General features: G+C 39.1%; 1 protein-coding gene across 1 annotated transcript; it reads left to right on the top strand.

Moving 5' to 3' along the window:
- Positions 1-31,678: 31,678 nt before the first annotated feature.
- On the top strand, positions 31,679-32,281 carry LOC118490391 (secreted RxLR effector protein 161-like). The gene has a single exon (XM_035988002.1). The coding sequence runs from the start codon at positions 31,679-31,681 to the stop codon at positions 32,279-32,281; it is 603 nt and encodes a 200-aa protein (XP_035843895.1).
- Positions 32,282-72,089: the final 39,808 nt, after the last annotated feature.

The raw sequence follows: 72,089 nt of genomic DNA, 5'->3' as shown, positions 1-72,089 counted from the left end.
TTTGGAAGTTTCTCAAAACAGCCGCCCCAACTACTGCTGCATTAAACTATTACCTTCAAAGATTAAATTATAGAAGAACAAGTGTTGGATTGTCAAAGTGCTTGTCAAAAGTCAAATCATCCAAATCAAAGACTGAAGACTAGAAGACCAAGTCAACAAGTCAAAGATAGAAATTATGGATTTCCAATAGTGCTTGTTCTCAACCAGCAGTTCTTAGAAATCCAACATTTCACTATATCTCACATCAGAAGTAGTAGTTTAACGCAACAATGTAACTATCCAGTAGTTTGCTAACTACTAACAGTTACATTATTTAATGAACTGTTAAAGGTCGCTTTCATGGTGACGTCACTAGCAGTTCACCCCTGCTATATATAGTTCTTCTTTTAAATTGTAATAGTTAACACTTAGAGCCTGAGCGCATAAGAACTAAGTGAGAGAGTGTTCACCTGGTGAGCGGGGTACATTTGTACTGTGTGATTGTATTACATTCTTATATGAATTCAATGAAATCGTTTTGCAACCATTCTCAAATCCAGCACTGTTAGATTGATGTGTTTGCTTATTACTGTTTGATTAAATTTCCAATTTGATTAACTGTTTTATCAGAAAAACACACACTACACACACTCTCAGATCCAACAGCCGCAACACCCATTGGAATTTCAAAACCGATCCTATTGAAAACAAAGCTCTAGTTCTTTGACGTCGAGAAATTATTATGCACGACTCTCTGCACTCTCTTCAGGAGACCAACATGAGACAACGCGTTAGGTAAATTAGATCAAAGAATAGGTCAAGTTTAATATGAGACAACGGATTATGGTTAATGCTAGTGAGTGAAAAAAAGTGTTATATCGTTGCTAAAGGTGGTGCTAGGGGTGCAGCATTCAAGAGAGGGGGGGGGGACCCCTCGAACTTTTCGCTTAGTAATGTTATGTATTTACATTTCATATAAAATTTTTTAGGTATATACGTTTTTGTCCCCCCAAATATTCAGTCCGGTGACTTTTGACCCCCGGTGGAAATTTTCAAGCTTCGCCACTGGGTGGTGAGACTCTCACCAACTAACCCCATTAAAGGTGTGTAATAATTTAGTTAAATGAAGTAAAAAGAAAATAAAAAAAGGTGTGATGTGATTGTTTGATCGAATAAAAGAAGGAAAAGAAATTAAGTTTGTCATTCACGCTCGTTACTAAAGCAACGCCCCATTGTTGGTGCTGGTCAATAACGCCCGCACCATGGTGTAAAGAGGCCCGTTGAGTTGTGTTATGAATAACGCCAACTACACTTAGTCTAATGAATTAAAAAAAAAATGTTTTGTGAAAAATGAAAATGACCATAAATAAAATTGAAGCAAGAAAATTATCCCTCTCGTTTTTATCTACTTTGGGGTTTAACGTTTACTTATGACTCCTTTAAATTCCAAGTCCAAAGGTGCATTTAATGGCATTGACGTGGGTTGTGACAATGTTCCTATTTCCTAAATAGAACATTGTTTTGGGAGTGAATTGCAAGTTTTGTCCTTTATCTTTAGGCCATTTTGCAAGTTTTGTCCTTTGTGTTTAAATTTGACGAGTTTTGTCCTTTATGTTTAAAAATCAAGCACGTTTTACCCTTTGGGCCTTAAAAATCAAGCACGTTTTGTCCTTTATGTTTAAAAATCAAGCACGTTTTGTCCTTTATGTTTAAAAAATCAAGCACGTTTTGTCCTTAAAAATCAAGCACGTTTTGCCCCAAAGGGTAAAACGTGCTTGATTTTCAAACATAAAGGACAAAACTCGTCAAATTTAAACATAAAGGACAAAACTTGCAAAATGGCCTAAAGATAAAGGACAAAACTTGCAATTCACTCTTGTTTTGGTTTTCCTAGGCGTTACTATTTGGATTTCTTAAAGGTCAGATTCTTGAAAAGTGATTATGCTACTTTGATGCCAACAATGAAAAAGGATAAACTGTTATGAATATAGTGGTTATGAATATTGTGACTATCCATGTTTCTAACTCCATATCATTTATGTTCTAGAGCCTTATAAATAGTAGTCAATGTATTTGGTTTTAGATATCTCAAAATGAATAAAACACTCTCATTCTCCATGTTTCTATCTCTCTATAATCTTTAGCTTGTTAGTAAACTATTATATAATACGTTATCAGCACGACTTGCTTTTAGAGTTGGATTGTATTATCACAAAATAAATTAACTTTTCATTGTTCTTCGTTCTCTTAAACTATATTGCAATTCATACAATGTTGTGTTCATAGATTTGTTTTGTTCTCTCTTAAATCTAAAAAAATAATCCAGAGTTTATTTATATACAAGTCTGGGATATTTATATTTATTTGTTTACTAACACGTCTATACAAATTCACCATAAAAAGGGATGTTGATTCATGTTTCTTATAAGCAAGGATGGTGATCATCTCATTATATTTCATTATAGACAATGAGTGAAATATATATTTTCATATCTTTTTTAATTAATGATAAAACTTATTTTGTCATTTAAACTAGTTAATAATTTCGTTATGTTGATGGATCTTATGGACGGATTAAATCACGAAACTAAATGTTGGAAGCTTAGTGTGAATGAAAGTCTCAAGTTGGTAATTCACTTTGTCCCACATCGGTGTGGGAGTGAAAAGATGGGCTATATATAAGGAGAAACCTTAATGAAGCCTTTGAAGTCTTATGACATGTTTTACCACAAGTCCTACCCGCGCGCACGCAGGGGGGGTGCAAAAAATGGAACCGGATTTAGTTGAACTCGTGTACGCCCGCACGTCCTGCGGACACGAATGCAGCTCCGAAAACCCGGGCTCGCGGGAGACAGTTTTTGCACTCGAGACTGACTAATTATTTTTATTAATTAGTCTTTAAAACGTCTTTAACTGAAATGATTTTCAGTTTTAATGAGAACCTTTATACTATTCAGTTTCGAAACCGCTGAGCCATTATGTGAGTTAATTCTCTGCAATGATGAGGCATAAGTTTTGAAACCGACTAGCTTTAATTCTCTGCAATGATGAGGCCAGAATCAGTTATGATCTGTGCCTATAAAACCCAATGCAGACCAACACAGTAAAACACACTGAAATACAATCTCTTCTCTCGATCTCTCTGCAGCATTCTCCGGTTTACTTTTCAGGCAAGTGTTCAAGTCCGGCAGCGCTCGGTGCTGTTTCGAACCGGCGTACCCTGGGAACAGACGGCGAATCTGTTTAAGGGAATTGTGTCAAACACAAGCCCGGTTAAATCGTTTACTGTTTCTTTTCTACTTCTATTTGCAACCTTTTCTAACCACTGTTCTGATCAGTGGTTCTGTTCAACTTGCCACTGCTTCAAACCGACTGTGGTTGATCAGCGGTTAGACTGATCAGTGCTTAAACTGATCAGTAGTTAACTTCATCAGTGGTTAGACAAACTGATCAGTAGTTTATCAAACTAATCAGTGGTTTTCAAACAGTGGTTATTTTCTAACAAACTTAAACAGATTTATTTACTGATTGTTCGGTTTACTTTTCAGAATGGAAACTCCTGTGACCACTGCTGTTTCTACAGTCGTGACTGCTGTCATGACTTCCGCTGTTGCTGTAACAACTGGTCTGGTTGCACCACTGCCTAATGCAGTTTCGCATGCTGAAAAACCAGAGAAATTCAATGGTGTGAATTTCAAACAGTGGCAGCAAAAGATGTTCTTTTATCTGACCACGCTGAATCTGGCAAGGTTCTTGACTGAACCGAAACCCCATGTTGAGGAAGGGGAGATGGATGCTCAAACTGTGAGCGCGATGCATGCTTGGAATCATTCGGATTTCCTGTGCCGCAACTTTATCTTGAATGGTTTGGTGGACACATTGTATAATGTGTATTGCAAAGCCAAGACTGCCAAAGAATTGTGGGAGTCTTTGGATCGCAAATACAAAACAGAAGATGCGGGCACTAAGAAATTCGTGGTGTCAAAGTTCTTGGACTTTAAAATGATAGACTCAAAAACTGTCATGAGCCAAGTCCAAGAATTGCAGGTTATCCTTCATGATATTCATGCGGAAGGAATGATGCTCAGCGAGACATTCCAAGTTGCTGCAATGATCGAAAAACTGCCACCAAGTTGGGTTGATTTCAAGAACTATCTCAAGCATAAGCGAAAGGAGATGACCATTGAAGATCTTGTTGTTCGTCTTCGGATTGAAGAAGATAACAAAGTGGCCCTAAAAAAGGTTGATGGTCCTGAAACTGTGAAGGCCAATCTTGTTGAACATGGGCAATCTTCAAAGGGAAAAAACAGTGGAAAGGGCGGAAAGAAAAGTCATGGGAAACGCTCCAACCTTGGTCCTAAGGGGGGAGTTGGGAAAAAGAAGTTCCTTGGAACTTGTTACAATTGTCAAAAGCAAGGCCACAAGGCTAGCGAATGCAAGCTTCCCAAGAAGAAGGAAAATGCTCAACAAGTGAACATGGTAGATGAAGTCGATAAGCTTGTTGCCATGGTCACGGACCTCTCGATTTTGGTCACGGAAGTAAACATGGTTGGGCAAAATAACAAGGATTGGTGGGTCGATACGGGGGCTACTCGACATGTGTGCTTTGACAAAAGCCTTTTCAACACCTTCAAGGAGGTGACTAATGGAGAAAAGGTTTTCATGGGAAATTCTGCCACGGCAGAAATAAAAGGCGAGGGTAACGTGGTTTTGAAGATGACTTCGGGAAAGGAACTCACTTTGTCCAATGTGCTGTATGTTCCCGAAATTCGTAAGAACCTTGTGTCGGGATGGCAGTTGAACAAGTTTGGGTTCAAAATGGTAATTGAGTCGGATAAGGTCGTGTTGACCAAAAATGGTGTTTATGTTGGTAAGGGCTATGCCCTCAATGGAATGTTTAAACTGAATGTAATTGTCGTGAATGCAATGAAAGAAAACGCTACTAGTTCTACTTATTTGATTGAGTCTTCTAATTTATGGCATGGTAGACTAGGTCACGTAAATTACAATTCCATTCGTCGTTTAATCAAACTTGATTGCATACCAACATTCGATATCGACTCAATTAATAAATGTGAAACTTGCGTAGAAGCAAAACAAACGAAATCGTCATTCAAAAAGGTGGAACGATTCACCGAACCCCTCGAGATGATCCACACTGATGTGTGTGATCTAAAAGCAATTCCTACTCGTGGTGGGAACAAGTACTTCATCACGTTCATTGATGATAGTACAAGGTATTGCTATGTGTACTTACTTAAGAGTAAGGACGAGGCTATTGACAAGTTTATCTTGTTTAAAGCCGAAGTTGAGAATCAACTAAATCGGAAAATCAAAATTGTAAGGAGCGACCGAGGAGGTGAATATGTTTCGCCTTTTATTGACGTATGTGCAAAAAGTGGAATCATCCACGAACTCACAGCTCCTTACTCCCCTCAATCAAATGGCATAGCGGAACGGAAAAATCGTACCTTGAAAGAAATGATGAATGCCATGATGATAAGCTCCGGTGTAAACCAAAACATGTGGGGGGAAGCAATCTTATCGGCAAATTATGTGTTGAACATGATACCCAATAAGAAAAAGGATGTAACGCCTTACGAACTATGGACGGGAAAGAAAGCACCATATAAATCCTTGAAAGTGTGGGGGTGTCTAGCTAAGGTGGTGGTCACACCACCTAAGCGGCTACTAATAGGTCCCAAAACGGTGGATTGTGTATTTATAGGATACACCCGTCCTTATGGTCCTTATCGTTTTATTGTGCATGATTCCAAGAACCCTGGAATATGCAAAGGTACCATAATTGAATCTAAGGATGCATCATGGTTTGAACATGTGTTCCCATGCTTAGATAAAAGTGAACCGAGTTCTTCTAGACCGGTTGAGGAAATTGGTCCCGAGGGTGAAGTTGAAAACGATGAACCTCGAGAACAATCTAAGACCGAGGAAGTTGAAATCAGGAAAAGTAAACGACAAAGGACTGAAAAATCCTTTGGACCTGAGTTTCTTACCTATATGGTAGAAGATGAACCTCAAACGTACCAACAAGCGGTACATTCCTCAGAAGGACCTCAGTGGAGGGAGGCAATCAAAAGTGAGATAGACTCTATCTTACAGAACCATACCTGGGAACTAGTGGATCTTCCTCAAGGATGTAAACCACTAGGATATCGATGGATCTTCAAGAAGAAGATGAAACCAGATGGAACCATCGATAAGTACAAAGCAAGGTTGGTGATCAAAGGATATAAACAACAAGAAGGTTTAGATTACTTTGACACATATTCACCAGTTACACGAATAACATCCATCAGATTGGTGCTTGCCATTGCCGCCATTAGAAATTTGGAAGTTCATCAAATGGATGTGAAAACAGCTTTCTTGAATGGAATTCTAGAGGAAGAAATCTACATGGAGCAACCCGAAGGCTTCACAGCTATTGGGCAAGAAAAGAAAGTGTGTAAACTTGTGAAATCCTTGTATGGATTGAAACAAGCTCCAAAACAATGGCATCAAAAGTTTGATCATGTCATGCTTGATGCTGGGTTCAAAATCAATGAATGTGACAAGTGTGTGTATGTGAAGGACACATCTGATGGATATGTCATTTTGTGTCTATATGTAGATGATATGCTCATTGCTGGAAGCGATGACAAAATCATAAAATCTACAAAGAACATGCTAAAAGCAAGATTTGACATGAAAGACATGGGTTTGGCGGATGTGATTTTGGGGGTCAAAATCACACGAACCCAAAATGGACTTGTTTTAAGTCAATCCCACTATGTGGACAAAATTCTTGAGAAGTTCAATGCAAATGACTCTAATGAAGCTAGAACTCCACTTGACACAAGTCAACATCTAGCCAAGAATAGAGGTGAACCCGTAAACCAGTTGGAATACTCAAGAATTATTGGTAGCTTGATGTATCTTATGAGTTGTACTCGACCAGACATAGCATTTGCTGTGAGCAAGCTAAGTAGATACACAAGCAACCCAAGTTCAATGCATTGGAACTGTATCACTCGGTTGCTTCGTTACTTAAGATACACTCGAGAATACGGGTTGCATTATAACAGATATCCAGCAGTTATAGAAGGACACTGTGATGCAAATTGGATATCTGACACGAATGATTCCAGAGCAACAAGTGGGTATGTGTTCACACTTGGAGGTGCAGCGATATCGTGGAAATCATCAAAACAAACGGTTATTGCTAGATCCACGATGGAATCTGAGTTCATCGCTTTAGATAAAGCAGGTGAAGAGGCAGAATGGCTACGTCAATTTGTTGAGGATATACCAAGATGGCCTAAGCCGGCAACGGCCATTTGTATACATTATGATAGCCAATCGGCACTTGGCAGAGCTCGTAGCACAATGTATAATGGTAGGAACAGACATATCAGACGTAGACATAATACGATACGACAACTAATCTCTACAGGAATTATCACTGTTGACTACGTGAGGTCAAAGGATAATATTGCGGATCCGCTGACAAAAGGCCTAAGTAGAGAGTTAGTACAGAAGTCGTCCATGGGAATGGGACTGAAGCCCTTGGAAAATGAAGTTCATATGATGGAAACCTAACTCAATAGACTGGAGATCCCAAGAATTGAGTTCAATAGGAAAACCTAATTGTATGAATAAGTAAGGTCACTGTGGGGGGATAACCCTACGTTTTAATAAGGTAGTTTATTATAAAGATTTATAAACTTCCTAGTCCATTCCTAAAAGTGACAAGTGTGAGGCTAAGCCTATGGCTTTTAATGATTCGACTAAAGTAAACATAAATAGTGGATCACCTATGTGAGAGAGAAGTGGGGTCGCTTCGAAGGGTATTGTTGGGGCACAATACCTAATGGCTCTCGCAGAACCAGGCATCATGTTCATGACCATAACGAACATAACTATGAGGACTTGACTTTGTCAGGGAGAGTCTTGTGTGAAGTGCATTGTCGTCTACACAAACGGCAGACGAGTTCAAAGACATCGAGTTCTACTCAGAGCTAGTGGGCTAAGTGCATTTCATGAGCGAAGGTTCAAAGGGTAACACCTACCTATCGTATGCAAAACTCAACTGCTGAAATGTAACAAGGAATTATGTTGTTTCTGAGATCGACCTCCATTCATGTGGGGGATTGTTGGAAGCTTAGTGTGAATGAAAGTCTCAAGTTGGTAATTCACTTTGTCCCACATCGGTGTGGGAGTGAAAAGATAGGCTATATATAAGGAGAAACCTTAATGAAGCCTTTGAAGTCTTATGACATGTTTTACCACAAGTCCTACCCGCGCGCACGCAGGGGGGGGTGCAAAAAATGGAACCGGATTTAGTTGAACTCGTGTACGCCCGCACGTCCTGCGGACACGAATGCAGCTCCGAAAACCCGGGCTCGCGGGAGACAGTTTTTGCACTCGAGACTGACTAATTATTTTTATTAATTAGTCTTTAAAACGTCTTTAACTGAAATGATTTTCAGTTTTAATGAGAACCTTTATACTATTCAGTTTCGAAACCGCTGAGCCATTATGTGAGTTAATTCTCTGCAATGATGAGGCATAAGTTTTGAAACCGACTAGCTTTAATTCTCTGCAATGATGAGGCCAGAATCAGTTATGATCTGTGCCTATAAAACCCAATGCAGACCAACACAGTAAAACATACTGAAATACAATCTCTTCTCTCGATCTCTCTGCAGCATTCTCCGGTTTACTTTTCAGGCAAGTGTTCAAGTCCGGCAGCGCTCGGTGCTGTTTCGAACCGGCGTACCCTGGGAACAGACGGCGAATCTGTTTAAGGGAATTGTGTCAAACACAAGCCCGGTTAAATCGTTTACTGTTTCTTTTCTACTTCTATTTGCAACCTTTTCTAACCACTGTTCTGATCAGTGGTTCTGTTCAACTTGCCACTGCTTCAAACCGACTGTGGTTGATCAGCGGTTAGACTGATCAGTGCTTAAACTGATCAGTAGTTAACTTCATCAGTGGTTAGACAAACTGATCAGTAGTTTATCAAACTAATCAGTGGTTTTCAAACAGTGGTTATTTTCTAACACTAAACACATAAAATGTGTTGTTCAAAGGACCATTATGATATTATTTGCTATATATTTTTGTTTAATTAGAAAAAGGGTAAGAATACTTTTCTGTTTTCTTTTAATGTTAAGCCATAGAACTTTATTCCGTCTTTCATAATCAAAAGTTTTGGTTTATATGAATCCTAAGTGTTTTTCGTAGGTTTATGAATCATAAGAGTTTTTCGTAGAAAGATATAGTTAAAAGCACATATTTTCCTTTATTATATTATGGTTAGTAGTATACATACACTGAGGTTAAATAAGAAAAGGTATAAATAATTAATTATTCGGATTGTCGGTTTAGTTTGTTACATGTTCTTACCCGAGTAGAATTTTATAATGTAATGTTTCTCACCATCCTAACCTGAAATTCGGACACCTGTTTTGTTATTATTAAAGAATATGATCCCATTCTTTCTTCAAATTTCTTTATTATGCTTTACTAAATGACAATAAATTTGACACAGTTGGGCTTTAATCCCTTCGGTTTGCTTGTCTCTGTTAAAATTCCTTGTATACCATTTATGATGATATAAAATTAAGATATCATAAATAACAGTTTATAATCTATAACCTGATGAATTTTGTTAAGGCTTATAGAACTAATTATATTAACTCATGTAGTTTATATATTTATTTGTTTAGATTTATTATAAGTTGGCAAAGCATACAAAAAAACTTGTAGTATAATTTAGTATTTAATTACCGGTTACATTTTGTTAATTACCAGATTGTATATACAATTGTTTATTAACTAGTTGTTTACCATGCGCGCGCGTTGCCGCGCGCTAAACCAAATCGTTCTATAAGAATGACAAAACATGTCAAATAATAAAAAGTAGCTCGAACTAAAACGTAACGTATTTTCGGTACCGGTTCGGCACCGGTGTTCACCGATTTTTACCCTCAAATACCGGTGTTGTACCAGTACCAACCGGTACCGAACCGTACCGTACCAGGTATATTCGGTACCGGTACATACTTTTGGGGATTTCGGTAACGGTATTTTCGGTACCGGTTGGTTCCGAGCTCATAAAATCCTGTAACAACGTAGCAATACAAGTAATTGCACAGTTTAGATTACCTTTTATACACACAGTAAGTAAACTGACTGACATCATTCTTCAAACGATTCGAGATAAACGATGCGTAACCAGTCATATCCGGCATCGTGGAATGCATTAAAAAGGGAGCAATTGGACGATTGGATGCTGGGCTAGGTGTTTCTTGGAATGCCCACGGATTGTTCGGGTCAAAACCTCGATTATGAGGATTCATTTTTTCGTATTGTGGTTGGATAAGAATTTTTTTTTAAAATAAGATAGAGATCATTATAGAAGAGGTGGAGTAGTTGTGGTAAAAAAATGAATAGAAGTGTGAGTATTTATAGTGAATAGATATTTTTTTAAACACATAGCCGTTGGCCAACGGCTAGCCCAAACGGCTACTTGTCTTGGCCAATGAGATCCCACCATGTCATCTTGATAGCCCCGCCCAACGCCCGGGCTGAAACCCCCGCCCAAGAGGCCACGCCGAAACCCAAGCCCACCCGGGGTGGTGATTTGGGCGTTTGTACCCAACCCACGCCACAACCCCCGCCCCATACCCCATATTCTAATATTTCCTAGATCTTTTTTTTAACACATAGCCGTTGGCCAACGGCTAGCCCAAACGGCTACTTGTCTTGGCCAATGATATCCCGCCATGTCATTTTGATAGCCCCGCCCAACGCCCGGGCTGAAACCCCCGCCCAAGAGGCCACGCCGAAACCCAAGCCCACCCGGGGTGGTGATTTGGGCGTTTGTACCCAACCCACGCCACAACCCCCGCCCCATACCCCATATTCTAATATTTCTTAGATCTTTTTTTTTAACACATAGCCGTTGGCCAACGGCTAGCCCAAACGGCTACTTGTCTTGGCCAATGAGATCCCGCCATGTCATCTTGATAGCCCCGCCCAACGCCCGGGCTGAAACCCCCGCCCAAGGGGCCACGTCGAAACCCAAGCCCACCCGGGGTGGTGACTTGGGCATTTGTACCCAACCCACGCCACAACCCCCGCCCCATACCCCATATTATAATATTTCCTAGATTTTTTTTAACACATAGCCATTGGCCAACGGCTAGCCCAAACGGCTACTTGTTTTGGCCAATGAGATTCCGCCATGTCATCTTGATAGCCCCGCCCATCGCCCTGGCTGAAACCCCTGCCCAAGAGGCCACGTCGAAACCCAAGCCCACCCGAGATGATGACTTGGACGTTTGTACTCAACCCACATCACAACCCCGCCCCATACCCCATATTCTTATATTTCCTAGATCACTATTAATTTAGTTTGTTTTAATTAATTGAAATCACTATTTATTTAATTAATATATATTGAATTTACTGTTCATTCAGTTTGTTTTCTATTAGTATATAATATAATTTATAAACTATATGCAGTTGTTTATTATGTTATCACAAAGCAATATTAGGATATCACTATTTAGCATAATAACAATTAAGAGGGAAAATTTTGACCAAGTAAAAGTATATGTGTTTTAAATTATTGGCTTCTTCCACCTATTACATTATTATTTTGTTAGTCTTATTTTATTTTATAGTCAATAATGGTTACTAAATTTTATTTGATAATAATTTGAATAACATGCATTAATTCATGGGTATGTCGAATCTTACAAAGCTTGAGTTTATAGCTTTAGACATCACTGGAAAAAATATATGTCATGGGGTTTGGATGCTAAAATTCATCTAAATGCCAATAACCTTGGGGAAACAATTAAAGCAGGAAATAAAACAAGTACCCAAGATAAAACAAAAACAATGATTTTCTTACGCCACCATATTTGTGAGTCATTGAAAAATGAATATGTCACTATCAAAGATCCACCCGTCCTATGGACCAATTTAAAAGAAAGGTATGACCATCAGAAAACAGTAATATTACCAAGAGCTCGTTATGAATGGCTCAATTTAAGGTTGCAAGACTTTAAGTCTATAAGTAAGTATAACTCGGCAATGTTTAGAATCATGTCACAATTGATTCTATGTGGTGAAAATATTATTGATAAGGAGATGTTGGAAAAACATTCTCCACCTTTCACGCCTCAAACATTGTCTTGCAACAACAATATCGTGAAAGGGGCTTCGCCAAATACAGTGACTTAATATCATGTTTGCTTGTGGCTGAGCAAAATAATGAGCTCCTAATAAAAAAACCATGAGACTCGTCCGGTTGGTACAACCCTATTCCCAGAAGTGAATGTGGTAACATATAATGGCCAAAGTGGAAGTCAAGAACGTGGTCGTGGCTATCAACGTGGCGTGGGCGTGGGCGTGGGCGTGGTCGTGGTTGTGGATGTGGACGTGGACGTCAGGGGAATTATCATGGTGTTCAATTTAAAAACAGAGGAACCCACCAAGTTGCATGATAATGAAAAGAAATCCAATTATGAAAAAGGTAAAAAGAAAAATGGGACCTCTTCGAATGCATGCTATCGATGTGGAAGTAACAACCACTGGGTTGGTACATGTCATACACCCAGACACTTGATAGAGCTTTACAAACAATCTATAAAAGGCAAATGAAAAGGAATAGAGACAAATTTCACATATGAAGATGGAAATGTTGATGTCCCATGTGGTAAAAAAAAGACCATACTAATGCAACTAACCTCGACTATGATGATTTCCTTATCAAGCAAGCTAATTTGGATTCTGGTGATATCATGGCTGATACAAACCAGTTAGATGCTTGCGATTTTACCTACATATGAATGATTATATTTTAAATTAGGTTATTTCCTTTATGTTTTTAAGATATTTCATTTGGGATTTTGTTATGTTTTGTTTTGATGCTTTTTGGGGCACTTTATGGGAATTATTGTGCCATATTATACTTTTATTTATGAAGCTTTGTTTTGTTTTGAAGCATATGGAGTATTCAACTAAACTTCCTATTAATGTTGAAGATGCATGTCTAATAGACAGTGCTACTACACATACAATCCTAAAGAAAATGGATTATTTCTATAGTTTAACAATGAAAGAGGCAAGCGTTGGTATTATATCTGGTAAATCAAAATTAGTTGAAGGTTTTGGAGAAGTTAATGTAGTTCTACAAAATGGAACTCCGCTTAAAATTAACAATGCGTTATTTTCCCCACTATCTCAAAGAAATCTAATAAGCTTTAAAGATATTCGTCTAAATGGATATCATCTTGAGACTACAAGAGGGACATGATGAGTCCCTTCAAATCACAAGTATGATTTTGGGTAAAAAGCATGTATTAGAGAAGTTACCTGCAATTTCCTCTAGTTTGTATTATACTAAAATTGTTGCAGCTGAATCAAATGCAGTCATAAACCAAAAGTTTATGGATCGAGAAAATATTATCATTTGGCATGACCGGTTAGGCCATCCCGAATCAACAATGATGCGAAAAATTATAGAGAATTCATGCGGCCATTATTTGAATAACTAGAAGATTCTTTAGACTAAGGACATTAGATGTGTTGCATGCTCACAAGGGAAGTTAATCACTCGCCCATCACCTATTAAGGTGGAGATAAAATCCCCGAGTTTTTTTTGGAAAGAATATATGCAAGCCTATACACCCTTCTAGTGGACCATTTAGATACTTTATGGTCTTAATTGATGCATCAACTAGATGGTTGCATGTGTGTTTACTATCAAGTCATAATATGACATTTGCACGCTACTTACTCAGCTTATAAGGCTAAGAGCACATTTTCTAGATTATCCCATCAAGAAAATTCGGCTGGACAATACTGGTGAATTTACATCCCAAACCTTTAATGATTACTGCATGTCTATTGGCATAAGTGTAGAGCATCCTGTACCTCATGTATATACACAAAATGGACTTGCTGAATCGCTTATCAAACGACTTCAAATGTTTGCAAGACCAATGATTATGAAATCAAAACTACCAGCATCTGCTTGGGGGCATGCAATTCTACATGCAGCAACACTAATTTGCATTAGGCCAACGAGTTATCACACTTCCTCCCCATTAAAGTTGGTGTTTGATCAGGAACCAGATATTTCCCATCTAAGGATTTTTGGTTGTGCCGTATATGTTCCTTTCGCTCCACTACAACGCACAAAGATGGGACCTCATGTGACAACCGGTAATTTACGCCCTTAATTACGTGATTAACAAGCAATTAACGCGAAAATAATTAGTGGTTACAGCGCAAATTAACTTAATTAGGCCTTTGGAGAGCCCAGGAACGTTTATTCAGCTGTATAGTGCGCGCATGGTGATTTTCGGAAAAATCTGCTGAATGATAAGCGACAACGGACTGATACCGTACAAGATACTGACAACACCGACAAAAATGGATGTTACACGAATATTTTTATGCTTATGGAGTTTGGGTCGTGATATCGGGTCTCGTAGAAATTACGGGCCACTAACACAGGAGATGGGCTTGTGGGCCCTGGGCCCAAGCCCAAAACCCACAAGCCTAAACCAGCACACAATATACTTGATCTTTCTACAAGATTTTTCTTGTAAATCTGTCCAAAATCACTTCAAGATCTTATTAAATCCTCTAAAATCTCAATAAAATCTTGGCAAGATCTTACGAGATCTTATAAAATCTATATAAGATTTATAAAATCTTACTAAATATTTCCAAAAGATCTTTAACTCTTAAGATAAAACGTATGACCTGCATGAAATGTAAATACAGAATAGACATATAAGACACTGTTAGTCTATAAAAGAAAACCCTTGCCTGCCTTTCCTTCTCACTTTAAAATGTACAAACACACACGAGGTGTCTCTCTCCCTCTCGATTATATATCAGCTTCAATTGAGAGTTTATCATATTCATCAAGCTTTCAAACCCAAATACCCTGTACCATCTCAACATAAGACAAACAAAGACAACATATATCCCTCACACACTCACAATAAATCCTCCTCTCAAATGTGAACCACAGAACCCTCAAACACCCCCCCTCGTTTATTCCCGGTGATCGGAATTACCGGCGGAGCCGGCGACGGGGCACCACGGCGGCACGGCGGAGCTGCTTTGGCGGCGGTAGAGGTGGTTATTCCGATGGTTCTCTCCGGCGAGACATCCCACACCGGTAACCCCCCCCCCTCACCTTCTGTGTCCCTCCGATCTACACCCCCCACCTCCTTTCTGGTTATGAAACGAACCACCACCACCACTAACCGGTGGTGGTGCGGCGGCGACCTAACAGAGAGAGAGAGACCGAGAGAGAGAGAACCGGTGTTGATAGTGATCGGTGGTACTCGTCTCGGACCGGTGGTCCTAGCTTCGGACCGTCGGGTTTCACGATGACACTGAAGACGATGACAGAGAATGGATGATAAGCATGGTGCTGAAGATGTCGGTGGTGGTTCGACGCGATGACCGGAGCTGACTGAGGTCCGACAGCCGCTGATGCCCGGTAAGCACTCACCTCGGTTCCTAAACCCCTTTTACGTTTTTTGATTAGTGACTGATGATGATGAGTGTTGCTGCTGTTGTTACTGGCGCTGGTGGCCGAGGCCACTGCCAACGACATCAGCTGAAGTGATGAAGCTATTCAGATGGTTTCAAGTCTAGATTGGGTCACGTTTCATTGTTCGGGTCAACAGCTCGGGTCAACGGTCACAGGCTAGTCAACTCGGTCAACAGTCAAAGTTTGGTCATCGGCTCGGGTCAACAGTGGACAAGTTTGTTTCAGGTCAAGCATGGTCAACGGCTCCAACACGGGTTCAGATTCGGCTCGGTTCTGGTCAGATTTAACTCAGCAAGTCAACCCGGGTTAACTTAGTCCGCGTTTCGACATGAAGACTTGGTAAAAACTAATGACACGTTTAGTATTTTCGTGATTTTTACTTACGTGATAACGAGCTCGAACCAAACAAAATAACGAAAGTAATAGTTAAAGAGTACTTTGATTTATTATTTCGTTTTTATAAATTGATGATACGTAATTATTGTTGAGTATTGATTTGATTTTGAAAATATAAAGACAACTTGTGTTGTCGGGGCGTCCAAAAACAAAGGAAACTCTGCCCGTTTTTCGAGAAAATCCGTACAAATAACGCGTTCTATTATATAACGAAAACCAACGATTCGGAAACTATTTACAACAACAAACATAGTTGTTTTGAAATTCGACGAATCCTTTTATAAAAATAAATATAGTTATGTATTTATTTTCGAGCAAACAAAACAAATCCTTTTATAAATAAATAAATATAGTGTTATATATTTATTTCGGATATCGAACAACACGGATTCGCTTTCATAAAAAAAATAAATATAGTATATATTTATTTTGAACATACAACGACTCGATGGAATTTTTATAAATATAACTTTTATATTTATTTCAAACGCCGAAACAGTATATACGTATATTTTGGCAAATATATTCAAGACGCAACATATATAATACAAGTTTATTATATATTACTTTCATACGAATATTCCTACATACTCAAACGACTTCTCGCGGCAATTTAACTTAGTCATTTTCATTAAGTTATCTATTTACCGTCAAATCGTTCGATCAACGATTCGGTAAAGCTCGGTAACACGTAGTTAGTTACTGCGTTTATTTAGAGACTTATTAGATATTCCGTGTTAGGAATATTGTAGAATGCACGCTAGCAAGTCAAGTCTTGGAAACGACATCAAGAAGTCGTAAATTAGCTAGCTTTGCACTGGAATATTCAGGTGAGTTCATAACCCCACATTTTTACAATTTTATAAATGTTTTCGGGGTGGAAAGACATGCACTTTTTGCAAAGCATACAAGAATTATATATTTTTAAACCATGTTACAAAGAACACAAATGGTTTACGAAAAGCTTATGATTTATACCGGTTTTCTAAACAAGCGTATTTTTTTGAAAATACAAAGACAAGAGTTTAAAAATACATGAGTTATGGTATGAAAATATAAAAAGCACACTTGGTGAGAACGAGTGCCAAGTGTGTTGCGATATAAGAATACAAGAAAACACACTTGGTGAGAAACGAGTACCGAGTGTGATGTGATATAAGAATACGGGAAGCGCGCTTGGTGAGAAACGAGAACCAAGTAGGATGCGCTATGAAAAATGATGCGAGAAATCGTGTCACGAATAGGGTACAGAAGCACCATTAATCAACAATATACCTAGACCGCAGAACAAAAGGTTAGATCTAACGGGTGCCGGGCAGCCACACTCTCGGTGAGGGCGAGTATCGAGTAGTGCTTTTGTGTCTCAGAATATACCAATTAAATGCCTAAGGTTTGGTGACTTCCTATGTCGTGCCACATGTTAATGGCCTTGCAACCCATTAACAATCCTGAAATTTACAGGACTACTTTAATTACATGAAATTCATACCATACTAAAACTTGAATTATACTTGAAGTACGTGGGGTACTCAAGAAGATTAGAATTATACATAGAGTACTTGGTGTACACATGAATACTTGAATTATACATGAAAACTTGATTTATACGTGACACAAACTATGTTTTCATTCAGAGTTTCAAGTAACTCGATAAGAAAATGATTTTAAATACATTTTCTCAACAAAACATCAAAAACCGGTTATTCAAAAAGATTTACTTCAAATCTTTTACAAACAAATTATGAACTCGCTCAACTTTATGTTGATTTTTCGCATGTTTCTTTCTCAGGTTACATTTCAAAGCTAAGGCACGGTTGGAATAGGAGAACCATGAAGAGTCGAGTACTTAGTGGCGTTCAATTTCCTAAAAGACTTAGATTGTTTGCTTCCGCTGTGCAATGAAGATACCAGTCCAGTCACGCTAATGCTCTGATAATTTCGGGGTGTGACAGATTGGTATCAGAGCTATAGGTTACAGCAAATTAGGTGTCTGTAGAGATACCTAGGCTCTAACCTCACTTTCCCCTGGGAATTTAGAATATTAAAACTTGAATACATACAGAACGCATAGTACTCGAATATGGTCTCCAACCGTTGCCGAAAGACAAACAGTTAAGATTTTGTTCTTAAACATACGCTAAAGTGGTGTTTTACACGCGATGCACAAAACAGTCGCATACAGTACACAAAACTCTGAGAGTTTAGGAAACATGTATTTAAGACCTTCGGAAACTCATGTTGAAGTTCATTAAAGGTCATCACGTAGGAACTGCGAATATTAGCTCGGGCACACACTATTATTCATATTGTCCATGATGTTTTGACTTCCCGAGCAGGCAACCTACGCATAACGAAACGCTAGCGCACAGGTATACGTGAGACTTAAGCTATATGTCAATGGAGGACGACACATGCGACTATCGATCAGGAAGCGGCAGTTGGCGCGCGATCCTGCAAACGACACGAGTCATGCTAAGAAGAAGACGTGTGTCTCCGCATTCCCCCTATCACGACGAATACGCTATGTTTGACATTCCACGGTAATGTCACCTAACAACTGGTCGTCACATGCAACCCCAGGTAAAGTCCTTAAATTTCTTTTATTGAAATTTCGACTTTCACATCTACTGAGTAGATTTTCGCATCTCTACTCCTCTTAATGGTCATTGCATCACAATAACTTCTTCATTATAGCGAATGTTCATTTGCTTCAATTCTTGAAAAATTCATATGTTACGCATGCATCGGTTGTTACGCATGTGGTTTCGTTTCGAATAAAGCGTTTCATTGAAGTTCAAATATTGTCTCGCTAAATCTAATTGTTGATTTGTGATTCGAATGACCCGCATTATTGTAACTGTTGGTTCCTTTGTAATCAAGTCAACACATTTTCTTGAAATCCCTTTCTTTTCAAGTTACATACATGGTTTTCGTTGTGACCATGCCGAAAGTGTTCTTGTCGATACATGCAATTATTGTCGGCTTGCGCCGAAATCAAATTCAATTATTTGAACTTGTTCATTTCACATATTCAATTCAAGACACCATATGATGTATTGAAAACATCATATTCGAATTCGTTTTAACAATCATTTCATTGTTCTGAGTCGTAGTAGATTTGTTTGGTCTACGACTACATTAAGTCGTTTGTTGACTTCGACACCTTGAGGTGACATTTTCACTAAATTGAAGCTTGCGCTAATATCATACACGGATTTAATTATTTATTTATTTAGATTAAATCCGCTCCAATTTTTTTATCGCGCTTTCATTTGACTTCAAACACAGGTGATCCTTGTTTGATCACCACTACTGTTGAAATATTCTTGACCACTACGACACCTTGTGGCGTCGGTAGAATTTGCAGCTTGGGCTGATCGTGATCGAGCGTTTCATGCAAACTATTACATTTGAGCTTGTTGAAATCTAAATTCATTTATTGGATGCAATCATTTCTAGGATTCATTTGCATCTTGCGATACGTCCTTGAATTCACATCATTCGAATAAGTCTTGATTCGATTTCATGATCATTCACTCTGGTACTATTCGTAATTGCTTACATATAACGTAGCTCTAAGGAGTTGACGTAATCTAAATTTCGAGGACGAAATTTTATTAACAGGGGGAGAATGTGACAACCGGTAATTTACGCCCTTAATTACGTGATTAACAAGCAATTAACGCGAAAATAATTAGTGGTTACAGCGCAAATTAACTTAATTAGGCATTTGGAGAGCCCAGGAACGTTTATTCAGCTGTATAGTGCGCGCATGGTGATTTTCGGAAAAATCTGCTGAATGATAAGCGACAACGGACTGATACCGTACAAGATACTGACAACACCGACAAAAATGGATGTTACACGAATATTTTTATGCTTATGGAGTTTGGGTCGTGATATCGGGTCTCGTAGAAATTACGGGCCACTAACACAGGAGATGGGCTTGTGGGCCCTGGGCCCAAGCCCAAAACCCACAAGCCTAAACCAGCACACAATATACTTGATCTTTCTACAAGATTTTTCTTGTAAATCTGTCCAAAATCACTTCAAGATCTTATTAAATCCTCTAAAATCTCAATAAAATCTTGGCAAGATCTTACGAGATCTTATAAAATCTATATAAGATTTATAAAATCTTACTAAATATTTCCAAAAGATCTTTAACTCTTAAGATAAAACGTATGACCTGCATGAAATGTAAATACACAATAGACATATAAGACACTGTTAGTCTATAAAAGAAAACCCTTGCCTGCCTTTCCTTCTCACTTTAAAATGTACAAACACACACGAGGTGTCTCTCTCCCTCTCGATTATATATCAGCTTCAATTGAGAGTTTATCATATTCATCAAGCTTTCAAACCCAAATACCCTGTACCATCTCAACATAAGACAAACAAAGACAACATATATCCCTCACACACTCACAATAAATCCTCCTCTCAAATGTGAACCACAGAACCCTCAAACACCTCCCCCTCGTTTATTCCCGGTGATCGGAATTACCGGCGGAGCCGGCGACGGGGCACGACGGCGGCACGGCGGAGCTGCTTTGGCGGCGGTAGAGGTGGTTATTCCGATGGTTCTCTCCGGCGAGACATCCCACACCGGTAACCCCCCCCCCCTCACCTTCTGTGTCCCTCCGATCTACACCCCCCACCTCCTTTCTGGTTATGAAACGAACCACCACCACCACTAACCGGTGGTGGTGCGGCGGCGACCGAATAGAGAGAGAGAGACCGAGAGAGAGAGAACCGGTGTTGATAGTGATCGGTGGTACTCGTCTCGGACCGGTGGTCCTAGCTTCGGACCGTCGGGTTTCACGATGACACTGAAGACGATGACAGAGAATGGATGATAAGCATGGTGCTGAAGATGTCGGTGGTGGTTCGACGCGATGACCGGAGCTGACTGAGGTCCGACAGCCGCTGATGCCCGGTAAGCACTCACCTCGGTTCCTAAACCCCTTTTACGTTTTTTGATTAGTGACTGATGATGATGAGTGTTGCTGCTGTTGTTACTGGCGCTGGTGGCCGAGGCCACTGCCAACGACATCAGCTGAAGTGATGAAGCTATTCAGATGGTTTCAAGTCTAGATTGGGTCACGTTTCATTGTTCGGGTCAACAGCTCGGGTCAACGGTCACAGGCTAGTCAACTCGGTCAACAGTCAAAGTTTGGTCATCGGCTCGGGTCAACAGTGGACAAGTTTGTTTCAGGTCAAGCATGGTCAACGGCTCCAACACGGGTTCAGATTCGGCTCGGTTCTGGTCAGATTTAACTCAGCAAGTCAACCCGGGTCAACTTAGTCCGCGTTTCGACATGAAGACTTGGTAAAAACTAATGACACGTTTAGTATTTTCGTGATTTTTACTTACGTGATAACGAGCTCGAACCAAACAAAATAACGAAAGTAATAGTTAAAGAGTACTTTGATTTATTATTTCGTTTTTATAAATTGATGATACGTAATTATTGTTGAGTATTGATTTGATTTTGAAAATATAAAGACAACTTGTGTTGTCGGGGCGTCCAAAAACAAAGGAAACTCTGCCCGTTTTTCGAGAAAATCCGTACAAATAACGCGTTCTATTATATAACGAAAACCAACGATTCGGAAACTATTTACAACAACAAACATAGTTGTTTTGAAATTCGACGAATCCTTTTATAAAAATAAATATAGTTATGTATTTATTTTCGAGCAAACAAAACAAATCCTTTTATAAATAAATAAATATAGTGTTATATATTTATTTCGGATATCGAACAACACGGATTCGCTTTCATAAAAAAAATAAATATAGTATATATTTATTTTGAACATACAACGACTCGATGGAATTTTTATAAATATAACTTTTATATTTATTTCAAACGCCGAAACAGTATATACGTATATTTTGGCAAATATATTCAAGACGCAACATATATAATACAAGTTTATTATATATTACTTTCATACGAATATTCCTACATACTCAAACGACTTCTCGCGGCAATTTAACTTAGTCATTTTCATTAAGTTAACTATTTACCGTCAAATCGTTCGATCAACGATTCGGTAAAGCTCGGTAACACGTAGTTAGTTACTGCGTTTATTTAGAGACTTATTAGATATTCCGTGTTAGGAATATTGTAGAATGCACGCTAGCAAGTCAAGTCTTGGAAACGACATCAAGAAGTCGTAAATTAGCTAGCTTTGCACTGGAATATTCAGGTGAGTTCATAACCCCACATTTTTACAATTTTATAAATGTTTTCGGGGTGGAAAGACATGCACTTTTTGCAAAGCATACAAGAATTATATATTTTTAAACCATGTTACAAAGAACACAAATGGTTTACGAAAAGCTTATGATTTATACCGGTTTTCCAAACAAGCGTATTTTTTTGAAAATACAAAGACAAGAGTTTAAAAATACATGAGTTATGGTATGAAAATATAAAAAGCACACTTGGTGAGAACGAGTGCCAAGTGTGTTGCGATATAAGAATACAAGAAAACACACTTGGTGAGAAACGAGTACCGAGTGTGATGTGATATAAGAATACGGGAAGCGCGCTTGGTGAGAAACGAGAACCAAGTAGGATGCGCTATGAAAAATGATGCGAGAAATCGTGTCACGAATAGGGTACAGAAGCACCATTAATCAACAATATACCTAGACCGCAGAACAAAAGGTTAGATCTAACGGGTGCCGGGCAGCCACACTCTCGGTGAGGGCGAGTATCGAGTAGTGCTTTTGTGTCTCAGAATATACCAATTAAATGCCTAAGGTTTGGTGACTTCCTATGTCGTGCCACATGTTAATGGCCTTGCAACCCATTAACAATCCTGAAATTTACAGGACTACTTTAATTACATGAAATTCATACCATACTAAAACTTGAATTATACTTGAAGTACGTGGGGTACTCAAGAAGATTAGAATTATACATAGAGTACTTGGTGTACACATGAATACTTGAATTATACATGAAAACTTGATTTATACGTGACACAAACTATGTTTTCATTCAGAGTTTCAAGTAACTCGATAAGAAAATGATTTTAAATACATTTTCTCAACAAAACATCAAAAACCGGTTATTCAAAAAGATTTACTTCAAATCTTTTACAAACAAATTATGAACTCGCTCAACTTTATGTTGATTTTTCGCATGTTTCTTTCTCAGGTTACATTTCAAAGCTAAGGCACGGTTGGAATAGGAGAACCATGAAGAGTCGAGTACTTAGTGGCGTTCAATTTCCTAAAAGACTTAGATTGTTTGCTTCCGCTGTGCAATGAAGATACCAGTCCAGTCACGCCAATGCTCTGATAATTTCGGGGTGTGACACCTCAAAGGAGGTTAGAAATATATTGTGACAACCGGTGATTTACGGCTCTTAATTACGTGATTAACAGGTGATTAACGCGATAATAAATAGTGTTTATAGCACAAATTAACTTAATTAGGCCTTTGGAGTGCCTAGGAACGTTTATTCGACTTTACTGTACGCGTATGAAAATTCGCGTGGAATCGACGGGACATCAAACGACAACGAACTGACACCGAACAGAATACTGACAACGCCGACAAGAACGAATCTTATACGAGTATTTTGTGTTTATAAATTTAGTTTTACAAATTTATCATTCTTCCGAACGACACAAAACGCAGACGTGAACGAGAACGCGGAAACAGTAACGCACCGACAAACAACGACGAAACGGAAGCACCGGACTCGAATTTCGTCTCGAAATTAATATATTTTGATACATTTAGCTTCGTTTTTAATTTTTATTATCCGTCGTTGAAAATGGATTGGAAAACGGATTAAAAACGATGAAACTACACAGATTAAGCGATTTTAATGAGACCGACAAACGTACGCGATTAAAAACTAATACCGACACTATTTCATATTTTTTTAATCAAAAATTTAGTTGTACGACGTGACGAAGTGTTCAGGTTGCGAAAACAGGTTCGCAGGATTTAACGGGCCACTTAAAACGCGAGCTTTGAGCTTGTGGGCCTTGGGCCCAAGCCCAGAGCCCTTTACACATAACCTGCATATAAAAGGGTTACACCCCCTTAATCTTCATTTTTGTGCAGATACAACACACACCCCCACACTTTTTCTCTCTCTCTCCGATAGGTGTGACCGAACTCCGGTCGGCAAGACCGGCAGAGCCGGTGGCCGTTCACGGCGGCGCCGTCGCAATGGCGGTGGTGGAGATGGTCTTCCAGCAGTGGTTCTCTCCGACAGACACCCTCACCTCCTCTCTCAAACCAGCCGACAACTCAGATACCCCCTGCTCCTTTTGCTCCGACGAGATCATCGAGGGAGCCGACGGTGGTCGGTAACCCTCCGGTGTCGTTCTTCTCCATCATACACACCCCTCCCTTTGTTCGATCTTGTTAATCGGAACAGCAACACCACCGAACCGGTGGTGGTGCGGCAGCTACAAGCGGAGAGAAGAGAGAGAGAGAGAGCTGAGAATAGTGAGAGAACCGGCGGTTGATGCCATTGACCGCCGGACATTGTCTTTATCCGGCGGGTTCACCGGCTTCGGGTTCGATTTGGTTTAAGTTCGAATAAATTTTTGGGCGTTCGAGCAGCAGAGAGCAAGATGGAGACTCGGACCACCGGTCGGTTCATTTATCCGGCGGTCCTCGCCTTGGTCCGACGGGTCTCACGGTTTCGCAGTGGTTCGAGTCCTGTCAGAATCGGTCCAGCAGAGTTCATGTTCAGGTCAGTTTGTTTCGGCTCAAGGGCCAGTCACGAGATGGTTCGGATTTCACTTTCTGGCGATGTTAACCAGGTTGGTTGTTTGGGTTCCAGGGAAGCTTCGGTTCAACTCAGGTCAACAGCAGATCAGCTGGTCAACGGTCAACTTGGGTCAAACGGTTTGGCTTGGGTCGGTCGATTTGGGTCAGCCGGTTCGAGTCGGATCATGAAGCAGTTCGGTTGACTCGGTCAAGCCGAGTCAACTCAGTCAACAGATGGGCTCGGGTCAACTGGTCAGCTCGTTGTTCGGGTCAAGCGGCTTAGTCGGAAGGTCCGGTTCGGGTTGACTCGGTCAAACCGAGTCAACTCAGTCAAACCTGGTCAACTCAGTGAGTCGACTCGGTCAACCCAGTTAACTCGGTTAACTCAGTTAAATTTTCGCGTTTTGACATGAAGAATTTGTAAATATTTAACATCGCGATTTATTTATACTATTTTTATATAACTTCAATGTTACGTGATAACGAGCTCGAACCGATGTGTTTATAGTCGACATTATATGAGAAATCTGAGGAACTTGATATATATTACTTGAATCTTGATTGAATCTTGACAAAATAACGACACTTTAGTTGTCGGGGGCGTCCAAAAACAGAGGAAACGCTGCCCGTTTTTCGAGAAAAACCGTAAACGAAAAGTATTTTATAATAAAGCGAACGCTATGGGTTCAAATTAAATTACAAAACAAATGTCTTTTATTGAAAAATGGCAACTAACGACATCAAATGACTTTTATGAAAGCAAACGCAAGTTTATAATACTTTCTATGACACGATACAATTTACGAAAGCGACGTTTCGGTACATTATTTGCAACAATAAATATAGTTCTTATATTTATTATAAAATTTTGAAATCTCGACAATTCTTTTATAAAGATGAATATAAGTTATGTATCTATTTCAAATATCAAAATACGGACTCGTTTTATATAAATAAATATAGTATATATTTAATTTCGTTAACAAACAACACGCGTTCAGTTTATAAAAAAAAAATAATAAATATAGTTTACATATTTATTTTGAACATCAAACAAGACGACGGTTCTTTTGTAAACTTGAATATAGTTTGTATACTATTTCAAATATCCAACAACACGAGTTCGTTTTTATAAAGTAAACATGGTTTATACGCTTATTTCAAGTATCAAACAACAACGAATTCTTTTATAAAAATAAACATAGTTTTATGTTTATTTCAAACATCAAGCGACTCGTATTCATTTATAAAAATAAATATAATTATATATTTATTTTCAAACGCAAACGTCTTGATGATACTTTTGTAAAATAAATATAACTTTTTATATTTATTTTTAAACGCCTAAACGGCATATACCTATATTTTGTTAAGACGCGAAACATAATACGAGTTGGTTATATATTGTTTTATTCTCATACGCCTACGATTTCTCGAGACGACTAACGTGATTATATCGATATAGTTATATATTTTTATATGAATATTCATGTAGTATAAACTTCTCGAGAGCTAAGTCTTTCTAAGACTTATTTATTACCGACAATAAATGAGCTAAATGAATATAACTTAATCGTTTCATCAAGTTATCAACTTACCGTCGAATCGTTCGGTTAACGATTCGGTAGAGCTCGATGACACGTAGTTAGTTACCGCTTTTGGTTAGAAACTTATAAGTTGTTCCGTGTTAGGAATATTGTAGAATGCACGCTAGCAAGTCCAGCCTTGGAAACGACATCACGAAGTCGTAGTTAGCTAGCTTCGCACAAGGCAATTCAGGTGAGTTCATAACCCCATCTTTTTACGGTTTTACATTTTGATAAATGTTTTAGGGGTGGAAAGACATGCACGTTTTGCAAGAACGTACAAAGCTTTTGAAGAACGAAAACTCATATTTCTAAATCATATTACGAATGGATTTCGAGGAACTCAAATGGTTTACGAATGAATCATATTAAATATACCGGTTTTTACAAAACAAAAGCGTATTATCGAAATGTGAATGATTTTCATGACTAGGGATGGATCGTCGGGAGATAATATTTAGAGACTGGGGGGTCAGCCTTAGAGGCTGGGGAGGTTCAGCCTTAGAGGCTGGGGTAAAATACATGTTACAATTATTTCACACATTTTATACACGGTATGATTAGCTTAAGGAGGGTTTACTAATTAGATCATGTGAGTGGTGGGTACAACACTTAAGGCCATTAATCCTCGTTGTTAGGACCGAGGGACACAAGAGTGATAGATCTATTTGGGTGTAGCGAGCCCACACCCGTGAGGCCGGTGCGGCCCATAGAGGTGACTGTGTCTTACAGCCGAAGCCCGGTAACAAATTTGGTAGGTTTGATTTTTCCTGCATCACTTCACACATACCATTGGCTTTGCAACCCAGTGGTGATCTCTTTTTCCTTATTGGTACATACCAGGGACATACATACTTACAGAAATACTTGATTTATACAAATGAAATATCATGTTTTATACAAATTCAAAGCATAGGGTTTATGCGGGCATGAAGTCGGGCATTGACGGTTATACAAATTTTACAACTACAAGAGTTTACAAATACATGGTTTTACGAACATAATGCGTTACAAATACAAAGTTTCCATATAACTTGGCAAGAAAATGATTTCTAAATTCGTTTTCTCAATATTATTTCATAAACCGGTTATACAAAAGATTTATTTCAAATCTTTTACAAACAAACTATGAACTCGCTCAACCTTATGTTGATTTTTCGCATGTTTCTTTCACAGGTTACTTTTCAGAAACTATGGCACGGTTGGAATAGAAGAACCATCGAGGATTCAAGTACTTAGTGGGCGTTCGATTTATAGAAATCTTAGCTTATTTGCTTCCGCTGTGCAATGAAGATACCAGTCCAGTCACACCAGCTCTGATAAATTTCGGGGGGTGATAGATTGGTATCAGAGCCATAGGTTACAGCGAATAAGGTTTTCTGTAGGAATACCTAGGCTCTAACCTCACTTTTCTCTGGGACTTAGACTATTAAGACATTGAATACATACAGAACGCCTAATACATGAATATGGTCTCCAACCGTTGCCGAAAAACAAACAGTCAAAATTTTGTTTTCAAACATACGCTAAAGTTGTGTTTTACACACGGTACACAAAACGATTACATACAGTACACAAAACTCTGAGAGTTTAGGAAACATGCATTTAAGACCTTTGGAAACTTATATTGAAGTTCAATTAAGGTCATCACGTAGGAACTGCGATTATTAACTCAGGCACACACTATTATCCATATTGTCTATGATATTTTAACTTCCCGAGCAGGCAGCCTATGCAGAACGAAACGCTAGTGCACGAGAATACATGGAACTTAAATTTTACGTCAACGGACGACGGGGTACATCACATTCTACGTGGAACGAGACGCTAGTGCACAGGTATACGCGAAACTCAATATGTACATCAACGAAGGTTGAAGAACGTCACATACGACTACTGAGGCGAGGCCTTTGAAAAGAAATGATGGCGCAATTCAATGACGAAGCTAGGTTCCTGTAAGCGGGAGAACTATCGATCAGGAAGCGGCGGTTTGGCACGCGATCCTGCAACAACACGAACCACTCCAAGGAGAAGACGTATGTCTCCGCATCCCCGTATTTCAATTAACGACGAATACGCTATGTTGACATTCCATGGTAAGGTCACCTAACAACCGGTCATCACATGCAACCCCAGGTAAAGTCCTCAAATTTCTTTTATTGAAATTTTGACTTTCACATTTACTGAGTAGATTTTCGTATCTCTACTCCTCTTAATGGTCATTGTATCACGATCATTTCTTTCAGTATAGCGAATATTCATTTGCTTAATTTCTTGAAAATTCATATGTTACACATGCATCGGTTTGTTACGCATGTGGTTTCGTTTCAAACAAACGTTTCATCAAAGTTCAAATATTATTTCGCTAAGTCTAATTATTGATTCGTGATTCGAATGACCCGCATTATTGTAATTGTTGGCTCTTTTGTTATCAAGACAACACATTTTCTTGAAACTTCTCTTCTTTTCCAATTACACACATGGTTTTTTGTTGTGACCATGCCAAAAGTTTTCTTGTCGTTACATGTATTTATTGTCGCCTTGCGCCGAAACCAAGTTCAATTGTTTGACCTTGTCCATTACACATATTCACTTCAGAGCATCATATGATGTATTGTGAGCATCATATTTAAAATTCATTTTAACAAGTGCCTCATTTGTTCCGAGTCAAGGTAAACTTGTTTGGCATTCAATTGTTTGTTGATTTCGACACCTTGTGGTGGTGCTTACACTAATTTGAAGCTTGCGCTAATCTCGCTTACGCATCTCATGCACGGATTTAAATATTTATTTATTGATTGCTTTAAATCCGCTTTGATTTATCATGTCACAACAGTCTTAACACAATCGTGTGGTAAGACAATGGTACATAAAATTCATATTATGTTCCGGTGTACCTCCTAACGGTCCTTTCAACAACGATCGAATGTTTTGCGATATTCATTGCTTCTTCGTCTTCGATCGAAAACATTATTTCTTTGATGTTCAGACTTCAATTGAAAATCCTATGATGTTATTAGAAACAAATTTTCATATTTGCTTCATTGCACTTTCAATTGATTGCAAAACACAGGTGATACTTGTTCGAACACCCCTATTATTGAATTGTTTCATTCATTGCGACACCTTGTGGCGTCAGTATAACTTGCAGCTTTTGCTGATCACGATCGAGCGTTTCGTGCAAATTAGTACATTTGAGATTGTTGATTCTAAGTTCATCTAGTGGATGTTATTGCTCCTAGGACTCATTTGCATGTTATAAACGTTCATATGGAATTCGATTGGTCGAAGTTCCTGTTCATTGTTGGATCTCTGTTAAATTAGTCACATTAATGACTGTACCTATACGTCTTGTTTCCTTTGACATCAATTTTTGAAACACATTTCGTTTAAACCGTTGGGTTTTTATTATTGAGAAATATCATTAAATTCACATGATTCGAATAAGTCTTTTTTCGATTACGCGGTCATTCACTTTGTTATTATTCGGACTTACCTGCGAACAACACAATTCTGAGGAGATAACATAGTCTAAATTTTGAGGACGAAATTTCTGTAACAGGGAGAGAATGTGACAACCGGTGATTTACGGCTCTTAATTACGTGATTAACAGGTGATTAACGCAATAATAAATAGTGTTTACGGCACAAATTAACTTAATTAGGCCTTTGGAGTGCGTAGGAACATTTATTCGACTTTACTGTACGCGTATGAAAATTCGCGTGGAATCGGCGGGAGACAACGAACTGACACCGAACAGAATACTGACAACGCCGACAAGAATGAATCTTATACGAGTATTTTGTGTGTATAAATTTAGTTTTACAAATTTATCATGCTTCCGAACGACACAAAACGCAGACGTGAATGAGAACGCGGAAACAGTAACGCAACGACAAACAACGACGAAACGGAAGCACCGGACTCGAATTTCGTCTCGAAATTAATATATTTTGATACATTTAGCTTCGTTTTTAATTTTTATTATCCGTCGTTGAAAATGGATTAGAAAACGGATTAAAAACGACGAAACTACGCAGATTACGCGATTTTAATTAGACCGACAAACGTACGCGATTAAAAACTAATACCGACACTACTTCATATTTTTTTTAAATCAAAAATTTAGTTGTACGACGTGACGAAGCGTTCAGGTTGTGAAAACGGGTTCGTAGGATTTAACGGGCCGCTTAAAACGCGAGCTTTGAGCTTGTGGGCCTTGGGCCCAAGCCCAAAGCCCATTACATATAACCTGCATATAAAAGGGTTACACCCCCTCAAACGGGGTAGACCAATTGGTTCTAAAGATAAAAATTCTTGAAAGAAAAAAGGAGCAAATAATGGAGATGGTCAAGTTGAGGTAATGATAATGCCAAGAAAAGAGTCTCCTGATGAGACACTAGACATGATGGTTCGAGAAGGACCTCATGTACCTGAAAACGAAGAGATCTTAATAAATTATATCATGTCTAGAAAGCTATGCAACTGAAATGAAATCGACATCGATGACGGTTTTTCATATAACATAGCGCTAGAAGTAATGGAAAATAATAAGGACCAAGAACCAAAATCTATTGAGAAATGTAAACAAAGAAATGATTGGCCAAACTGGAAAGACGTAATTAAGGCAGAATTGGATTCCCTCAATAAACGAGAAGTTTTTGGACTAGTGGTCCCTACACCTGAAGGTGTAAAGCCTGCCGTATATAAGTGGGTCTTTCTGCGAAAACGTAATGAGAAAAATGAAATTGTACGATACAAGGAAAGATTAGTAGTACAAGGATTTTCGCAAAGACCTGGGATTGATTACGAGGAGACATATTCTCTGGTGGTGGATGCGACAACTTTTCATTATCTTGTTAGTCTGATAATACAAGAAGGGATTGATTTGTGTCTAATGGATGTTGTGACAACCTACCTCTATGGCTCACTTGATACTGATATTTACATGAAACTTCATGAAGGATTCAAATTGCCAAACTCATGTACATCTTGTTCTCGAGAACATCTTACAATTAAATTAAACAAATCATTATATGGGCTAAAACAATCTAGGCGTATGTGGTATAATTTCCTTAGTGAGTATTTGTTGAAAGAAGGTTATAAAAATGATTCAATAATCCCATGTATCTTCATGAAAAGGTAAGAATCTGAATACATTATAAACGTTGTATGCGTTGATGAGTTGAATATAATTAGAACTCCAGGAAAGCTCCAAAAGGCGGTTGAATAGTTGAAAAGAGAATTTGAATTGAAAGACCTTAGGAAAACAAAATTTTGTCTCGAGTTACAAATTGAACAACTCAAGGGTGGAATCCTTGTGCATCAACAAAACTACATACAAAAGTTACTCAAAAGATTCTATATGGAAAAATCACATCCATTGAGTACTCCAATGGTTGTAAGATCTCTTGATATCGAGAAAGACCCATTCCGACCTCCAAACGATGGAGATGAAATTCTTGGTCCAGAAGTACCATATTTAAGTCCAATTGGTGCACTAATGTTTCTTGCTAGTCATACACGACCAGATATATCATTTTCTGTAAATTTAATGGCAAGATATAGTTCATGCCCTACGAAGAAGCATTGGAATAGGGTAAAACAAATAATTCGATACCTTCAAGGTACAAAAGCTATGGGGTTGTATTCTGCTAACCAATCGACAACAAGTTTGGTTGGTTTTGCAGATGCAGGGTATTTGTCTGATCCTCACACAGGACGATCTCAAACCGGGTATTTATTTACAAGTGGAGGTACTGCTATTTCATGGCATTCTGTAAAGCAAACCATCACAGCCACATCATCTAATCATGCAGAAATATTGCCAATTCATGAGGCTAGTCGAGAATGTGTTTGGTTAAGAAGCGTAATACAACACATTCATGGGTCTTGTGGTATTTCTACGAGAGATGAGGGACCGACAATTTTACCTGAAGACAACGCAGGATGCATTGCTCAACTTTAGGAAGGATACATCAAAGGTGATGGAACGAAATACATTTTACCAAAGTTCTTTTTCATACACGATTTGCAAAAGAATGGAGATATTACTGTTCAACAAATTCGATCGAGCGACAATTTGGCAGACATGTTTACCAAATCACTTACGACCTCTACATTCAAGAAGCTGGTTCATGGGATCGGGATGCGTCGACTTAAGGAGCTTAACTGATCATCATCAGGGGGAGAAAATACGCGTTGCACTCTTTTTTCCTTAGCTAAGGTTTTGTCTCACTGGGTTTTCCTTGCAAGGTTTTTAACGAGGCAGCATCTCAAAACGTATGAAATGGATAGTCAATGGAGAGTGTTATAAATATAGTGTTATGAATATTGTGACTATCCATGTTCCTAACTCCATATCATTTATATTCTAGAGCCCTATAAATAGTAGCCAATGTATTTGGTTTTAGATATCTTATAATGAATAAAACACTCTCATTCTCCATGTTTCTATCTCTCTATAATCTTTAGCTTATTAGTAAACAATTATATAATATAAACTATTTTTTCTTTTCTTTTACTTTAACGACAAATCTATTTTTTCATCTCGTGAGATTGGAGAAACCATGATATCCACAACTTAAATGCTCCTAAAAACTTTTCTTTTCCCATTAGATCACCAAACCAATGATAGATAAATTTCTATATAATAGACGATTTGATACATGATCACAGACGATTATGTAAAATTATTTGAAATTCAATCTAATTAATTCTTATTAACTGTTAGTTAAAATTTTATTATAAAGTAACAAATTATTTGTCTTTCTAATTAACTAATTTACATCATTTTTCTTTTTTACTTGTAACAAGTTTCATACATGTACATATGTATAGTGAGAATATTATATGTATATTAATTAACAAGATGTTTATACAATGTTGGTTGTACACAATGCTTTATGAATATTTTATTAATTTTCTATTTTTGTTTTTCTCTTAGTAACCCCTATAATTTTTGTAGTTGTGTTGTCACTTTAAACGACCATAACTTGGTCAAAACTTAACCAAATTAAATAAACTCTTACTTCATGATTAAATACATCGAAAAACAATTTCAAACGAAATATTATATGGTTAAAAACACTTATGTTTGGACCTCAACCATTTAAAATGAAACTAAAGGTCAAAACATAATGATTTGTAAAGATCCGAAGTTTTGACCATTTTCGGGGTTCCAAACTGAAAATCTTTCCAAATGGAAGTTGTAGATCACATTCTAATTTAGTTGACTGAAAATTTTTATAATTTTTCGAAATCGTTTACTATTTTTAAAACATACAACAAAGACAACCCAGAAGCCCGTCAAACTTATACTTTCCAAAAGCTAAACAAATTACAACTTGTCAAGTGTTCTTTAACGTATACCCATCCACAAACATCATCATAACAGAACCTAAACTAAACTTCTTTATTATGTAGGGCTTATTTGAAGTTTTCAAAAGCGTGCAAACATCATCATCAATCATCAAGGCGGGTTACATAGCCCCTTTCTTTAAACTTTTGGGTGAAACATGTTTACTTTAACATTTGTAACTACTTATGTTGTAACTTTTATTTTTATACATCTTGTCTTAAACATTACTTTAGGAACTCACGTTAAACATAGTACAATCATTAACTTTGATCAAGCCGACTATAGTAAATTATAGTGAAATAAGTCTGACAAACCCATCCAATTATTGGGATAATCTAAACAGACTGAGAGTTTAGGATAGGCGGGGTTAGACGGAAGTTTGGGTAGAAAAGAACTAATTAAATAGAAATCTTGTTGTAAGTCAAATGATTCATTCATACCAAAAGAGTAGACATCATTTACAAGCTGGAGGAACAAAATTTCTTCAACATTTCCCCTCTGGGCTCTCCAAAACTTAACAACTAGCGAACACACGACACTATATATACATTTCGCACGGACTATGTGACAACTGTGCCTACAATTATCATTAACCAATCCCGAACAATTTCATAAGCAATGAAACCTAGTGTTTCATTTATTGGATAGTGTAATTATCCATGATATTTGCACGTTTCCAATTATTTTTCAATTTCGAACTCTTAAACAATTTCTTGAAAGTTCTAGTCAAACTATTACGTAAACGTAATCAGTTTAACGTGACGTACACTTCGGAACAGTGACATAAGCTAAACATACCCTAAATACCCTATACATAACTTAGAAATAAGTTTCGAGGGGTTCAGTATGGCAAAAACAAGTTTATTCAATCACAGGGACTATTTGCGACAAACTGCAAAAGTCTGCCAATTCTCGTAGCGACGTAGACTCCGGAAAAGTGACATAAGCTAAACATACCCTAAATTCCCTTTACATAACTTAGAAATAAGTTTCGAGGGGTTTGGTATGTGAAAATATGCTTATTTGGTCACAGGGACTAAAAGCGTTAAAACTGCGAAAGTATGCAAATTCGCGTATATTATGCATTCTGACCATATCCGTACATCCAAAAAATTTTTTAATCATTAAAATATTGTATTTTAGTGATGGGAATGCAAAAATACCATTTGTTTCGCAATTTGGATCGTTTTTCGCGTTCATTACAACTTTCGTCGTAATTCACCGAAAAACGCAATCGTACAACCAAACGAACCGACATCCATGACATTTTTGAGCATAATAAATATACTTTAAGTTCATTATGGAGCTTAAAAATGGGGTTAACAGGTGTTAGAAGTGCCAAAATGCGACAAATCAAGTTCAGGGGCCAAAGTTGTCAGAAACAAAACTTCAGCCCCTGCAGCTGGTTTGCGGACCGTATACCGGGGACCCTTGCGGTCCGTAAATAGTCCCCAGATGCAGCAGAACCTTCCAAACAGCTTCCCAACTGTTGCAACTTGATTTCCTTCCATTGTTTTGTGATCTTGTGGGCTATTTGTGTATCCTACAAGGCTTTGAAGCTGGTCCAAACACTTGTAGGGCTAAGATTCTTCCTTGGGCAACACATAAACACATGTCATGATCTTGTTAATCTTTAAACACTATAAATACCATACCCCATTTCACTTCCAACTTGCTCATTCATTCTTTTCTTCTCACATCTGCTCTAATTGGAGGCTACCATATTGTTGGAGGCTTCCTAACTGAGTTTTCTTCATCCTAGAACACAAGTGAGTGTTCTTACTAGTCTTGTTTATCTATTTTAGCTATTTCAAGCGAAAAGTCAAACAATGTTTGTCTTTCGGTTTTGACAATGAATTGGTCAAGTGAAAGTTCAATTGAACTTTGCAACGTGATCGTAATCACAATGGTTATAATCCCTTGCGATTATACCTACTGATTACCACGTTTACTAGTCGAAGTGACGAGTCAAAGTTTCGGTCAAAATGCATGTTTATGTGCATTTTACGACGGAACTATTTTCGGGTATCAAAATACTTTGTTTTGATGCCAAATCAGTTTTCCAACTTAGTTAAACATGTTTTAACATGTTTAACTCATCACTTCTAGTTTAGGGTCGTAAGTCGAGTGGTCTTGACCACCGCTTATACTTTCGAATTCGACCCGTTTGGTCGATCTTAGGATCCGACCAAACACATATTTGTGGCCATAGATGTATAGGGAATAACCTACTGAGGTTATACCTTATGGTCACTTTGTTTGGTTAGTTATTTGATAAGTTGTTTATATGCCCTTTAAAATTGACCTAAATGCCCTTTTTGCGCATAAATTCATTTTAAGCATATGTAATCAAACTTTTGGCATATCAACTGATATAATAGCATTTTAAACATGTTTGGGCGTATAGGACTTATCATATGACATATATAACCATCTGACCATACTTTTACGCAAACGACACGTTAAAGTAGCGTAAACTACCTTAACGAGTCGTAACGGGTCAAAAGCACTTAGGATTACTTTCTAATTAGAATGTAAAGTTTATTAAATCATACCATATGAGTTCCAATACTCATCTGATTTATAGAACTTCATTATATCCTATCCACAGATTAGTGTCCCGAATTATTAATATAGTTATCGATACTAAGTGCCACTTGATTCCTTGATTCCCCGAGCTTTGTTAGTTCACTTGATTCAAGGATACTTTGCAATCCCAAGTGAGTACATAGACCCCACTTTTACTTTTTGCAAATATTTTGGGGTGAATCACTTGTGCCTATTGTTACTTTCATGTTTTCATGACATATACATGCTATGTTCATATAGTACACATATAGTACATGATTTCAATTATGTTTTGCTATGTATGTTGACTTAGCATGCTAGCACATTGATTTCATGGATACTTTTGCTACAATATGTTGACTTAGCATATCTAGCACATTGATTTACATTGCATTTTGCTGTGTATGTTGACTTAGCATGCTAGCACATTGATTTCAAGGATACTTTTGCTGCATATGTTGACTTAGCATATGAGCACATTGATTTACATTAAATTTTGCGGCATATGTTGACTTGGCATATGAGCACATTGATTTACATTACATTTTGCTTCATATGTTGACTTAGCATGCCTATCACATTGATTTTAGACATACTTTTGCTACATATGTTGACTTAGCATAGGAGCACATTGATTTACATTACATTTTACGGCATATGTTGACTTAGCATATGAGCACATTGATTTACATTACATTTTTCTTCGTATGTTGACTTAGCATGCCTAGCACATTGATTTCAGACATACTTTTGCTACATATGTTGACTTAGCATATCTAGCACATTGTTTTCATGGACATTTCTACTTCGTATGTTGACTTAGCATACTTAGTACATGATTTTAAAGACATTTTACATGACATACTTACATTGATTATGACATTTAGTATGTTTAACGGGATAAGAGACATTCATTAACATTGATCACGTGACTGGTAGTATGTAATGGTACCATAGGACCTGACAAATCCCGTTCCCGCTTCCTAGGTTTGTTCGGAAGTAAGGAATGACAGAATCCGATTACATTTTGATATACCTTTGACTTGATAAGGGTTTATCTGACAGTCTCAAGGCTTGAATGTATACGATAAACAAACACGATAAATGTTCGTAACAATAAAAGTATTGGTTTTCAAAACATAAGTTTTGATTTAAACTTTTGTTTATTCAAAGACATTGTTTTGTACACGACATTTGGTTACACAAGACATTTGGTTATACATGACATTATTACGTGTGGTTTGAGTAAAGACTTTTTAGTTGCCATACAAGACATTGATTATTACTAGACATTTTTTATACAAGGCATGGTTTATACTTGACAATAGACATGGTTTATACATGACATTTGACATTGGTTTTAACAAGACATTTTTGGTGGTTATTGGTAAGTGATTTAAATAATGAGACGTGTGTAATGTGATAAAAGCATGGTGGATACGCCGCTGGTACTTCCTATATATAAGTGCTTTTATTACATTACATATCGTGGCGTTATCTAAACCACTTCGACAAAGACAGGATATGACATTTTTAGACAAGACATGACATTTTTATACAAGACACGACATCTTTTACACAAGACATGATATCTTATTTCAAGACATGATACATTTTACAAAATTTATTATCATTTGGTTATTTATTTAACCATGCATTATTTCTTTTAAATAATTTGATTTCACATTTATTTTCATATAATTTTTGCAAAAGAAAACATTTTTACAAAGGTTCATGGCTACGTTTTAGTTAAACCTTTCTTTTAACAAATTAAAGCCATGAAACCTCAACAACAAAACCTATGTATCTCACAGGCATTTTTATGCTGACGTACCTATTTTCACATGTGTTTCAGGTGTTTATGTTTAACTTTGAGCATGCTTCACATAGGGCAGACTTGGGCCTTAGTGACTTTAAAACCTACAAGTCAATTGTTGTCTATTAATTGTATTCTCCAAAACAATATAATCAATTAATTCAATAATACCAAACTTTAAGTACCATGTGTTGTGAAACAATTTGTAACGTGACTCCCTAATGTTTCCACCGCGTGTTGTTGTTTATTACGCGATTGGGGTGTTACAGACTAGTCGATTACATTCGTGCGGACTAGCTCATCCGTGCATATGTGTTTTTTCGTGCAGATGTAGTTATATCTGTACGAATGAATTAAATCTGTACGAACCTCTCTTGTCCTCTCCAAAGTCATGTGTTTGTATCTCAACTATTCAATATTCAACACACGCTCTATCTAGTCTATTCGCACAGTGGCAGACACAAAGAATATGTACTAACAATTTCCCCCTTGGTTGTCACTGTCGAATCTTGATCTTTGAATATGAGAGCCGTGTTTGAATATTTGCAACTTCAATCAAGCATTTGATATGTTCAGATAATTCCCCCTTGATTGTTTATTCGGGCTTGCGTTCCCCCTGAAATGAATCTTCAGGTTTTTGTTTACACGGTTTCCAACCTCCTCTAATTTGCTATGCCGCAATCTTCACAAATAATCACCAACTTGAAATAACACAATATAACTTCTCCGTTTCAACTTTAACCACATCCGCTTTCGGTTTTAGCGCATTCCCCTGCTTGATCCTCTGATCTTCAAAAACCCAACCGACAATTGATAGAAACTTCGAGTCACCACGCCGATAAAATTCAAATCTATGAATACCCATGAAAATCTGAAATCCCATTTTCCGTAATCATCTTTAATCACACTACTGAATGATTGATCAGTGTAAACGGTAATCTCCACAATCAGCAAATCTTCATCGAATAACAAATCATATGGTAACACATTCAGATCTCAGAAACATTCTTCCACGATCAGATTCACATTCTTCCTCTTCAGACATGATAACAGATGTATAGTCTTCTCCGTTAGTCTTGACAACAACTTAATCAACAAACCGACTTGACAATATACTAATGCATCTCGTGACGCTAATCCAGCTAACTGGATTGACGAAGACTCGGGAATCAAACCCTATGTAACACCTCGTAAAATTGTGTCCAGTAGTGTACTGGAACGTGTCCATACTCTCAATTGTGCCTAATACTGGCCGGGAGGAACTAATTTTGCCAATAATGGAAAGTATAAATGTGGAGGAACTAAAGGTGTCAACATGCTGAAACTATGCCTCTGAGTGACCCTTTATGGATCGCAAGCTTAATGCTATACGATCATATCCATACTCTTAAATGAGCCAAATGTTAGACGAGAGGGACTATCTTCGACATTGTATGAAAGTTAGAAAGTGGAGGGATCAAAGATGCAAGTTGTAAATATTTGAACTTTGGTCATCGTCTACAGATCGTAGACCATCGGTCTATACGGTCTACAAAAGAGAAATTTGTGTGCTGAAGCCCACCGTCTACGGACCGTAGACATTAGTCTATACGGTCCGCAAAGGGACGGAGAAGCCTGATGTGCACCAGTTCTCTACGGATCGCAAAAAGGAACCCTATACCGTCTGTAGAGGGTTGCTAGTGAGCAGAATTGCCTTGGAGCCCAAACAAAGTTGTGTTAAACCACTAACTCGAAACAAGGGGCTACATGGATGCTTGTGACATGTTAAGGGACATGTGTACTGATCTCTAAGACTCTCTTAACGCCTGTGTTCATCTCCTCATTGCTCCTCAAGTATAAATAGGACCATAAACTCTCATTTTTAAGTGCACCTTCTTTAATTCACTTCTTAACTCCTCTCTCCTGGTCCTTAGGAGCATCCAAATCAGTTCTTTTATCATCCAAGGATTGTGACAACCCTCACTAAACCAGGTATCCGTACGGTTTAATTAATAATTAATTGCTGCTTAATTACTGTGCTTACTTGAAATTACTGATGAACTGCTACTTGATTTCTGATACTTGTATATTCCTGCATCATACTTTGATTTCCGTCACTACATTATTTACATACTGAACTCTAGTGACAAACATGATGCACAAAAGCACAGTAGCACTATGAACGGATAACCTATTGAACATGCTGATAAAGCCAGCATCAGGCAGACATTGCCTCTAAGGCCTGTATGAGCCAGAAATATTTTACTACACCTATAGTGAGTGTAGGGATACAAGGGTTGTAGAACTGCGTCTCTAGGAATAAGTCACAATGACTGGATGTGCCTAAAACGTACACTGAGCACAAAACACAACACTTTAATGAACAATTCAGCTTCTAGCTGGCTAGTTAAGTGCCAAAGCATGAGAAAAATATTACTAGACACTTTCCGAAGTGTCGGGAATAAGTTGTGTCACTAAAAATGGTATTAACGACACTCTAAAGCTTTATTAAGCGCTTTAACGGATTACTATCCAACCGAACAACAAGACTATACCCGGAACATAAAAATATAGACATTAACATTATTGATCTTTTTCTGAGCCAGTTAGGGTCCCTGAACACCCTAACACCCGCCATAAAACATAACACACCACTAACCAAGTTAATCCCTAAACTTAACTTAGTTAGCTTAACAATTAACCTAACTAATGGTTAGAATTCAACCAAGACCCCCCCCCCATGGCCGATTTCGGTCCCCATGTAACTAGATCAAGTACCACTTTTGATTATTATATAAACTCTTGTCTCATATCAAGAGAACATGTAACCTATTGGATTATAACCTACATAATTGTCTATAAGTATCACTATATGCACATAAGATCATTCACAACACATAACACCACAAAACTACTCTCTTTCCCTCTCTAAAATTCTTGGCCGAACACCCCCCATATACATCCATCATTTTCGAGTTTAGTTCATCCAATTCCAACATCATACAAACATCAAGGGTCACGTATTAGGAAGCTTGGTGCACTCGGAGCTCGAAGGACCTCTTTCTCTAGCCTTTATCCACCTCATTTGCGCGTAGATTCTTCCCTAGCCTCGAGCTAGAGGTATGATGCTTAAAACACTATCTTGAACTAATCTAAAGCGGTTAATATGTGGTGTAACGATTAAAACTCGAAATCTTGCAAAATGGTGCATTAAAGTCTACTAAAAACATGAAAAACGATGGTTAAAAGCTCACTAGTTGTGTAAATGTTGTAGTAATTGAAATTTGTGATTATTTAGACCCGATCTATGTTGTGGTAGCTCGGATCATCGTTTAACCCGGTTTGGTCATGATCACGAATCATGACATAAGGTTGTTATGAATAGAACAAGGGTTAAAAGGTGAAACTCTACCATACGCGAATCATGAACTTGTGTAAAAGTGTTTTACTTGTGGAATAGTGTTTAAAACTAGCAGATCTACGTATCTGCAAGTGGTATTTTCAAAAGACCGACTGTCAAAGAAATCCTGTTTTTCTAAAATGGATCTTGCACTAACAAGCATGATTTTTATAAACCACAAGTGTGTAAACACTTGTGAAATGAAAAGTTTCAACAAAATAACAATCTTTGTAAAAGATGACGGGAAGTTGTAAAGACGGATTTACTTTAAAAACGGGGTTTTTACGAGATCAAATTACTTTATATAAAGATCCACAAAATATAATGGGATTTACACTATAGTTTCGGAAAAACTACAAGTTCATGTGATTTATGCGATTTACATACTTGTCGACTAGTTTGATGTGTCGGAAATTGTTTGATTGAATAAAGAAGTTGTTGAAGTTGATTTAGTAAAAGAAAATGGTACGCTTGAAAGCGTGGCCACCTCCAGTTACAGAGGAAACTCTGGCGAAATTTTTCTAAAAACCTAACACTTAGAATTATTTTCGCTACAAGGGTTAGAATTATTTTTGACATGTTTTCGAAACATAAATTTCGCCGTGACTTTATTTACTAAATAATCGGAGGTGGGATTTTCACAAAATGAAACGTGATAAATATATATATTTAGTAAATATATTTTCACCACACTGTTTATGATTATTTTGTGAAAATACATAAATATTATTTTTAGAGTAAAAATAATGTTTTCGAAAGTAAACAGATCCAAAATAATACGAACGCCTCTACGATAACTATATAAGTTACACTGGTAATATTTATTACCACTTAGATGATAAAACGTACTTACGCATTATACGGAAATATTTATGAACGCGTATTTTATCAACGTATTATTTTTGGGGAATATTATGTGAAATGAAAATATAATATTTTTGAGAAAAATATTTATATTTTGGAATTAGAAATAAATATATATTAAGTGAGACTTAATGATATAATTCGAACGCACATGTATTAAATCCCTCATCCTTGGGAAGGAGATTAACTACCAAGTATATACGAAAAGTAAAACCGAAATAGTTGTCTAACTATGTCCCAAAAACTTAAACTATAAAGCTAAGGCACGGCCGTCCGTCTAATAGAGTTAGCACATGTAGGTCGTTGCACAGCTGCCTGATTTGGAGTACTTGGTAGAGACGCACCGACTGTGAGTTCATGTCCCCCTTTTCTCTTAACTGTTTTCAGTTTTCTAAACTGCGGGGGTGAAATACATGTTACTTTGATTATGAATACTTTATACATGGTATGGTTAGCGTAAGGAGGGTTACTATTTAGATCATGTGAATGGGTAGGCGGAAACTTGAGGTCATTAATCCTCAGGGTAGGACCGAGGGGCAGGAGCGATAGATCTATTTGGGTGTAGCGAGCCCAGTCCTAGGCCCAGCATAACGGACCTCGGGATGACTTTGTACCCGACGCATAAATCTGCTAGGTTTGAGCCTTCCTACTTGCATTTCACACATATCAATGGCCTTGCAAACCATTGGTGATCTCTTTTTCCTTATTTGCTACATACCAGGATTTTGATAAATATAAAGGTTTATTTACTCACTTACACATGAACTCGCTCAACATTATTGTTGATTCTTCAACTTACATGTATTTCAGGGAACTAAGGGATCTGGCACGGTATGGCACGTTTTCCCGCTGCACTAGTACGAGGTCATCCAGGGTTTAGGGAATGTGACTCTTTCCTGGACAAGTCACAGTCCTTAAACTGTGTTTATGTTATGATATGGTTGTGTTTGTGAACAATGTTTATGTCGTTAGGTTGTGTTACCGTTAAAACAATGTTGTTGTTTTTGGATTTTAACACTTAATTGAATGGATGATCTTGCATGTTTTTAATTCATATAGCTTTGTTATGATTAAGCTATGGTATTAAGAAGTCACACCAAATTAACCACGCTTCCGCAAAGCCAGGGTGTGACAGCTTGGTATCAGAGCTCTGATCATAGCGAACTAGGATTCTTTCTCGAGTCTAGACTATGATCACTAGGGCTCTCACGAAAACATTTTTACTGCATACCACTTAAGTCCAGATCCAAAACCTTTTTATAAACAAATGTTGAGCACATTTTATTTATTATTTTAGGCTCAGTCTTGGAGGCTGAGGCTCGGTCTTGGAGGCTGAGGCTCGGTCTTGGAGGCCGAGGCTCGATCTTAGAGATCGAGGTAGATGTTTATTATGTTAGGCTCAGTCTTGGAGGCTGAGGCTCGGTCTTGGAGGCCGAGGCTCGATCTTAGAGATCGAGGTAGATGGCTAGTGAGACTAGGAAGAGTAGGCTCAGTCTTGGAGGCTGAGGCTCGGTCATGGAGGCCGAGGCTCGATCTAGGAGGTCGAGGTAGATGATAGAGCAGTCTAAGAGACTGGGAGAATTTGGAATGTCGGTCTAGGAGACCGGGAGGCTAGTGGGACTAGGAGAATTATGTGATTTCTTACTTGGTGACTTTTGTGATTACTTGATTGTATGATTGATTCTTTGTGCATATTTGTGTTTACGTTACAGACTCATGGACTCGCCCGGTACAGGCGATTCGGACACCACTGGACCCATACCTGTAGTATCTGATGACCTCGCATCTTCAGAGCACGAGGTGCACACTTCTGACTATACCAGCACTGACGAGGACGATTTCCAGCCCTTCGCACTACCTGATGGTGCTGATGAGCTTGCAGATGACCCTCCCGTTGAGTACCTACCGTTAGTAGAGATTCCGGCTCCTATACCCTTAGCCGTTTATCCTGCGTATGACTTACTTCTTGACGCCGAGGCTGACGGCGATATTGATCTGTATGATGATTAGCCCATCGAGGATGAGATCCAGGACGCGGCCCTTCTTCCTGCTGGCGATCTTTTGATGATCGCTGACGCTCCCGCCGAGGACTCACCCGCGCACTCTCCGGTCCCAGACTCCTTTGAATCTGTGGCATCCGCACCTTCCCACACTCTGAGCGCACAGCACTTTTCGCATGGTTCAGATCCTGACCAGGCATCCTCTGTTGCCCCTATTCCCAGTTTTGCGTTTGACCATGATGACGTGGAGGATTCTGATCCTATCTTTCCCCCGGGATTCGACCCGGATCATGATATAGAGTTTATACCTATGGATCAGCCCATGGAGGATCCAGCTGACCCAGTCGATCCTATCGACCCCGAGTTTGATTTCGAGATGGCTTTTGACGATCCCAAGCCTGCCATCGCCCCTGAGCAGGCAGCCGCTCTAGACCCTATGCCTGAGCATGACCCCGTACATGCTGGCATCCCTGTTGACTATCCTGTTGATCACTTTGCACCAGTTGATCCTTTTGTTGCTCCCCCACCTGATCCCGTTCCACTGGAGCCCGAGCATGCACTGTTCGCGGCACACATGGGTCCACCAGATGAGCACGCACAGCACGGGTGGATTCCTGCTGATGAGGATGTTCCACCTATTCCCCCACACCACACTGATACACGACATGTTGATTTCTCTTTTCAGGTTCCTCAGTTTGTACCTCCAGCGAGACCTGGAGAGGGTTCTTCGGCCCATCCTTTTGGGCATGTGCCGATGTCTGTTCCTTTCATGCCACAGTTTCCACCTGTTTTACCATCCGCTTCACCGTTTCATGTGGCACCTTTTGACCCCACCAGTGAGCCTTTACTCTGGTCCTCACCGCCCGTCATGCCACCGACTGATCCTTACCATCCGTTCCATGTGGGACACACTATTGAGGACGTTTTGATGTCTTTCGTTTTTCAGCACGAGTCACACACGCAGCGCATCCAGGAGCTTGAGAGAGCTCAACTGCCACCATGCCAGTGCCATGGTCAGACACACTCTCCTCTGCAGCCATTCCGACCTTTGCCCCTAGATTATGCTGCACGCCTTTTTGCTTTAGAGCAGCAGGTCGCTTCTTTCATCCGTACTCAGAGAGCCATGGAGGAGGACTGGTTCCAGTTACGTCGTTTGTTTTACACTCACTTTCCCCCTCCTCCACCGCCATCTGTATAGAGCTCATCAGTGCTATTTGGATAGACGTTGGTGAGAGGACCGCGATTGCTTTTGACTGCACAACATTTTTGGAGACTACATGATGATTCTGACTTTTGTTGACATGTATTTGATGTATTTGACACTGACTTGATATAGTTTTTGGACAGGGGTGATGTAGCCCCTAGTTGATTGATGATTGTATGACACAGTGATGTACTGATACACTTACTATGTGGTCTCGATATATGGCAATCGCAGTATTCTCATCATATTTGATTCGCTTGATTGCTTATTTATATTTTTATGACATGGGATGTTGTGTGTATAATATTTGTGACATGGGATGTTGTGAGATTGGTATTTGTGATATATTGATAACATGAGATGTTATGTGCTATTACTATTACTATATACTTACGCTTTACTATGGCCTGACCGACGTAAACACATCTTTAGAAGATGCCGCCAAGACGTCAACAACAGCAAATGCCTACCACTCAGGCCGAACTACAGCAAGTCATCGCTGCTGCAATCGCACAATATGCTGCCTCTCAAGGAGGAATGAGTGGAAGCAACTCTGGCAACACCGGCAACAATAACAATCCACCTCATGGGTGCACCTACAAGCAGTTCTTAGACTGCAAGCCCGTCAACTTTGATGGCACAGGAGGTGCTGTCGCCTTTGTCCGCTGGGCTGAGAAAACTGAATCCGTTCTTCGCATGAGCAAATGCGCACTAGATCAGCAAGTCATCTATATCTCTGGGCTATTTTTGGATGGAGCCCTATCTTGGTGGAATCTGCAAGTACAGACACTTGGTGAAGCTGCTGCTTACGCGCTGACCTGGACCGAACTGAAGGAACTCATGCGCAAAAAGTATTGTTCCCGCGCTGAAATCCAAAGATTGGAAACGGAGTTCTGGCATTTAAAGATGGAAGGTCCAAAGATCGCAGAGTACGTTCAGAGATTCCACGACTTGTCACATGTGGTACCCTACATGGTCACTCCTGAGTTCAAGAGAATTGAACGTTTCATTTGGGGATTAGCTCCTCAAATCATAAGCATGGTGACCTCCTCCAAACCTGCGACTATCACTGAAGCCATTGATTTGAGCGTGGCTCTCACCGAGGAGGCAATTCGTTTGAACAAGTTTGATGAAGCTGAGCCAAAGAAGAAAGAGACTCATGTGGAGTCATCAGGGGGAAACAAGCGGAAGTTTTTAAACTTCAAACAGGGCACCGGGGTGGTGGTTAAGAAAGGGGAATCAAGTATGACAGCTCAGGTTACAGCCGGTAATGGGAAGAAAGGAAAGGGATACATGGGCACCCAGCCCAAGTGTAATAACTGCCAGCGCCATCATTCTGGCCGTTGTGGGTTGAAGGTTTGTGAAGCATGTGGAAAGACTGGCCACCTGAAGGAGTCTTGTTGGGCCACTGCTGGCCAGGGAGGCCAGAGAGGATTTGGAAATAGAAACGCCAACCGGGGCGGAAATGGAAATCGCCCCCAAGGGAACAATGGAGGTGAAGGAAATCGGATTGACAATGCTAATCAAGCGGGCGCTGTGAACCGTAATCAGAGGAATAATCAAGCTGGTGGAAATGGGCAAGGATCCGGATGTTTCAACTGTGGTGACCTTGGGCATTACAAGAGGAATTGCCCAGAGTTGAACCAAGCCCGCGGAAGGGTTTTCAACATAGAAGCAAGGGAAGCGCGCCAGGATCCCAATGTTGTCACTGGTACGTTCCCTGTAAACCAACGCTATGCATCCGTTTTATTTGATACCGGCGCCGATTATAGCTTCGTATCATTAGAGTTTAAGAATATGCTTGGTTTAGCCGCTAGTAAATTAGATGTTCCGTACTCAATCGAATTGGCTAATGGAAAGTTGGTAGGAGCCAATGAAGTAATCAGAGGATGTGTGATCGAATTGGGAGAGCGTGAGTTTGCTCTGGATCTACTACCAGTCCAGTTGGGAAGCTTCGACGTGGTAGTAGGAATGGATTGGTTATCGAGCAACAAGGCTGAGATAGTTTGTCATGTGTTGCTTTTCTGGCACACATTGTGAATAAGAAGGCTGAAGAACCAAAGATCGAAGACATCCCTGTCGTGAGGGAGTACCCAGAAGTCTTCCCAGAAGATTTGCCTGGCTTGCCGCCTCAAAGGCAAGTGGAGTTACGCATTGACTTAGTTCCAGGCGCCGCGCCTGTGGCTAAGGCACCGTACAGACTTGCTCCGTCTGAAATGCAGGAACTGTCGACACAACTTCAAGAGTTGTTAGACAAGGGATTCATCCAACCGAGCTTCTCGCCTTGGGGAGCTCCAGTTTTGTTTGTCAAGAAGAAGGACGGTAGTTTTCGGATGTGCATCGACTACCGGGATTTGAACAAGCTGACGATCAAAAATAGGTATCCACTGCCAAGGATTGATGATCTGTTCGACCAACTGCAAGGCTCAAGCTTTTATTCAAAGATCGACCTTCGATCTGGATACCATCAGTTAAGGATACAGGAGGAGAGTATCCCGAAGACAGCCTTCAGAACTCGATATGGACACTACGAGTTCCTAGTTATGCCGTTTGGGCTGACAAACGCACCTGCAGTGTTCATGGATTTGATGAATCAAGTTTGTAAGCCGTATTTGGATAAGTTCGTGATTGTGTTCATCGATGATATCTTGATTTATTCAAAGACGAAGGCCGAGCACGAACAACATTTAAGAGCCATTTTGGAGCTGCTGAAGAAAGAACAGTTGTACGCCAAGTTCTCTAAGTGCGAGTTTTGGCTACGAGAAGTCCAGTTCCTTGGACACGTGGTAAATGGAGATGGAATCCACGTGGATCCAACCAAGATCGAGGCGATTAAGGATTGGGAAACGCCAAAGACGCCAACCGAGATTCGGCAATTCTTGGGTTTGGCTGGCTATTACCGAAGATTCATTGAGAATTTTTCAAAGATCGCTCAACCATTGACGCTCCTCACGCAGAAGGATAAGAAGTTTGATTGGGGAATCAAACAGGAAGAAGCGTTTCAGATATTGAAGGATAAGCTTTGCAACGCGCCAATCTTAGCACTACCAGAGGGTACGGATGATTTTGTGGTATACTGCGACGCTTCGCGTCAAGGATTGGGTTGTGTGTTGATGCAACGCCAAAAGTTTATTGCTTACGCATCGCGTCAGTTGAAAGTGCACGAAAAGAACTATACCACTCACGATTTGGAGCTTGGCGCAGTGGTTTTTGCTTTAAAGATCTGGAGGCACTACCTTTATGGTACGAAATGTACGATCTTCACAGATCACAAGAGCCTACATCATATATTCAACCAGAAGGAGTTGAATATGAGGCAAAGACGATGGGTTGAGTTGTTGAATGACTACGACTGCGAGATAAAGTATCATCCAGGGAAGGCGAATGTGGTCGCCGATGCCCTAAGTCGAAAAGAGAGGATCAAGCCCATAAGGGTTAGGGCTTTGGAGATGGTTATACGAACCGATTTTCCTCTGCGCATTCGTGCCGCGCAGAAAGAAGCTCTCAAGGAAAGAAACCTTGAAGAAGAGTATCTCCGTGGGATGGAGAAGTTATTGGTACCAAACGGGGAAGGAATGTTATGTTTCGAGAAAAGGATTTGGGTTCCTTTGTTTGGAGGTTTAAGGAAGGTTATTTTCGATGAAGCTCACATGTCGCGGTACTCTATCCACCCTGGAGCGGATAAGATGTACCAAGATCTTAAAGATTATTATTGGAGGCCTAGGATGAAAGGCGATGTTGCTGCTTATGTGAGCAAGTGTTTAACATGTGCCAAGGTTAAGGCGGAATACCAGAAGCCTTCAGGACTTCTGCAACAACCAGAGATTCCCAAGTGGAAGTGGGAACAAATCTCCATGGATTTTATTACAAAGTTGCCAAGAACGGCAAGAGGCCATGACACTATCTGGGTGATAGTGGATCGATTAACGAAGTCCGCACACTTCTTACCTATCCGAGAAAAGGATAATACAAGCAAATTGCCCGAAATTTACATGAGAGAGATTGTTACACGCCATGGAGTACCCCTCTCGATTATCTCCGATAGAGATGGGAGATTCGTATCAAGGATATGGCAATCCTTCCAAGAAGCTTTTGGCTCGAAGTTGAATATGAGCACTGCTTTTCATCCGCAAACCGACGGTCAAAGCGAACGGACGATTCAGACGTTGGAGGACATGCTGAGAGCGTGTGTTATGGATTTGGGCGGTAGCTGGGATAAGCATTTGCCTTTGGTTGAATTTTCATACAACAACAGCTACCATACCAGTATTGGGGCCGCGCCATTCGAAGCTTTATATGGGCGCAAGTGCAGATCACCGCTTTGTTGGTCTGACGCAGGTGATAGACAGTTGGTTGGTCTTGACGTAGTCCAGGAAACCACAGATAAGATTGCACAAATCCGAGATCGCATCAGTGCGGCTCGTGACCGTCAGAAAGCCTACGCGGATCGAAAAAGGAAACCTTAAGATTTTGAGTTAGGTGATATGGTTTTGTTGAAGGTATCACCCTGGAAGGGTGTGGCACGCTTTGGGAAGCGTGGAAAGTTGAATCCGCGGTATATTGGTCCGTTCAGGATTTTGGAAAGAATTGGGACCGTAGCATACAAGTTGGATCCACCTGCTGAACTAAATGGAGTTCACGATACATTTCATGTATCCAACCTGAAGAGAAGTCCAACTCAAGATACCGTTGTCATTCCTACCAACGAAATTCATGTTGACGACACGCTCCACTTCGTTGAAGAACCCGTTGAGGTTACGGATTGGAAAGTGAACAAGACCCGCCGGAGCAGTGTCAAGCTCGTCAAGGTTCGTTGGAATGCCAGACATGGTCCTGAATACACCTGGGAACGTGAGGACCGGATGAAAGAAAAGTACCCCCACTTATTTCCTAAGAACCCTGCTTCTACAAGCAGAACTTAAAATTTCGGGACGAAATTTTTCTAACGGGGGGAGAATGTTGCAACCCTCACTAAACCAGGTATCCGTACGGTTTAATTAATAATTAATTGCTGCTTAATTACTGTGCTTACTTGAAATTACTGATGAACTGCTACTTGATTTCTGATACTTGTATATTCCTGCATCATACTTTGATTTTCGTCACTACATTATTTACATACTGAACTCTAGTGACAAACATGATGAACAAAAGCACAGTAGCACTATGAACGGATAACCTATTGAACATGCTGATAAAGCCAGCATCGGGCAGACATTGCCTCTAAGGCCTGTATGAGCCAGAAATATTTTACTACACCTATAGTGAGTGTAGGGATACAAGGGTTGTAGAACTGCGTCTCTAGGAATAAGTCACAATGACTGGATGTGCCTAAAACGTACACTGAGCACAAAACACAGCACTTTAATGAACAATTCAGCTTCTAGCTGGCTTGTTAAGTGCCAAAGCATGAGAAAAATATTACTAGACACTTTCCGAAGTGTCGGGAATAAGTTGTGTCACTAAAAATGGTATTAAAGACACTCTAAAGCTTTATTAAGCGCTTTAACGGATTACTATCCAACCGAACAACCGGACTATACCCGGAACATAAAGATATAGACATTAACATTATTGATCTTTTTCTGAGCCAGTTAGGGTCCCTGAACACCCTAACACCCGCCATAAAACATAACACACCACTAACCAAGTTAATCCCTAAACTTAACTTAGTTAGCTTAACAATTAACCTAACTAATGGTTAGAATTCAACCAAGCCCCCCCCCCCCATGGCCGATTTCGGTCCCCATGTAACTAGATCAAGTACCACTTTTGATTATTATATAAACTCTTGTCTCATATCAAGAGAACATGTAACCTATTGGATTATAACCTACATAATTGTCTATAAGTATCAGTATATGCACATAAGATCATTCACAACACACAACACCACAAAACTACTCTCTTTCCCTCTCTAAAATTCTCGGCCGAACACCCCCCATATACATCCATCATTTTCGAGTTTAGTTCATCTAATTCCAACATCATACAAACATCAAGGGTCACGTATTAGGAAGCTTGGTGCACTCGGAGCTCGAAGGACCTCTTTCTCTAGCCTTTATCCACCTCATTTGCGCGTAGATTCTTCCCTAGCCTCGAGCTAGAGGTATGATGCTTAAAACACTATCTTGAACTAATCTAAAGCGGTTAATATGTGGTGTAACGATTAAAACTCGAAATCTTGCAAAATGGTGCATTAAAGTCTACTAAAAACATGAAAAACGATGGTTAAAAGCTCACTAGTTGTGTAAATGTTGTAGTAATTGAGATTTGTGATTATTTAGACCCGATCTATGTTGTGGTAGCTCGGATCATCGTTTAACCCGGTTTGGTCATGATCACGAATCATGACATCAGGTTGTTATGAATAGAACAAGGGTTAAAAGGTGAAACTCTACCACACGCGAATCATGAACTTGTGTAAAAGTGTTTTACTTGTGGAATAGTGTTTAAAACTAGCAGATCTACGTATCTGCAAGTGGTATTTTCAAAAGACCGATTGTCAAAGAAATCCTGTTTTTCTAAAATGGATCTTGCACTAACAAGCATGATTTTTATAAACCACAAGTGTGTAAAAACTTGTGAAATGAAAAGTTTCGACAAAATAACAATCTTTGTAAAAGATGACGGGAAGTTGTAAAGACGGATTTACTTTAAAAACGGGGTTTTTACGAGATCAAATTACTTTACATAAAGATCCACAAAATATAATGGGATTTACACTATAGTTTCGGAAAAACTACAAGTTCATGTGATTTATGCGATTTACATACTTGTCGACTAGTTTGATGTGTCGGAAATTGTTTGATTGAATAAAGAAGTTGTTGAAGTTGATTTAGTAAAAGAAAATGATACGCTTGAAAGCGTGGCCACCTCCAATTACAGAGGAAACTCTGGCGAAATTTTTCTAAAAACCTAACACTTAGAATTATTTTCGCTACAAGGGTTAGAATTATTTTTGCCATGTTTTCGAAACATAAATTTCGCCATGACTTTATTTACTAAATAATCGGAGGTGGGATTTTCACAAAACGAAACGTGATAAATATATATATTAAGTAAATATATTTTCACCACACTGTTTATGATTATTTTGTGAAAATACATAAATATTATTTTTAGAGTGAAAATAATATTTTCGAACGTAAACAGATCCAAAATAATACGAACGCCTCTACGATAACTATATAAGTTACACTGGTAATATTTATTACCACTCGGATGATAAAACGTACTTACGCATTATACGGAAATATTTATGAACGCGTATTTTATCAACGTATTATTTTTGGGGAATATTATGTGAAATGAAAATATAATATTTTTGAGAAAAATATTTATATTTTGGAATTAGAAATAAATATATATTAAGTGAGACTTAATGATATAATTCGAACGCACATGTATTAAATCCCCCATCCTTGGGAAGGAGATTAACTACCAAGTATATACGAAAAGTAAAACCGAAATAGTTGTCTAACTATTTCCCAAAAACTTAAACTATAAAGCTAAGGCACAGCCGTCCGTCTAATAGAGTTTGCACATGTAGGTCGTTGCACAGCTGCCTGATTTGGAGTACTTGGTAGAGACGCACCGACTGTGAGTTCATGTCCCCCTTTTCTCTTAACTGTTTTCAGTTTTCTAAACTGCGAAGGTGAAATACATGTTACTTTGATTATGAATACTTTATACATGGTATGGTTAGCGTAAGGAGGGTTACTATTTAGATCATGTGAATGGGTAGGCGGAAACTTGAGGTCATTAATCCTCAGGGTAGGACCGAGGGGCAGGAGCGATAGATCTATTTGGGTGTAGCGAGCCCAGTCCCAGGCCCAACATAACGGACCTCGGGATGACTTTGTACCCGACGCATAAATCTGCTAGGTTTGAGCCTTCCTACTTGCATTTCACACATATCAATGGCCTTGCAAACCATTGGTGATCTCTTTTTCCTTATTTGCTACATACCAGGATTTTGATAAATACAAAGGTTTATTTACTCACTTACACATGAACTCGCTCAACATTATTGTTGATTTTTCAACTTACATGTATTTCAGGGAACTAAGGGATCTAGCACGGTATGGCACGTTTTCCCGCTGCACTAGTACGAGGTCATCCAGGGTTTAGGGAATGTGACTCTTTCCTGGACAAGTCACAGTCCTTAAACTGTGTTTATGTTATGATATGGTTGTGTTTGTGAACAATGTTTATGTCGTTAGGTTGTGTTACCGTTAAAACAATGTTGTTGTTTTTGGATTTTAAAACTTAATTGAATGGATGATCTTGCATGTTTTTAATTCATATAGCTTTGTTTTGATTAAGCTATGGTATTAAGAAGTCACACCAAATTAACCACGCTTCCGCAAAGCCAGGGTGTGACAAGGATCACTTGTAAGTGCTCCTTTCATCTGCATTTTCGTTTTATAGGCTTATTAAGCCAAAAGTCAAGCAATTTCGATAATTGCTTTGACTCTCGGTTTAGACCATTATGGTCCAGCCATTTTTCGAGATGAACATGGCTACGTGATCATAATTAGGTAGGTGTTAATCCCTCAAAAGGGCACCTCCTGAAAATCACATTAACCAGGTCAATTGACTGATCAAAGTTTTCTTGTTTAAAAAGTCAAACGGGTCAGTTTTCATAAATGTTATAATCTGTTCATATGTATGTTATAAATCATGTTTTGACACTTAAACAAGTCGGTAATAATTATTAGAACATGTATGACCATGTTCGGCTCGTCAATTCCAGTTTTAAGATCGGTTCGCAACCGAAAGTCGAGGCAGTTTGACTTCTGCTTTGACTTTCGATTCTGACCCGATTTAGCTTAGTTAGCTACTGAATAAAAGTTGCATTATGATCATAATATGATGTAGCATAACCTTTTGAGGTTATATTACATGATCATAATCATAATCAGATTCTGAGTTTATATGCAAGTTTCTATATTTTGCTAACTTTGACCAAAATGCCCTTTTTGCAATAAACAAGGTTTTAATCAAAAACGAACTTTCAAATGATTTACCTACTGATATGTTAGTATAATTAACATATTTTAATGTTATAAAACTGATCATAAGCTGAGTTTCGATTAAAGATCGTAAACTACGTTATTAAACGGCCAGAATGCCCTTTTGGCGCATAGTATGGTTTTAAACCATAACTATCAATCTAAACTTAATACCTACTGATATTATAACATATTTAAAATTTTCTCACAGTAGGTACATGATCATAACTCAGATTCTCAAATTAGTTTTCAAACTATGCATGTAATGACCAAAATGCCCCTACGGTGCATAGTTTGGTCTTAAATCATAAAACCCATACATGTTTGACTACTTATTGATATTTTATCATAAATAAAGTATTTTTACAGAATGATCATGTTCATAATATCAGTTTATACGCAAGTTCTTATATTACGTCACTTAATGACTAAAATGCCCCTATTAGGCATATTTTGATTTTATAACCTTCATAGGCGTATAAGTTGCTAACCTACTAATGTTACAACTTATTTAAAGTATAATGTCATATAGAACTTGTTCATGACTCATCCGGTTACCCGATATCGCTTATCCGCGAACGGTTAAGCTTATGTAACTAGTTTACGTAAGTTTACCGAAACGGGCCAATCCTTATCATTTTTACTTCAAAATCTAGAATGTAAATTGTTTACCCATATTATACAAGTCTTAGTACTTGTTGGGTTTAAACCACATTCTATTCCGGTCATCGCTTAACTAAGCGTATCGTACCGTTTTCGATATTTTAAGTTAACCAGTACAAGTTTACGAGTTGAATAGGACCTGTTGACATTCTAATTGGTTATTTATACCATCATTCCAGACTAGGGCCGTCCGGTAAATTGCAACCTACCCTTAGTTAATTGAATACGGCTGAGCTATTTATAATTCTTGCATTCATAAGACAAGTTTTAGCCTAGGTAAATACTCTTAACCTATTTTCCCTATATGGGCTTGGGATACGGTAAATTATTACCGCTTGGTCGGGTATGGGATCATATGTCGGATTGTGACTACAAAATCTCCATCACCCATTTTAATCTATTTTGTCTAATAACTTAAACATTGGGGGTTAACGCGACCGTGTCCTAGATATCCTTGACTCATTAAAGTTACTAATGGCCACGACCGAGCACGGGGTGTAGGTATACACCAGACAGATGCTAATGCTATTATAAAATGTTTTATTGCCCACTAGTTGGGGATAATTCCTTTGTAAGTTTAAGTGGCGTGTTGGTTAATCATATTCTCGGTGTTTAGTATTGGACCCATATGTATTAAGAGGCACGTAAAATTGTTTACAAGATCATTTTGAATTGCCCAAGTTGTTTATAAAATCACATGCCATGTGCACTTAAAATGATTTTGAAAATGTTTTCAAAATGAGTCGGTTGATTGTATTTAACAGTGTAAACTGACGTATTTTCAAAAGACTAAGTTATATTTGCAAGGATACGTTTTTGAGATCGTTCATACTTGTGCTGGATTAGTTTTATAGTTATTTGTAGCTAATCTAATAGTATAGGGGCTGATTTTGTAATTCTCTAGAATTAGGAATCCTGACTTAGTGTATTTAAGATTCCAGCAAATTTATAAATTTGCTAGCAAGTCAGGAACACTATATATAGCCCTTGTACTGTAACCACTTCAAGCTTTTGGCTCTCTTAATGAATATTGGTGTTGTTTACATTCAATCATTGTTCTTGTGCTCTAATCTGATATCCAAGGTGCTTTATTGATTTACACTATTGTTTGGATTCAATACAACACTTGTTGTATTCATTAATCCATTAGCTTCACCTTCATCTTTGATCATTCTTAACTTTTTCATAGTTCAAACACTTAATCAATAGGTGTTCTGGGCTAAAACAACCAACCACTGTGATCCGGATTGATATTGGGATCTACAATTTGGTATCAGAGCCTTAGTGCTCTTGGTTGTTGTGTTCTTGTTGAGATTTTTCATAGTTTTGAAGGTTTTTTCAAAAGTTTCAAGGTTTTCAAATTTTTGTACTTAAAATGGATTGATTTGGTGTGTTTAATCGATTGGTTGTTGTTAATATATGATTAGGGAGTTATTTTGGACATTTTGATGCATCAAAACATGGTTTTTGAGCTGTTTTTGAGTGATTAGAGGGTTTGGGTTCGTGTTAAACCCTCTGTCCAGCGAATTTAACTTGAATACAACGAACAAGTTTTGAAGACAGGGAATTTAAAATTTGAATACAGCTATCTTTGAATATAGCGAACATAGCGAACTCTTTTCGAAGCTCATCGCATAATCATTAATTTCGACGATCATTATTCGAGCGAAATTACTGATTATCGGCGAAATAGTGTCCAGTGACCCTGTAACGAAATTATCGAAGGCGACTTCGAGAACTGTGATATTGAACCATAGTGTTCTTATCACGGTAATCGGCGAAATTAGTCAAACTAACGTTTGTGTTGCTTGTATCAGCGGAATTAGCTTGTTCGCTCGTGCAGGACATCATTGTGTACCAGCGAAGATAGCAGATCGGTAAAGATTTTTAGCGAAATTGTTCGTGCTTGATGTGCGTGTAGTGTAATATAATTTTAGATATATTTTTAAGCCCTTTTTACACTTTTAGCCAAGTTTTAAATTTATAAAACACGATATTCACTAACACTAAACACACATATGGGCAAGTGCACCCATCGTGGACGTAGTATAGTGTTGGTAAGATACCGAGGTCGTCCAAGGACACAAGAGCTTTTAATACCGGTTTATCCTCAACGTCTAATCAAATCAAAAAGTTAGAAAAATGTTTTAAACTAAGAAAAATAAAAACTAACTAAATGCTGAAAAATAAAATAAAATAAAAACAGATAGACAAGATGAATCACTTGGATCCGACAAATGTATTAGTATAACCTTTGATTATTTTCGCACTTTTGCACTTGTTTAAGAGATTATCTTAGTTATTGTAGTAGGCCCCTTTTTCGGAGGTGACGTTACCCTCAACCCAGTAGTTTGAGTCAGCAAGGATACAATCCTAAAGGGTTGGATTATTGAAAGATAATGAATTAAGTTATTAATGCAAATTATGGTAGGCCCCGCTTTTGGCGGCGACGTTACCCTCGGCTAAGTAGTCTGAGTCAGCAGGGATACAGTCCTAAATAGCCGGGTTATAGTATTAATAGTAGTTAGCTTATGAGGGGGTCAAAGAGTTTGGATCCCCGCCATCCAATACCTATGGGCATTGAAGGAGATCCTACTAAATTTGACCCAGGTCCCAAGCAGGACCTCTAAACGCTGAACAAGGGCAAGACCCTTACCAAACCGTTCCCTTAACCCCCGACCAGGTAGCCAACATACCTCCATATAGACCGTGGAGATATGAATGGTGAAAATCTTTTATTTTATATAGACAGTAAAATAATGCCAAGACACCACGGACAAACGATAAGGAAAGATCACCTTCAACATAAGTAACTAGTTATTAAAGTCATTAATACAAAACCAAATAAAAAGTGCAAAAGATTAAAAATAAAAAGTATTATACTAAACACTTGTCTTCACCAAGTGATGTAAGAGACTTAGGCAAACATGGCCTTGATTGTCAAGAACTCTTACGATCAATCTTGGATCCCGAGACGACTCACACACTCTATGATGGACAATGGATGATGGTGGTGGATGATGGTGTTATGGTGGTGGTGGGTGGTGGATGAAGTGTGAGAGAGGTGGTGTGCCAAGGGATGAGAGAGAATGAAGCCAAGCTCCTCTATTTATAGGCTGAACAGAGCGCTGGACACGGCCCCGTGTTCGCTGAACACGGCCCCGTGCCCGTCTGACATTCTCTCTCTTCATTAATTGTAATTGCGAATTACAATTAATGCGCCTGCTGTACTTTCAACACGCCCCCGTGTCCGCTGAGCACGGCCCCGTGGTGAGCAATGGAAGCTTCTACTGGTTTGTCTTTTCTGCTGCTTCCTGGGCACGCCCCCGTGTTCGCTGGACACGGGGCGTGTTCAGGCTCTGTTCTCTTCTCTTTGTCTTGGGAGGTGCCGTTGAGGGTCCGGGCAGTTCACTTTTGTTCCTTTTCTTGTATTTATGGTAGATTTAGTGGTCTTTTTGCTTCTTTTGTGATTTTGAGCTCATTTCAACCTGAAAATACAAAAGGAAGACAAAAACACTCTTTTTCCAACATTAGTACTTAAAAAGGGTTAGTTTTATGCCTTAAATGATGTGTTTTATATGTTGCATTTTACACACATCAAATACCCCCACACTTGAACTTTTGCTTGTCCTCAAGCAAAACTCTTTTAATGTGGCTTACACTCCCAAATGGAATAGGTAGAAGAGAAGTTTTTTAACTTGTCCTAGAGTGTCGGGAATCCAAGGTTTGTATAGGTTCTATTTTTATTTTATTTACAATCTTATTCGTCATGGTTTATTTTGAACTTTTCATAAGATAAACTACTTAATTTGGCATAGCATGCCTTATTAAAATTCCATTTATATACAAGTTCACATACCTCACGGGAGATCACTCAATTACTCGGCCGAAGGTGTATATTTAAGTGAATCGCTCGAGAGCGGCACGGATTTACATTTTCCATATGCTTGCCAAGCGATCAATCCTCCTCCTTTTTAACTTTTACCTTTGTAAATATCAAGAGGTCTTTTTGGGGTGAAGGCTTGGGTTTAAAGGTGGGTGGTTGGTTAGTGGTTAGTAAAAAGGGCGAAAATCGTAACAAGTGTCGGTTTTCGTAAAATACCTTATTTTTGGTGACATTTATTTTTGAAGTATTTCTCCAAACAAGCTTTTTGTAGCTTATGTTTGTTTTTGTTTTTTTTTTTTTTTTTTTTTTTTTTTTTTTTTTTTTTTTTTCGTCACGAAAAGGTATGTTTATGAAAAACCGAGTATGTTACTAAAATAAAGGTGAAAAAATGAAAAAGGTTTTTGGTGGGTAAAAAAAAATTGTTTTGGGGGTAATGAAATGAAAGGTTTAGGCTCAAAGGGGTTTTCTAGGGGGATTTTGGGTAGGTAAAAAAAAATGAAAAATAATGGTTTTGAAAGAAAAATAGTTAGTCCTAATGCCTCCATCATTTACTTACTTGGGTTTAAGTTGGTAAGGACCGGGAATGTATCGTCGTGGCAAGTTCTAGATTTGTAAAGACCGAGCGGCTATTCACACAAGAAACGAAAAATGAGCATTTAATCTAAATATGTATATTTTTATGCTCAATAAAGGCTCAAAACTCACTTTTTGTGGGAATGGGTTTTTAATGTGACCAAGCATATATAATCGAATTTTAGCTAGACTTGTTATACCGTTTCATAATTTTCTTATGTTAGTTCTTTTTATCACGACGCTATCGGTTGTAAGTTTGTAAAAATATAACCCTTTTATACTTGTTATTCCCAACTTAAACTAAGACAAGTAAATAAAAAAAAATGAAAAAGTTTTTGAAAAAATTTGGGGTGTTTAGCGGTTCCAATAGAGTTTTGTGTAAGGCTTGTTTTAGGATTTTGCAAAGTTCCAAGGTTTTAGCATCCCCCCCCACACTTAAATTACACATTGTCCTCAATGTGTCCAAAAATAGAGTTTTTGGTTGATTAGAATATGTAAAAGTGTGTTTAAAAACAAAGATTTGTGTTACTGGCGCTCTGGACACGGCCCCGTGTTGACCGGGCACGGCCCCGTGGTCAAGTGCCAGTAACAGAAATTATAGAATTGAAACAGAAGCCTGGACACGGGGGCGTGTTCGCTGAACACGGCCCGTGTCCAGTTACCTGAACTGGGTGATTTCCTGCAGGGGGCTCAGCACGGGGCCGTGTTGGTTGGGCACGGCCCGTGTGGAGCCTTCTGTTGTGGAGATTTTTGTCGGTTTGTTCTGTTCTTCTGCATGGTTCCATTTTTTCTCGTTCCCTTTTTCATCCATTACCACCATGAGTCCATAAATCATAAAAACCATCATAACATTGCTAATAGAGAGACTACATTTAAAGATAAAAATTACATAGATAGTAAGCTTATGGAGTTCTAGCCCTATGTTTTATTTTAATTTTAGCAAAATTTCCAAGAATCTACTGATCCTGGTTAGACAAGGCTTTGTAGAACTCCAACTTTCGGATGTGTTTTTCCTCATATGTCGGCAAGCCATTCCTCTACCTCCCTTGGAAGGAGGAAGGAAGGCTCGTTCGCATTTGTTTGAGGAGTTTCAACTTCCGCCGGGACTTCTTGTGGGATTTCCATAGGAGGTTCCGCGGGGATGTCTCCCCACCCGGTAGGGTTGTTAATACCGAGTGCTAAGTTCCAGTCTTGTTGTGGAAGGACTGGTTCCATAGGAGGTGCCACCAAAATGTTTAACCTTTGGTGCAAAAGGTTAATCTCTTGGAAGCTGCTTTCCAATCCCATTGTAAGATCGTTGATACGGTCAATGAGGACCTCCTCTACGGACGTCATTTCGTCGAGAGCCTCTCTTAGTGCTATCACGTAGTGCACAAGTGTGGCTTCAACGGAGGGTCTCCTTCCCCTTCGGCTGTTTGAGGAATGCACGGATGATGTTTCGCTGTTTTCACTCGCCATTCTACGAAAAATAAACCAAAAATAGTTTATAAGACGAAAACAGTTTCTGGACACGGCCCCGTGCTCACTGAGCACGGCCCCGTGTTCATCTTTCTGCAGAATTTTTGAGCAAGGAACCTTGGGTTTTCGAGTTATTTTCTGAGTTTGTGCAAGCTTTTTGACAGTAAATAACTTTAAACACTGTTACATAACATGTTTTTACCAAGATTCCATGATCAAAACTCCTTGTTTCCTACCATAAAGATTGAAAATTCAAACTTTTCATGGTGGCTTTTGAAGAAAGATGAAGAAGAAGGAAATGTCTAGAAGAGGAAAGGACAAGATGAGTTGTTGGAAACTTCTTTTAGACTTACCTAGGATTGTTTGAGAGAAGATTCCTTCAAATCTCTGTCCCCAAGTTGGTCCAAATGTGCAGGATTTTTGGCTGCATTTATAGAAAATGACAGCCTGCTGGACACGGCCCCGTGTTCGCTGAACACGGCCCCGTGTGCAGAGAAAATTCTGACACAGTTTGTCCGTATTCTGACGTTATGATCAGAAGGGAATCTTTTGATGAACACGGGGGCGTGTTGGCCGAGCACGGCCCCGTGTCGGAAAGCTGATTTATGAAGTTTTGTCTTTATTAAGGTGCTAATTCTTATCGGGTGGCTCCTGACTTGTTGGAACAACCCCATAGTGCCTAAGATACCTTAATTGTCCTATACTAAGGCGAGAACGCAAGAGGTTGTCGGTGAGGGTAATTCCTATTTTCATTCTAGGTGGACAAGTCCAACCCTTTCCCGGGCTCTCGTTAAAGAAGGTGTATGCCGAATCGCTCAGGTCTATGTATGCACCGAACGAGGTCGATGGGGAGTCCTTCACGGCACAATCGGCACAGGGACGACTATCGTCCACGTCTTGTCTAGGAAGAAAGGTATTTTCGGGAGCAACGAGGTTGTCAGAATGCGGTTCCAACATTTCCTCATGGTCATCGTCTTGGGATGGATCTAAGAAATCCTTCCTAAGTTCTTTTGACCAATTTAGAAGTAGCTCTTCTAGTTGAAATAGCTCGTCAAGGAGCATATCTCCTAGAATATCCGGTTGGGCGCATTCGAGGGAGAAATAGTGTTTATTTTTACTTTCGCCCCTCTTAAGGCTACAAGGAATTGGTGGGTCTATATAGTGTGGCCTATAAGTGAGGAAGAAACATTTTAATTCCTCGTGTTCGCCTCCACATATTTGACACCACAAACCATAAGAGTGCCGAAAGTAAAAAGAATCACTATTACTCATGTTTGTATCAGAAGTTACCAACCGCCGGGATCAAACGGTTCTGTTTTCAGCAACTGAATCTTGGGCACGGGGGCGTGTTGAGTGGACACGGCCCCGTGTTCAGCCTACTGTCTGATATAAAACAGGATTGCCAGTTCCAATGATTGGGCACGGGGGCGTGTTCAGCGGGCACGGCCCCGTGCTGAGCTCTGCAGAAGCTGAAAAATCTAAAAAAAAAAAAAAAATCCTAAAAAATTAAAGAAAACTAAAAAGATGATTAGGCCGTTGATTCCTAACTTTCTTAAAATCCTTGTGTCCCCGGCAGCGGCGCCAAAAACTTGATGTGCGTGTAGTGTAATATAATTTTAGATATATTTTTAAGCCCTTTTTACACTTTTAGCCAAGTTTTAAATTTATAAAACACGATATTCACTAACACTAAACACACATATGGGCAAGTGCACCCATCGTGGACGTAGTATAGTGTTGGTAAGATACCGAGGTCGTCCAAGGACACAAGAGCTTTTAATACCGGTTTATCCTCAACGTCTAATCAAATCAAAAAGTTAGAAAAATGTTTTAAACTAAGAAAAATAAAAACTAACTAAATGCTGAAAAATAAAATAAAATAAAAACAGATAGACAAGATGAATCACTTGGATCCGACAAATGTATTAGTATAACCTTTGATTATTTTCGCACTTTTGCACTTGTTTAAGAGATTATCTTAGTTATTGTAGTAGGCCCCTTTTTCGGAGGTGACGTTACCCTCAACCCAGTAGTTTGAGTCAGCAAGGATACAATCCTAAAGGGTTGGATTATTGAAAGATAATGAATTAAGTTATTAATGCAAATTATGGTAGGCCCCGCTTTTGGCGGCGACGTTACCCTCGGCTAAGTAGTCTGAGTCAGCAGGGATACAGTCCTAAATAGCCGGGTTATAGTATTAATAGTAGTTAGCTTATGAGGGGGTCAAAGAGTTTGGATCCCCGCCATCCAATACCTATGGGCATTGAAGGAGATCCTACTAAATTTGACCCAGGTCCCAAGCAGGACCTCTAAACGCTGAACAAGGGCAAGACCCTTACCAAACCGTTCCCTTAACCCCCGACCAGGTAGCCAACATACCTCCATATAGACCGTGGAGATATGAATGGTGAAAATCTTTTATTTTATATAGACAGTAAAATAATGCCAAGACACCACGGACAAACGATAAGGAAAGATCACCTTCAACATAAGTAACTAGTTATTAAAGTCATTAATACAAAACCAAATAAAAAGTGCAAAAGATTAAAAATAAAAAGTATTATACTAAACACTTGTCTTCACCAAGTGATGTAAGAGACTTAGGCAAACATGGCCTTGATTGTCAAGAACTCTTACGATCAATCTTGGATCCCGAGACGACTCACACACTCTATGATGGACAATGGATGATGGTGGTGGATGATGGTGTTATGGTGGTGGTGGGTGGTGGATGAAGTGTGAGAGAGGTGGTGTGCCAAGGGATGAGAGAGAATGAAGCCAAGCTCCTCTATTTATAGGCTGAACAGAGCGCTGGACACGGCCCCGTGTTCGCTGAACACGGCCCCGTGCCCGTCTGACATTCTCTCTCTTCATTAATTGTAATTGCGAATTACAATTAATGCGCCTGCTGTACTTTCAACACGCCCCCGTGTCCGCTGAGCACGGCCCCGTGGTGAGCAATGGAAGCTTCTACTGGTTTGTCTTTTCTGCTGCTTCCTGGGCACGCCCCCGTGTTCGCTGGACACGGGGCGTGTTCAGGCTCTGTTCTCTTCTCTTTGTCTTGGGAGGTGCCGTTGAGGGTCCGGGCAGTTCACTTTTGTTCCTTTTCTTGTATTTATGGTAGATTTAGTGGTCTTTTTGCTTCTTTTGTGATTTTGAGCTCATTTCAACCTGAAAATACAAAAGGAAGACAAAAACACTCTTTTTCCAACATTAGTACTTAAAAAGGGTTAGTTTTATGCCTTAAATGATGTGTTTTATATGTTGCATTTTACACACATCAGTGCTTCACAAATTATCGGCGAAATTAATACTATTACCGACCTCTAGTGATCTGTTAGCGAATTTAGCCTCAGATCAGCTCTCTATTGTGAAAATCAAGCCAAGATGTCGTTGAATCAACTAAGTCCAATTGCTCAAGCGGAACTTGAGACCGGAACCACTACTAGGCCACCAAAGCTGAAAGGGGCTGAAGACTTCAGAACTTGGAAGACTCGCATTCAGTCGTTCTTCGAGTACACGGACTACAATATGTGGCTCTCTGTTACTGCTGGACCTCACATTCCAACGGTGGTTCGAGGAGATGCGGTAGATGCTAACAATGATGAAACCACCTTCACTGATAAAGACAAGGCTCTAATCCAATGTGATCGTCGTGCTCATGCTGCCTTAACCATGGCACTATCAACTGATGACTGTAACATGTTTGAAGAACACCGAACTGCAAATGCACTCTGGAATGTATTGATTGAGTATTATGAGGGAAATGAAGAGCTGATCGAAAGCAAGAGAGACATGGTGCAGAAACAATATGACATGTTTTGTGGAGTTCGTGGAGAAAGTCTTTCCGATCACATCAGTCGCTTTCTGAATATGATGACCAAAATGAAGAAGGCAGGAAATCCTGTCACAAACCGTGTTGCAATAAAGAAGCTGCTAGATTCACTCCCCAAGGAATGGAGTCTTCAATGCATGATGATCAAGAAGGATTTCCTCAACAATCCAAATCATGTCACTCTGTCCGACTTGATTAACACCCTAAGAGCCTTCGAAATGGATGTCAACAAACGAGAGATGAACACTGCTAGTTACCCACCAAAGTCAACTCAAACCTCTGTTGGATTGAAAAACGTGGCATTTCTTGCTTTAGGTGGCATCACTCCACAAGCTTCTGATTTAATCTATGCCAACGCTTCCGCAAGCGCATCGAAAGCTCCACAACCTAGTGAGAAGACTATCACGGTTGGTGATACACAAGCGTTGAAGATGTCTACTGAAAACGTGGCACTTTTCAACATGTTTCTGAGCAGCTATGAAGCTTTGATGTCTGGAGAACTGAAGAAGGAGATGTTCACTGCTGAAGACATGTATCAGGTTGATCCAGGTGACATGGAGGAAATGGATCTGAAATGGCAGATGGCCATGATCACTTTGAGGTTAAAGAAATTTCAAGACAAAACAGGAAAGCGTTTGGGTCTTGGAAAAGCTGGTTTTGACAAATCTAAACTTAGGTGCTATAACTGCAAGAATCTGGGCCATTTCAAGCGTGATTGTCCTATGTTAAAAGAAGGAAACAGTGAAGCCACTCCTGCTGTAAAGCAAATCACTGTTGAAGAAAGCAAAAACAACACATCTACTAACACTCCAAAAGCTCTAGTCGTTGAAGATTATGATTGGAGTGAAGAAATTGCTGAAGCTAAAGAGCAAGTCAATAAAGCTCTCATTGCAAAGATCTCAAGCGAGTCCTCATCAAAGCAGTTTGAGAAGATAGCTGGAATTCCAAAAGGAGACAACGGTGCTGACAAAGGTCTGAAAAGCATTCTCACCAACATGGAGCCTGAGAAAGAAAAGAAGTCTGGAGAGGCAGAGGAGCATGTGTCTGAGGAGGCATCTGATCAGAAGAAGGGCAAAGAAAAGGTCCCAGCAGCAGCCATGAAAACAGAATCTTCAAAAGAAAAGGCTGACATAGATTTGGTAAACAGTATTCCACATAGTTTCAAAGTAAAACTATGCACACCTGCATGCGTTGATGTCGTGGCACATTACACGTCTCTAAATCTAGAATTTGAGAGACAAAAAGACAAGGCTTTAAAATTTAACAATGAGCTTAAGCAGAACGAGGCCGCATATCAGAGAAAGTTGAATTCAACTTTAGCTGAAATGCAAACTCTAAAAGAATTTGTTTTTAGAAAAGATTTTATCATCAACGATCTCACAGAAAGATTAGAAAAAGCTTTGAACGAAAAAATAAATTACAAATTATAATAGACAAATGGAATGTCAGTCAAAAGGCCTTTACTGACATCAAAAACTGCCAACGACCAACGTTTGTGAAAGACGGGATCGGGTATAAGGACAGGCACGGAAATGAAAGAAAACTCTTCTTTCCACCACATAGCAAAAACTATGTGCCTATGCCAACTCCTCATCCCGAAAAAGATCTCATCAATGAAAAGGCCTCTGTTGAACAAAATGAGTTTTGTGAAAATGAAACAGCCACTAATTGTTCTAAAAGTAATGCAGATCCAATTGTGTGTAAAGAAGATGTGTGCGATGAGGATGGAGACTGCGGCGGTTCAAAAATAGGAATAGGTTATTCAGGCGACAGTTATTCCACCGTTAACTGGTTCGCCTGGAACTGTTCTAAGAAAAACAATATTCGGGATGAATGTAATAATTTAATTAGGATGGATGACTGTAATGGCCGTGTGCCTAAATTTAAATCTTCGGATGACTGTAAGGGCCATGCGCCTACATTTGAGACCCGTGATCGTGAACATTTTGTGTCTGAATGTCATGATTTAAATTCTGCATTTCGTGATGATAAAATTGTTTGTGAATCTCCTGTATTTGTGCCAGAATTGAAAAAGAATAGATTTGGAAAATTCCTCACAGAGGAAATTCCAGAATTTATTCCATCTTGAACAGGTATGACAGATTCAGATAAGAGTGTCACTGAAAATCACTGCAATGAAGACTCAAGCATCACTGCCTCAGAAGATAAGCAAAAATCAGAAAGCTCAAATGAAGATCAAACAACAGATGGTGAAAGTCTCGAATTCTTGAGTGAAGAAACTCCGAAAACCACAAGTGAAGATCAAATTACAAATGATGAAAGCCCCGAGTGTTCAAGTATTGAAGCAATAGAAGACCAAGACTCAGAAAGTTCAAGCGAAGATCAACGCTACAATGATTCTAGCTACGAAGCAAGTGAAGAACAAAGCTCAAGCGAGTAAAACACGTCCGAAAGTTCATCCGATTCTGACAGTGATGAAGAATGCTCAGAAGATGAAAGCAGAGTGGACAAGAAAATGAAGAAAGCAGAAAGCTCAAGACTCTCATCACATACATCATCTTCTAACACCAAAAGACCCAGACGTAAAAGATGCTTTCGCTGTGGTCACTTAGGATATACAGCGAAACATTGTAAAACAAAGAAGTTTTCTAAACCAGAACATGATTTTCTCACAAACGTCACATACCAACTTAATTATCTTAAAAAGTCTGTTAAAAACCTGGTTGAGTGAACAACCTATTTTTGGAAACAAAAAGAGGACAGCGTCGGTCAAAACCATGATAGATACAAAATGAAGCAAATCTAGGTTCCCAAATCAAACTAATTTGTGAATATTCTTGTATTTCAGAATAAACTCCAGAAATGGCTCCGTATGCTCATGGAGTACATCTGGCATGTCGAAAACGGATGTTCAAGACACATGACTGGATTGAAGGAACTTCTGAAGAACTTTCGCTTCATCGATGGTGATTTCGTGTCTTTCGCTGGAGACGAGAAAGGAGGGAAGATAGTTGGAGTAGGAGATGTGGTGTCTGAAGCCCTCACGTTGGAAAATGTCAACTACGTTCCAGAATTGTGCTATAATCTCATGAGTGTATCACAAGTCTGTGATAAAGGAATATCGGTGCTTTTCAACGACATGGAATGCTTATTTCTCAAGCCTGGATACGTCGTTCCTGCAGAAACGATTATGTTCACTGCTCCAAGACAAAACAACACATACGTGCTCAACATGAAAAATGCCAAGACAAATGACAACTTGACCTGCTTGATTTCAAAGGCATCAGAATCGGAGTCGCTGCTTTGTCACAGGCGATTGGGGCATGTTAACTTCAAAAATATGAATAAACTCTCTAAGTTAAACTTAGTGATAGGTCTACTGATTAAAGAATTTCCTTTTTCTGAAAAATGTATAGCATGCGCCCAGGGAAAGCAACATAAGAAATCGCACAAGTCCAAAGCAGTGAATACGATTACTGCACCTCTTCAGTTGATGCATATGGATCTTTTTGGTCCAATAAGCATTAAAAGTCTTGCTAAAAGTTCCTACTGTTTGGTGATTACAGATGATTTCTCTCGGTTTTCATGGGTCTACTTACTTGAAGCAAAAAGCGAGACAGCTGAAGTTCTCAAATCGTTCATCCCGCTGATTGAAAACGTGACCAGATTGAAAGTGAAGTCGATCAGAAGTGATAATGGGTCCGAGTTCAAAAATCAAACCCTCATATCCTTCTGCGCAGAAAAGGGAATTCATCTCCAATACAGTACAGCCAGAACTCCCCAACAAAATGGAGTCGCTGAACGCAAGAACAGAACGTTGATCGAAGCTGCAAGAACCATGCTGGTGGATTCAAAGCTTCCAATCATCTTTTGGGCAGAAGCAGTAAATACAACATGCTACGTTCTGAACAGGGTACTCATTGTAAAACCACACGGAAAAACAGCATTTGAACTTCTCTTTAATAGAAAGCCGCTTATTGACTTCTTCAGACCATTTGTATGTTCGTGCACTCTTCTAAACACTCAAGAAAATCTCATCAAATTTGAAGCAGTGGGTGATATCTGCTACTTCATGGGGTATTCATCCACACAGAAGGCCTACCGAGTTTACAACAAAAGAACGAAGATGGTGATTGAATCATATTATGTTGATTTTCAAGAAGGAAACTACACCAACACTGGAAGCACTCCTGATTGGTTCTATGATGTGGGTGTGATTTTCAACACCTTTGAAATTTGGGAAGATGCTCCAGAAACAGAACCGGTTGAAGATACTCAAGTTGAACCACTGTTTGACTCATCAGACATAGGTTTAACTCCGTTTACCACCCGTTTATCTCCATCAACTGCTGACCCAATTCTTTCTGTGAATGAAACAACTGGTGACACTTCGCCTGAGAACACCCAAGAAAACGGTGCTTCTTCTTCACAGGCGAATGTGGATGAACCAACTCAAGAAGATGATCCACTAGTGATTTACGTGGACGAACACTTCACCAACCTTCCGCAGCAGATTGAGTCTCTGACAAATGCAGGATACAAGATAAATCGAAATCATCCTCTTGAAAACGTCATAGGTGCAGTCGAAGAAGGAGTGCGTACACGCGGGCAGTCGTCTAGCATCAACAAAGGTCTCTTTGCAGCTTTTCTGTCGTAATCCGTTCCACAAGACATCGAAGAGGCTATTCAAGACTCCAGTTGGGTCCAGGCCATGCAGGAAGAGCTATCTCAATTCCGCAAGCTTAAAGTTTGGGAGTTAGTAGATTTACCTGAAGGAAAGTTTCCAATTGGCACTAAATGGGTCTTCCGTAACAAGGTGGATAATCGTGGAGTGGTAATCAAGAACAAGGTGAGATTGGTGGTGCAGGGTTTTCTTCAGGAAGAAGGGATTGAATACGAGGAAGTTTTTGCTCCGGTTGCATGATTGGAAGCAATCAGAATATTTTTGGCTTATGCATCATACAGAAATTTCAAAGTTTTCCAAATGGATGTAAAGAGTGCTTTTCTTTATGGGAAAGTAAAGGAAGAAGTCTACGTATGTCAACCTCCAAGGTTTGAAGATCCTCATTTTCCAGGTCGTTATTTCAAGTTGGACAAAGCGCTTTATGGTCTTCACCAAGCTCCACGTGCTTGGTACGAGACTTTGTCAACTTACCTGTTAGAGTGTGGGTGCACCAGAGGAAAGATCGGCATGACTCTCTTTACCAAGAAGATCGGAGAAGATGTAATGCTGGTTCAAATCTATGTCGATGATATCATTTTCGGGTCAACTAACGAGGAGCTGTGTAGAGAATTCGAGACAATCATGAAAGCAAAATTCGAAATGAGCATGATGGGAGAGCTGACTTTCTGTTTAGGGCTGGAAGTGAAGCAAAGGGAGGATGGGATTCTCATTCATCAGGCCAAGTACATTCGGGATATTCTCACGAAGTACAACACGAACGACTGTAAAGTCGCCAGCACCCCGTTCGCCTCTCAGACTGAGCTCACTCTAGATCCTCAAGGAAAACCAGTAAACAAGTCCTTTTATTGCTCGATGATCGGTTCTCTGATGTACTTAACGGCTAGCAGGCCGGACATTATGTGGGCCGTCTGTCTTTGTGCTCGATTTCAGACAAATCCCAAAGAATCAAACGAGACTGCTGTAAAGCGCATCTTCCGCTATCTCAAAGGAACTCCGAAACTAGGTCTTTGGTATCCTAAAGTTAGTAATTTTGATCTTATTGCCTATTCTGACAGTGATCATGCAGATTGTAAAGTAGATCGTAGGTCTGTATCAGGAGGATGTCAATTCTTGGGAAATCGTTTGATCTCATGGCAAAGCAAGAAGCAGACAACAGTGTCCACCTCAACAGCTCAGGCAGAATACACCGCGGCCTACAGTTGCTGTTCAGAAGTTCTCTGGATACAAAATCAGTTGTTGGATTATGGAATCAACATCATGAAGACTCCTATATTCATCGACAATGAAGCATGTCTGGGAATTGTGAAGAATCCCATACACCACTCAAGAAGAAAGCACATTGAAATTCGAATTCACGCAATTCGAGATGCCTACGAGAAGGGGTATATTCAAGTGGTGCCAGTGGATACAACACAGCAGCGGGCCGACATTTTCACGAAAGCCTTTGATAAAACTCGATTCAACCAGCTGGTAACCTGGTTGGAAATGGTTAATTTTCTTGAATGGAAATGAATCTTGTGATCTAAACTGTCCGTAAATACTCTATCCTTTAAAAAAAACGTTTGTTGAGAGTAAAACAAGTATCGAAAAACGTCGCCCACCAAAAAGATTTTCTGTTCAAAATTTTATTTTCGGGCAAATGGACTCACGAAAATAAAGATTTTAGGGGGGATATTTTCAGAAAATCCAAAAACAGATGCTTATGTCTGACTCCTGCTAGAGGAAGTGATAGAAAATTGCTAACACTTTGTCATTTCTTGCAAAAACAGAAAACAAAAAGAAATCGGGGTACCAAGCAACGACGTGTCGGTAGATTCAGCAACACCGACGAGTAAACTGCTGTTAGGGAGCAAAACATAACGTCTACACAAGAATTCTGGCTTTTCTCAAGCATTACGCATCTCAGTGGGTAACACGTTACGGCATATGGCTTAATGGTCTTGAATCTTGCGTTGACAGATTGCAAAAGTCTGAGATTTCGGGTCTTTATATTGGTATTTCATTCGGGGGATATCATAGTTGTTCTTCTGCTGCATCCAGATACATGCTGACCTAGACGCTATGATATCCTTTTAATAATAAGTGCCTTAAAAAAAGGCCAAACCCCTCTCATAATAAGTGCCACATTTGGCCAAAACCCTTCTCATAATAAGTGCCATTTTTGGCCAAAACCTTAGATCGATTAGTTTGGTCACTCTGTTGTACGGAAGTACTGACCTGTTCATCAAACTATCTGTCTTAGCCCTCGATAGTTCTTGGGATCTCTGTTGTACGAAAGTACAGACCTGATCTCCGTTCTATCGTTGAAGAGAATGAAACCAATATACTCACCTGTTATGAGGAATCTTTGTGCATACTTTGATCGCGGGGGTATGTCCTGATGTGGGACTCACGGGCGTAATATCTCTATTCTCAATAGCTTGTGTGGGGGCCATTGATGTAACACCCTGTGTTTTCGAATGTCAAAGTCAAAGTCAAAGTCCAAGTCAACTTTGACTTTCTTTGACT

Source organism: Helianthus annuus, chromosome 3 (genome assembly GCF_002127325.2).
Source record: "Helianthus annuus cultivar XRQ/B chromosome 3, HanXRQr2.0-SUNRISE, whole genome shotgun sequence".
Taxonomy (NCBI): domain Eukaryota; kingdom Viridiplantae; phylum Streptophyta; class Magnoliopsida; order Asterales; family Asteraceae; genus Helianthus; species Helianthus annuus.
This window is presented reverse-complemented; position numbering and strand designations above follow the sequence as displayed.

What these genes read in the sequence shown, in the direction of transcription:
- LOC118490391 (XM_035988002.1), top strand. Translation starts at nt 31,679, where the DNA reads ATGGAAAAATCACATCCATTGAGTACTCCAATGGTTGTAAGATCTCTT.